The sequence below is a fragment of the Rattus norvegicus genome, chromosome 8, assembly GCF_036323735.1.
Source record: "Rattus norvegicus strain BN/NHsdMcwi chromosome 8, GRCr8, whole genome shotgun sequence".
Taxonomy (NCBI): Eukaryota; Metazoa; Chordata; class Mammalia; order Rodentia; family Muridae; genus Rattus; species Rattus norvegicus.
In genome coordinates, this window is record NC_086026.1 from 121,471,223 (window position 1) to 121,543,311 (window position 72,089).

Here is a 72,089-nt window from a genome sequence, read left to right on the forward strand (position 1 = left end):
CCCCAGTCAGTGTCTCTTTGGGTTCTCTTTTTTAAGGATTCAGTCAAATTCTTGACCAAAAGCCAACAACAGCGTGAAGCCTGTTGATCCTCTACCCAACCTGATGGTTCACTTTTCCAATCTGATTGGCATGTAGTCTCCCAAACCCATTTCAGTAATTCCCCATCGTGTACTCTGCACAAAGTGTAAGACCAGGTTTCTCCACACAGTATGAGGTATTGATTCTTTGTCTCTCTGAAGATATTCATCTCAGGACTGGTGAGATGGCACAGGGGGTAAAAGTACTTGTTCTTCCACAGGATCTGAGTTCCTGGCACCCACAAGGCAGTTCATAACTATCTATAATCCCAATTCCAGGGAATCTGACACCCTTCTGGTTTTTACATGCACTGGGCATTCACACAGAACACATAAATACATGCAGGCAAAACAAGAATGCACATAAAAGAAAAATAAATAAACCTTTTGGAAAGGTACCCATCTCTCCAGATTTCTTGGTAGTAATTGGTCAAACGCCCTTAATCATCTGGTAATTCCAAAATCATGCATGATTTTTAATTTGTCCAGCTATTTTAGTGTGTATTGTAAGAATAGAAGCAATAACTTTCGAGCCCTTTGTGTTTTAGAGCTGGACTTAGAGGCTTGAATGCTATAAAAATTTTTCCTTGTAAAGAAGTAAATATCAGAACATTCTTTGAAGTGAAAAAAAAAACAGCTAAAGGTTGCAAAAATAGTGGGAAAAAAAGTATCGTGATATGATTTCCTAGTTCCTACAGGCTTTATTTTTAGGATGCCTTTAGCAGAGAAAAAGTACTATCTAGAACTTCAGTGGAAAAAATGCTGTGTCTCTGACCTGAAAGAGCAGAGGCAATAACAGCTGATGGGAACAAATATTGAAAAGTGATTTGTTACTTCAGAGCTAGAGGGACCTCTAGAATCTATTCACAAATGTCATGCATATGACCAGTTGTCCACGGAGTAACACACATGTAAGGTGCTGTCAAGCACTGTTTATGGGATAAGTGACCAGGGCAGAGGATTTAATTCTGACTCCATTGTCAGAGTTTGTAGATTGGATGAAGCCAAGCCACTTGCTCACTGAATCGTCAATCAAAGAGAAGCAATACTCTCCAATAACCTATAGCAGAATCTGAAATCTCCATATTTTCATAGCAGATCATTCAAAATGTCCTTGCATAAGACTATTTTTCTACATGCAAATAACAAGAAAAATATGTGGATGACTCAGTCTAAGTGGGGAAGGCAAGCAGAGGAGTCTATTCATAATACTGTGAGGTCACACTTGGTAGACAAGGATTTGCCAACAGTGATGATAAAGGCAGAATAAAAGTAAATGTGCTCTACATTAATAAAGGACCAAAACCTCAGCAAAGAGAATGAAGATGTTAAAAATGCATAAAATGATAACTGTTGACCTGAAGAATATAACATATCCCATAGTATACTTAGCATGATAACAGGATATGAGACAGAGAAAGGTAATCAATACAAATTATTAAGTTGGCATAAAATAAAAGAGAGGGAGCATTGGAAACAAACAAATGGGGCTTTGTACTCCAGAAGACAAGTTTCAACTTCAGATGGGAATCATTACACTTACTTGAGGAATGAAAAGGGCAAGAACAAGGAGATTTCAAGGAACGCAGATCAATTATATCTGGAGAGATGATTTGGATTGAGAGAACATGCTGTTCTCCCACAGGTAACACATTCTGTTCCCAACTTCCACATGCCACCTTACAACCAACAGTAAACTCCAGTCACAGAGGATCTGACACCCTCTTCTGGCTTTCATGGGCACCATGCGTGCATGTGGTACACAGACAGACATGCGGGAAAAACACACCTGTAAAAAATAAATAACAAAAATTTTATAAATATTGAATGGGCTATTATAAATAAGGCTGCTATGAGCATAGTGGAGCATGCGTCTCTGTTATATATTGGAGCACCATTTGGGTGTATGCCCAGGAGTGGTATAGCTGGGTCTTCAGGGAGTGCAATGTTCACTTTTCTGAGGAACTCCAGACTGATTTCCAGAGTGGTTGTACCAGTCCCACCAACAATGGAGGAGTGTTCCTCTTTTTCCACATCCTCCCCAGCATCTGCTGTCACCTAAGATTTTTTTTTTATCTTAGCCATTCTGACTGGTGTGAGGTGGAATCTCAGGGTTGCTTTGATTTGCATTTCCCTGATGACTAAAGATGTTGAACATATCTTTAGTTACTTTTGGCCATCCGATATTCCTCAGCTGAGAATTTTTTGTTTAGCTCTGTATCCCATTTTAATAGGGTTATGTGGCTCTCTGGAGTCTAACTTGTTGAGTTCTTTTTATATTTTGGATATTACCCCTCTATATCCAAATGTAGGATTGGTAAAGATCTTTTCCCAATCTGTTGGTTGACATTTTGTCCTAAAGACAGTGTCCATTGCCTTATAGAAGCTTTGCAGTTTTGTGAGGTCCAATTTGTCGATTCTTGATCTTAGAGCATAAGCCATTGGTGTTTTGTTCAGAAAAATTTCCCCAGTGCCTATGTGTGCAAAGCTCTTCCCCACTTTTTCTTCCCTTAGTTTGACTGTATCTGGTTTTATGTGGAGGTCCTTGATCCACTTGGACTTAGGCTTTTTACAGGGCGATAAGAACTGAAGGAATGGCCATTCAGAGCCTGCCTCACCTGGGGATCCAGCATATATATATATGTATATATATATATATATATATATATATATATATATATATATATATATGTGTGTGTGTGTGTGTGTGTGTGTGTGTGTGTGTGTGCGTGCGTGCGTGCGTGCGTGCGTGCATGCATGCATATATATATATATATATATATATATATATATATATATATATATACAGCCACCAAAACTAGACAATATTGATGAAGCCAAGAAGTGCATGCTGACAGGAGCCTGATATAGCCATCTCCCTAGAGGCTCAGCCAGAGCATGACAAATACAGAGGCAAATGCTAGCAGCAAACCATTGAACTGAGAATGGGACCCCTGTTGGAGGAATTAGAGAAAGGATTGGAAGAGCTGAAGGGACCTGCAACCCCATAAGAATAACAATGGCAACCAATCAGAGTTCACAGGGACTAAACCACTAGCCAAAGACTATACATGGATTGACCCATGGCTCCAGCTACATATGTAGCAGAGGATGGCCAAGGCTAGACCCCCCCCCCAGTGTAGGGGAATGGGAAGGAAGGGTGGTTGGGGAGGGGGAACACCCTTATAGAAGGGGGATGGGGATGGAATAAGGGGCTTATGGATGGGAAAACGGGAAAGGGAATAAAATTTGAAATTTAAATAAAAAGTATCCAATAAAAATGGAACAACAGACCCAGAAGGAAGCTCAAAATAAAAATATTGAATGGGCAATTTTAATATCAGATAATATACACTTATATGGAAATGTCATTGGAAATAAAGAACATTTTTAAAAGATGAATTCTTTTCATCAGAAAGTAAGAACATATAGTTTACAGAGATGGTCATCCAGTAAAAGCGCTTAGCAAACGAGCCTGAGTCCCTGAGTTCATTCCCCAGAGTCTACATAAAGCATAGAGCACTGAGTGTGTGCCTCTAATCCCAGCTAGAGAGGTAAGATGTAAGGGTTCCTGGGGCTTAATATCCACCCAATATACAGTAACCAGTGAGAGACCATATCTCAAAAAATAAGGTAGAGAGATGCAACAATACACATTACTTCAACTTTCCCTTCACATGCACATATGTGTATGCAGGCATTCACTCACACATCTGTGTATGCACAAGCGTAAACACACACACACACACACACACACACACACACACACACAACGTGTTGTGTTAAAAGGTGGCTCACATCCAGACAGATCACACCAATCCAGCACAGCTCATGAGAAGAGGTTTATTGTGGGGGAGAGGGGAAGAGAAGAGGACAGAGGGGTCAGAGAAGGAGCGATGGGCTGGAGGTTTCTTTTATTTGGTCGGGCCATGACCTAATCATGTGTACCACCATACACAGGTGAGGAAGCACGTGGTGAAGTGCATGCTTGGAATGTGTGGTGGTTGCCATGGCAACCTTTGTCGCCTAGGGGTGATGTAATCGCTGGATTCGGAGGTGACCATAAAGCCAGTCTCTGATGCCTACACACAGACTATACAGTGTGATGGAATACAGGCAAAACTTGAATGATTATGAAATAGGATTCTATCCACTGGCTGGCATGCTGGAAAGCTTTATGGTCCTCTTGGCACGTGCTACAGTGGGGACTCACAACAGCTCTATGACATCAGTGAGTGCCAAGACTGGGTCTTCTTATGATCCATATGCATATTGAACACAAGGACCAAGGAGGCTCACTATAATTCAACCCTGCTTCTTTTTAATCCTCCTCATCCTTCCATAACTCTGTGGATATTCAATTAATGTAGAAGTGGTGAGGGTAAACTGTAGAAGCAGTGAGGGTAAATTGAACCTGTGCTGACAGAACAGGAAATCCCCAGAGTTCAGTTTGTGTTAAAATTAGGTTAACTTTGATTGTTCACAAATCTAACCTGTTCTTGTGTCCTTTGGATATGGTCTGAGGAAAGTCCAGTTTTATCCTGGACTACTCTACAGACAGCACACAGTACTGCCCTTCTCTCATGTATCGATTCTAAACAGGTACCACTTCAGGGCACTGATACCAAGGAAGAATTCTCAGGGTGTTGGGAAGTGTTGCTCTTCAGTGAGAGCTCAGGGGTCAGAATATCTCTTCTTAGTCTCCAGACTTCAAACCCAGAATCTGGGCCTTCAAAAAGAGACACAAGAAACTCTGTTATGGGTGAAATAGTTGTGACCTTGAATCACTGTCTCTAGACTTAGGGTATTACGTAATGATGTGCCCATTTAGTTATTGAGACAAAGCCATTGCCTTTGTAAATATGGATGTGAGAATATGCTATTTTTTCATTATGAAGAAAGTGCATATTTTTTTCCAAATCCAATAGTTTCTCTCTAGAGAAAACTTAAAAGTCAGGCCAAGTAGTCTCAATGCTGAAATTGCAAACTTCAAATGCAAAATATCACATAGTACTTCCAATCATAGTTCAGGGTGTCTAAGAGTCTGTTATGTGACCATAGGCCTGGGGAGACTTACCACACATGCCATGGAGGGAACTGATGAAAGGCCAAGTAAATATACTACCAATATCTAATTTGGTAAATCAATGATTTTTCTTTTATTTTTCAGATTTTCAGATTATAATTATATAATTTCACCTTCCCTTTCTTCCTCCAAACTCTACCATATATCATATAACCCTCCTTGCTCTTTCAAATCCATGACTTCTTGGCTCTTTGTCATCAATTTTTATTATATATATATGTATATTTGTATATGTACAATATATGTGTAATATGTGTGATAAATATATATGCAATCTATGATTAAAATATGTATATAATATATGTGATATATGAAATATATATTATATGCCTATTATATTACCTATATATACCTATTATATACCTATATATCTAGGTACCTCACCCTATCTACATTACAACCTACTTAGTCTGTATAACATTACTTGAATGTATATTTTCAGGGCTGATCATTTGGTGTGGGATAACCAGTAGGTGTGTTCTTCTTTGTGGAAGTCTGTTACTTCCACATTCGGCATTCCTCACTTGCATATAGGTGAACAGTGAGTCTTTGTTTGTATACTTACAGAACTATGAGTGAGGACTTACTCTGAGGAGCTAAAATAACTTAAGGACAGGTGCATCTACAAAAACCCACCCCAGCATATCTGACAGATCACGAAAACTAGTGTGCACTGAATAACCTATAGGCAGCTTGACAGGATGGGAATGTCCTTTCTATGTAATCACTTGGTCCAAACCTTTTCTAGCACGCTCAGTTTCTTCCCTGTGGCTAGGCAGGTCTGAGCATTTTCCAGAGAGCTCGGCTTATCTGAGAATGTCTTCTGCACGCTTTACTGATTTTTGACACATTTTTAAAGAGTGACGAACCTAGTGAATCCAATCAGTTTCAGGGACTTCCTGAACCCTTTTAATTGTTTACTTTCTGAGCTTAGCAGCTTTCTGTAAACTGGAATGTTTTGCCCACTCCCCTCATCCCCCTTGAAACATCCTGGGTCTTAATGATCCTCCCTCTAAGATTGAGAACTGTGGTTAAGTATTGATAGACACTAAAGTTCTAGGCAACAATAGTGGGAATGGAAAGTCTAAATCTATTCCCAATAAATACAGAAGTGAAACAACCATTTTGCCAAAAGTTTGGTTTAGCATATCTAGGACAAATGCCACCCTTTCTTACTAAATGGAACAATAACAGACTAGAGAGTTCATGCTTCATTAATGGCAAGCTAGAGAAATAAATCCTTTTTATCACTACTAAAAATAAATCAACTCAAACAAATATTAATGAAAGTACAGCTAGGAGTGTCTCAGGTGTTAAGTGAATAATTGCATGCAGAATTCATTTTTTAAATTTAAATGGCTAAGGCAGGATGTAAATAATGGGAAAAATCAAATTTAATCCTGCTGCTCTAAAGACAAATTTTAAGAAAAGGATTTGTTTTATTGGAGAGTGTGTGTGTGTGTGTGTGTGTGTGTGTGTGTGTGTGTGTGTGTGTTCAAATAACTGCTGAGGTCAGCAGAAGGAGTCTGGTCCCCTGGATGTAGAGTTATAAGCAGATTTAAGTTATCTGACATGGTTGCTAGAACCTGAACTTTGGTCCTCTGAAAGAGCAGCAAATAGTCATAACTGCTGAGCCATTTCTTTAGCTCTGAGTGGGTAAAACTACAGACTAACAAAACATAATCACTACATTTTGACAGTTACCCTACCTCTGAAGTGAGCACCTGTACCTTCCCAGAGCATGAGAACTCAAGCATCCCTGCTACCTTTGCAGACTCCTCATGCAAGAGTAGCCTCCTGAGGGTAGATCACTAGTACCTTGATATAGAAGTTTAAAGGTGTGGGGGTTAGGGAATAGTTGAAATATTACACACAGACAAAGGGTATCCCTCCCTCCATTTGTCCCTGCCCTTCCCTCTTTCCACCAAATACAGTGAGTCCTCTCAGGCAGTTTTGTAATGGGTGGCTTTCTTTCAGGGCAGCACCCAGGGCACAACTCTGGGGTGGAGGAGATAGAGCGCCCCTGATAACATGGCACCTGTGTTCTACAAGTTGCCCAGTGGGAGCAGATGTGGGCTCCCATTAGCAGTTCCTATCCCAAGGAAACTCTGCCTAGCACTACAAGGAACTATAAAACAGCAGTGTCTGGAGTTCTGATCTTTCTTGACTGACTGAACCTGTTTTGTCTTTCTTAGTTGGAAGAGTGAAGTAAAGTACTGGATGTTTAACTGTAAAGGAGCTTCTTCAAATGGGAGAAAAGATGGGAGATACATGCCAACAGTGAGTCCATGCAGAAGTGGCATCATAACTGGTGACTAGAAGTGGAATAAGAGATTCTTCCTGCATCACGACTGCTATAGCACACAGTCAGAAGGAGCAAGTGACTCACTCACACAGCTGCTTGGAGCTACAATGCCACACAGCCTTTGGTATTCTCTAAAAAAATAATTTTATTTAGATTTTTGATTTATTTACTTTTGTTTTGTGTGTATGAATACTTGGTCTGTATGTCTCATTGCCACATTCATGCTGTACCCACAGAGGTCAGAAGGGAACACTGGATCCCCTGGAACGGTAGGTACAGATGGTTGTGAGCTGCTGGGTAGGTGCTGGAAACCAAACCTGAAAAGTCAGCCAGTGATATTAACCTGAAACATCTCTCCAGTCCCCTCCCTTTGCCATTCTTACAGAATATAGAAGAATTTCTTGAATGAGCATTTGCTGCTGTAAGTCCTGGGGACAATTTCAGGAGACGAAATTACTGGTTATTTTTATAATTCCCCCCAGTTATATTACCACTTTGCTGTGGAGATGGTTAATTAAGCCCATTATGCTGTCATCTTAGAGCTACTGGCCTGTCAGTTTCATCTTAAAATTCAAGTAAGAAATCCCTTTAATTAATGCTTTCATGTCGAACTACCAATTCTGAAATGAAGACTATTTGTCAGCATGCACAGTTAAATATTTTATCAATTTCATTTTATTTTCCACCATAATTCATTGTTATCCCAGTAAGTGTTTTTGGCTCCTAAATGCAGACAGAGAAGAAGTAAAGAAAGAGTTCGTGGGTTTTTTTTTATTGTTTATTTATAACCCAGTTGAAATGAGACCAAATACTGTTGTTATCTACATGATGTGATCGGCACCTTCCTTTTGGTCTAATTGATAGTTATATTTTTATAAAAAAAATCATTGTTTGTGCACCCTGTAGACTTAGATTTTTTTAAAACTACTTTTAATATGGGTCCTCAAATGCTTCAAAGCACCCCTTCTAGTCCAAAGGTAGGGGAGAAAGGATGGTAAATAGAACAAGGGATGGGGACCTGTATAGAAGTAGTGTTCTGGGGTGATTCCAATCTCTGTTCGTCAGGATACCAGCAGTTCAGTTCATTAGTGTTAGGATACCAAGCACAAATCTGCATAGTTAGCAGGATCCAGCAGAAACACCCAGGCCTCCACCAAATCTTCACAAGTTCAGTTCATTAGTGTTAGGATACCAAGCACAAATCTGCACAGTTAGCAGGATCCAGCAGAAACACCCAGGCCTCCACCAAATCTTCACAAGTCAGTGGGAGCAACCAGACCCAGTCAGACACTAGGAGTTCTCTGCTGTGCCTTTCAACAAAGTGAAGATCAGTGAAGATGCTAGATCACTAAGTGTTGCAAGGCTAGCAATGCAAGAGCGTTGTCACTGTCTGTTGAGTCCTATTTATACTGTCTCCAAATATCACAGGTCATTAGGTCTTGCCTCAGCAGAATACCATGTGAGGTTGCAACACATGACCTAACCATGTTCTTTCTCTTCCTTGTTGAGGCAGGTCTATTCTTTATTCTTGCTGTATTGTAATTAACTATAGTCACTCTGCTCAATAAGAGTTTAAATTTATCTTTACTGAGTGAAACTTCAGAATCTTTGACAAACATTCTTTGCCTTTGCTCTTTTTCTAAAGTCTTTGGTAAAGAACATGCTCTTCTGTAAAATTAGATGTTCGGATTCAGCAACATATAGTACCCTGCTGTGTCTTTCTGTGCCTGCATATTTCACTTAATGCAGCATCCTCTGAGTGGTTACGCTGCTGTAAATGATGGCATTCTGTTCCTTGTAAAGCTGACTATTGTTCCCTTGATTATGCCTTTATCCATTCATGTGTCACTGTTACTTGGGTCTTATTTAAAACTTTACAGTGAACGTAGGACTGTAAACATCAACATGTTGGTGTCACTTCCCGCGGACATGTTCTAATAACTGAAGTTAATATGGCCATGTGTAGTTTGATGGTTACATTTTTTGTAAAAACTGTATACTCTTTTCCAAAATGATTGTATGACCTTCGATTCCTACCAGGAGTCTATAAGACTTATCTATCCCTATGCTCTTGCCCAGACTTGTTTCTCATCTTTTTTATAGAAGCCATTCTAAGGGAATAAAGAAAATCTTGTTATGTTTTAAATCTGCATTCACCTAATTAGTAGTACAGAGCATATTTACACTCGCCTTAGACATTTGATTGTTTGGGGTTTTATTGTTTTTTTATTGGACATTTTAGGTATTTACATTTCAAATGTTATCCCTTTCCCTCATTCTCCAATCCCTTCTCCCCATTCTCATGCTTCTATGAAGATTCTCCCACTCACACCTCAACACCATGTCATTCCTCTCTACACTGGGAAAATGACCCTTCATAGGGCCAAGGGCTTCTCCTCCTATTGGTGCCAGACAATGCCATTCTCTGCTACATGTGCTGCTGGAGCCATGGGTTCCTCCATGTGTACTCTTGTTAGTGGTTTAGTCCCTGGGAGCTCTGGGGTGTCTGGTTGGCTGATATTGTTGTTCTTCCCATGTGGTTGCAAACCCCTTCAGCTCCTTCAGTACTTTCTCTAACTCCTCCATTGGTGTCCCTGTGCTCAGTCTGATGGTCACCTTAGACTTTTGTATGCCTCCATTTGAGAACTGTGTGAGGGTTCTTTGCCCACTGTAAAGTACAGGGTTTTAGGGTTCACATTTAGGTTTGCAATCTTACATATTTTAGATATTAAACTTTCTTCAGAAGTATGGTTTATAAATATCATTTTCTCACTTTCTGAGTGTTGTTCTTTTATCTACAACAATGTAAGAAACAGTGTTATTTCTTTGCTTTACAAAAGATTGGTATCTTTATATGATCTCATGTTTTTCACTCTATTTCCCAATACAATGCCTTTTATTAATTTCTCTTACCTAATTCCACGGCTGGGACTTCCAGTCACATGTGAAAATGGTGTCCCTGATTACAAAGGAAGGCCTTCACAATTGAGTGTGCACATGAGGGCCTGGTCTGCCATACATGAACTGTGTTGTAGTAAATTTCATTTCTTCCTAACTCAACCCTCTGAGGTTTTCTTTTATCAAAGTATATGTTTGACAAACCTTTTTCTGCCTTCATGAAAATGCACATATTCTGATTTATAGTTTATTTTAATATTTTCCTATATCTCTCTATGCATATGCATGTGTAAGTACAGGAAGCCTCAGAGGCCAGAAAATGACATTTGATACTGCAGATTTAGAATTACAGGAGATTATGAGGTTCTTGACTTGGGTCCGGGAACTGAACTTGGGTCCTCTGTGAAAGCAGGACATGTTTTTAACTGCAGAATCATCTATTTTCTCTCTTCTTTCATTTTCTTATATTTTTTCAATTAAAATGCAAATTATGCCATTTTATCCTTTTTTTTTCCTTCCTCAAACCTCCCCCATCCCATTCTCTGTTCCCTTCGGAAGTCTTGGGCTTCTTTCTTTGTTACTATTGTTACATGCATACCTCCCTAGGGATGATATACCTAATTAGTTATTCCCTAGGAAGGATACACCTAATTGGCTATCCAATACTAATGATTAGCTCTAAACTCATATACATATAAGGAACATTTAGATGGGCTGAGCTTTCAGTTTCTTAATGTGGTGTGAAATAGGATTGATTAATATGAAATGACAATTCAAAAATTTATTACATGTATTTATTTGTGTGTATGTGTGTATGCATACATGTGCATGCATGCATATGCATATCCCCATGCATGTCAACAGGACATGTGTAATAGTAGAGGACAACTTATGAGATTTGGATTTACTCTGTGTGTCTGGATCTTAGGGATCAAATTCAGCTGGTCAAGATGAGAGAAAGCACCTTTACCTGCAGAACCACTGTGAGAGCTGTTTTACTAAATTACCCAAATAAAATCATAAGAGATATCCATCCAATAAATGTCTAAGTCACAACATAGTAACAAACAAAAAACATGAAAAAACAATGTATGACTCCACTAAAATATATTAACTCCTCAGTTACCAAATCCAAAACAGACAAGGTTAACAAGCTCTTAGATAAAATAAGGAAGAGAGAAGAACAAACAGACGGGGACAGCAGGTCGGGGAGTAAGCATCTACCTTGATATTAAAGAGGAAAAGTGAATAGTCTATGTGGAACCAACAAAAACCTTCTGATTATGAAGCAATATTTTGAAGTCAAATATTCCTCAAACTGGAAGTGCTTGAGTAAAACGGAATAAATTCCTGTACCTATCAAAATTAAATTAAAAGAATATAAATAGCACAGACAAATAAATAATGAGAAATGAGATTGAATTCATAATTACAAAACTCCCTGAAATAAATCTTACAACATGATTCTATGTCAACATTCCTGGAGTAACCACCAATGACACTCAAAGTATTCATGAGCACAAAGAGACAAGAGATATTATCCAAATCATGATACGAATTCAGCATTACATGAATACACACTATGAAAGCATAGAATTAATTTTATACAAATATTGAAAGGGATGGGCCAATTTCCCCAAAGAATATAAACAAGGAACTTGTCAACAAAATGTTTATAAGCCAAATTAAACAACACTGAATATATAAAACACAGTAGTCTTAGTTTACTATTGCTGCGGTAAAACACCATGAACAAAGCAACTTGTCAAGGGAAGGGTTTATTTTAGCTTGTACTTTAGCCTATACTGGTAACAGTCTATCATTGATGGAAATCAGTGCAAGAACTCAAATGGGACAGGAACCTGAAGGCGGAAGCTGATGTCGAGACCAAGTGGAGTGCTGCTTACTGAGTTACACCCCTCGGCTTGCTCATACTGCTTTCTTGAAGAATCCAGGATCACCAGCACAGAGATGGCAACACAAAACAAGCGAGGCCCTTCTCCATCAATCACTAATGAAATAAATTCCTTACAGTGAGTTTTTAATTTATTCTTTAATCAGTTTTTACAGTCCAGACTTTATGCCCCTTCAGGTCCACCATCTGACTGTTCCGCATTACATACTGCTCCCTCGGTCTCCAAGAATATACCTCCACCCTCCCATTCCCCATCCCACCAGACTTTCCCACTGCCTGGGGCCCCAAGTCTCTCAAGAGTTAGGTGTACCTCCTCTGACCCAGTCCAGGCCCAGCAGTCCTCTGCTGTATAAATGTTGGAGGTCTTATACAGTGAGACCTTATGGAGGCATTTTCTCAATTGAATTCCTTTTCTTTCAAACAACTAGCTTGTGTCAAGTTGACATAAACCTTTCCTGGTGATACTGTTTTCATCCTAGCTATGCAAAGATGGTTCATCTTATGAAAATTGAAACTGCAACACAGCATAAATGGCACCAGGTACAGAAAACACATAGTCTCCCAACAGATGCAGAAAATGCCTTGGCAAACCTCAGCAAACGTTTATCATAAAAACCCTGAAAATACTGAAAATGCAAAGAACATTTCCCAATAAAACAAAAACTGTCTGCAACAAACCAAGAGCTAATTGGGCTCTAAATTAGAAAACAACAAACAAGCAAAACCAACAGAAAGCATTTTATTTAAAATCAAGAGTGAGACAAAGGTGTCCCAGCACTACTCAATAAAGCAAGAGAAATTGTTAAAATGGATATGAACGAAAAGAAAGTCAAAGTATCCTAAATGTGGGTGACATGCTCTCATACCTCAAAGACCTAATGAAAGCACTTGACATGCTAAGCAAAGCTATCACATAAAGTTAGACACACAAACAATGATGGAAGATTTCTATATACAAACAACTTGTAACAAGAGAAATCAGGGTGGGGAATGGTGGGGAGGATTCCATTTTCAATAGTTTCAAAAACGCTGAAGAATGAACCTACTAAGGAGATAAAAGACCATTACAGTGAAACCTTTGAAAGAGTAAAGAATTGAACACTAAAAGATGGAGAGAGCCCCATGTTTATATGGACTGGAATAATTAAAATTATAAAAATGACTGTCATAAAAATGATCTACAGATTCATATCTATCTGTGTTAAATAACCAATCATCTACTTCAAAGACTTAGGAAAAAATTTTAATTCACACTGAAACACACTAAATCCCAAATATTTCAAATAATTTTAAAGGGAAGAAAGAGCAAAGCTGGAGGTATGACAGTACCTGGAGCTAAGTTATACTACAAAATCACAGTAACAAAAAGTGTGGTATTGACAGAAAACACCATCAATCATTTGACTAGAATGGAAACGAAACATGAGCAGAGAGCTACAGCCACCCGATTTTCAACAAAGATGGGACAAGTATATGCTCAAGAATTAACAACTTCTTCAACGAATGGTACTGGTGAAACTAAGTACCAAGATTATAAAAGAGTGGATGTAAATTATTCCCTCTCATCAACTCAAAGTGTATCCAATACCTTAAGCTAAAGCTGTGACTTAGAGAGAAAAAAAACACTTGAAAATATAAGATGAGGCTTTCTGGGAAAATCTTAAGATACCTTAAATATAAAAATTGACAATGGGATCCTGTGAATTTAAAAAGTTTGGTACAACAAAGGAAACATTGACTAGAATGAAGAGATAGTCTACAGGATGGGAACTAAGGTTTGCAAACTGGTAGGAAATTCATATCGGTATAAAGAATTTAGGAAATTAAACAGCAACAATAATCCAATGATCAAAAGAACAGTTATCAGAAAAATTAAATAAAAGGAGAAGTATAGGTGAAATGATTTCAGCATTCTTAATTACCAAAGAAATTCAAATCAAAACTGCATTTAGAGTCCATGTCAATTAGAATGGCCGGGATCCAGAAATCAAATGATAAATGCTGGAGAGAAGGTGGAGAACCATGAGTCTTTGTAAACCACTGGTCATGCAGACACTGGTTGAAAATCAGTATAGAGGGCCAGCTGAAAACCAACAGCAGATACCATTTGATTCAGTTAAATCTCTCTAGGGAATACTCAAAAGATTTTATGTAAGCGTGCCACAGAGGGATCTGCACCTGAAGCTTGTTAGTTTGTCATTCTCGATAGCCAAAGTAAAAAGAACTACCTGATTGTCCACCAGTGATGAATGGCTATACAAGATGTGGTATATGAACCCAAGAAAACCCTTGATCACAAGGAACAAGGAAATTCTGTCATTTACAGAAATTTAAATGGAACTCCAGATCATCACGTCAAGCAAGCAAAATCAGAAAAGACTGTCGCATGTTTTTCATAGGGACAATCCAGATTTGTTTTTTGGGGGGGAAGGGGCATAGCAGAGTTGTATTGTGTTATTTCCAGTATAATGTGTTCTTAATTGAAATTAGTCACTTCCAGAGACAAATATCACATGCTGCTTTCATTCATAGGAAGGAACTAGGAATAAAAGTACAGTCACATATCATCAGCAGCATCATCATAATCATCATCATCATAATAATAAATGACTACATAAAAGCACTATAAATTCATCTATTTCTTCTAGATTTTTTCAATTTAATGGAACATAAATTTTCAAATATTGCCCAAATGTCCTCTGGATTTAATGGCATCTGTTATAATGTTCTCATTAGCTACATATAATGCTGTTGATCTGAGTCTTAATTCTTTCAAAGAACCAAATATTTGTTTCTATGTTCCTATGCATTTTTTATTTGTTTTCATTTTCTTACCTTAAGTTCTGATTTTTAATATTCTTTCATTCTATAGAGTTTTATATTTACTCATTAACATTTCTAAAATCTTGAAATGCATCCAATCGTTTTTTCAGATTGTTTTATTGGATATTTTCTTTATTTACATTTTAAATGCCATCCTCCTTTCACAATTTCCCCTTCAGAGCCCCCTATTCCATCCCCTCTCCCTTGCTTCTATGAGGGTGCTCCCCTACCAATTCACCCACTCCCTCCCATCTCCCCACCCTGGCTTTCCCCTACACTGGGACATTGAAGATACTTGAAATTCTAGAACTATACAAAGAATCAACAAAACCAGGACCTGGTTCTTTGAGAAAATCAACAAGATAGATAAACCCTTAGCCAGACTAACTAGAGGGCACAGAGACAGTATCCAAATTAACAAAATCAGAAATGAAAAGGGAGACAAAAACTGAAAAACTGAGAAAATTTTTAAAAAATCAGATTCTATTACAAAAACCTATATTCATCAAAACTGGAAAATCTGGAGGAGATGGACAATTTTCTAGACAGATACCAGGTACCAAAGTTAAATCAGAATCAGATAAACCATCTAAACAGTCCTATAAGTCTTAAAGAAATAGAGGCAGTCATTAAAAGTCTCCCAATCAAAAAAGCCCAGGACCAGATGAGTTTAGTGCAGAATTCTATCAGACCTTCATAGAAGACCTCATACCAATACTCTTCAAACTATCCCATAAAATAGAAACAAAGGAAACATTACCGAATTCATTCTATGGAGTCACAATTACACTTATATCTAAATCACACAAAAATCTAACAAAGAAAGAGAACTTTAGAACAATTTTCCTTATGAATATCTAAGCAAAAATATTCAGTAAAATTCTTGCAAACCAAATCCAAGAACACATCAAAATGATCATTTACCATGATCAAGTAGGCTTCATCCCAGAGATGCGGGGATGGTTCAATATACAGAAACCCATCAACGGAATCCACTATCTAAGCAAACTCAAAGAAAAGACCACATGATCACCTCATTAGATGCTAGGAAAACATTTGATAAAATTCAACACCCCTTCCTGATAAAAGTCTTGGAAAGATCAAGAAGTCAAGGCCCATACCTAAGCATTGTAAAAGCAATATACAGCAAACCAGTAGTTAACATCAAATTAAATGGAGAGAAAGTTGAAGCAATCCCTCTATAATCAGGGACTAGACAAGGCTGCCCACTCTCTTCTTACCTAAAGATAGTACTCAGGGGTTGGGGATTTAGCTCAGTGGTAGAGCGCTTGCCTAGGAAGCGCAAGGCCCTGAGTTCGGTCCCCAGCTCCGAAAAAAAGAACCAAAAAAAAAAAAAAGATAGTACTCAAAGTCCTAGCCAATGCAATTAGTAACAAAAGGAGAGATACAAATTGGAAAGGAAAAAGTCAAAGTATCACTATTTGCAGATGATATGATAGCATACTTAAGTGACCCCAAAAATTCCACCAGAGAATTCCTAAACCTGGTAGACAATTTCAGCAAAGTGTCTGGGTATAAAATAAACTCAAACAATTCAGTAGTCTTCTTCTGCTCAAAGGATAAATAGGCTGAGAAAGAAATTAGGGAAACAACACCGTTCACAATAGTCACAAATAACATAAAGTACCTTTGTGTGACTCTAACCAAGCAAGTGAAAGATCTGTATGTCAAGAACTTCACGTTTCTGAACAATCCAGATTTAAATAGGATTCTGCCTATGGAAAAAAATATTTAGCTTTGAAGGAATCCTTTTTTGGGAGGAGGGATAAGACCAGTGGGTATAATACCAGCCAAGCAAGTCGGCAGGGTACATGTGGCTATGATCTGTGCTTTAAGGCCAAGATCTGCCATCTTTGTTTTGTGGAAGTTCTGTGTGCAACATGTCTAAACACCAGTGTAGGAGATCAATACACATAAGGCTGTCTTCCCTTTCCTCTTACATCAGAACTTTTGCTTCTGACAACAGCGTCTTCTCCGTGTTGTCTGAATGCTTCATTGACATCCTGCACTCTTCATTCCCAAAATGATAACAAACCAGCTCACTCCTTTCATCTGCAACCATTTACCATCAAGGATATATTGTTTGCTGTAGACCTAAGTCCCTTTAATCTGGTTCCCTCAATGTGTATCCTCCATGATGCCCTGTGAAGAGACTCTGATTCATATGTATCCCTAACTCTAAATAACATAGAATTACAAAGAACTGTGTGATGGATTTTAGGAAGGATATCAAATGTCCTGCTTTTAAATAATTAGGTATTTTAATCTTCATTGGAAAAATGTTTGTAGTATCTGATAATATAGATGCATATCACAGGTCTGCCAGACACAGATGCACAGAAACGTTTCATCTGTATCAAGAAAGAATGTGGCAAGTGGGGACTGTCCTAGGCAAACCTAGGTAATAGGATGGCTAATGTGATTAAATATTGTATCTAGTTCCTAGGGTTCTGAAAACAAATAGGATAAAATGGAGAATTCACTTTTAATTGGAAAAGAATCACGAAGCAACTGATCAAGGAGACATCTCTTGACAGCAGTTTTAAACCGAGTCAGTGATAAGGGTATAAGTGAGCACTGTATAGGGAAATATTGAGTGGACTTCAATTCCAGCCTCCTGGGCTTTTGGGACAGCTGTTTCTATATTGATCTTTCTGCATTTGTTTTTTACTAATACTTAAAAAGGCATTATATTAGGTGGTATCGTTTAAATGTATTAAGTAATTCTATTTATTTCCTATTTATATGCTTACAGATTTTCTTATGGTACTCAAGTTCCATTTCTAAACAATGCTCCACACAAAGAAACTTTTGAATTTACAAAGCTTAGAAAGTTGTGTACAGTCCTTTATTTTTGTTTGTTTGTTTGTTTTTCTAGTAACCCAATTCTTATAAAATTTTGATGTCTTGAGCTGTATTTCATGGGTACTTTTAACAACTGTAATCTTTTGCAGGATGTTTATGTATTTATAATCATTGACATCATGGTGTGAATTATAGTTAATAACTCTGTGTGTGTGTGTGTGTATGTGGTGTGTGTGTGTGTGTATGTGGTGTGTGTGTGTGTGTGTATGTGGTGTGTGTGTGTGTGTGTATGTGGTGTGTGTGTGTGTGTATGTGGTGTGTGTGTGTATGTGGTGTGTGTGTGTGTATGTGGTGTGTGTGTGTGTGTGTGTGTGTGTGTGTGTGTGTGTGTGATGCTGTAAGTGTGGTGAGCATACCTGTATGTTTGAGTATGTAGAGGTCGGAAGTCAATGATAGACATCTTTTCACTGGATCAGTTCATCTCTATTTTTTGAAACAGGATATTTCACTAACAGTGAGGCTCTTTAATTTGCTTGTGCTAAACAGCCAGTGAGCTTTAGAGTCCTACCGATTTCATGCTCCCCTTCCTTAAAGGTTGAAGTTATAGGTAGGGTCCACCATGCTGGGAATTTTATGTTGCTTCTGGGGATATTAACTCAGATCCCTGTGTTTGCTTACAAGTGCTTTACTGAGCCCACCTCTCCAGTTCTGGAAATTTCCTAAGTTTGCTGTGTCCTACAGGAATATTACTCTGATAGGCATTCATCATTTCCATGTGACAATACCGGACAAATTAATTAGAAACATACTGAGCCCTAAAATAAACAAAGACATTAATAGATAATCTATTGTGTAATGGTTCTGATATTTATTCCTCAACCATAGGAAAGGCTCTTGTCAAAGTAGTTCAACAGAGCTAGGGAAGTGACTATTGACATGACAATGTAACCTAGGATGTGGAAGTATTAAACTTTTAGAACTTTAAGTGATGACGAGATGCAGCCTAGCCCACAAAATTTCAGGATACAGGCAAACATATCCATCTGTGACACATTCCTGGTTATTTAATGCAGCCAATTACAAAATTACATTGTGATCTTCTTGGCAACCCTGTTTTGTTATTGTTGTTAGTGGCTGTCTCTCTGTTAGTGTTGCAATATATATACAAGACTTTCATGGAGTGATCAGTCCAGCAGCCCCAGCCACCGAGAGCTTAGCCAGATGCAATTGGTATAATAGCACTTAACAGAAACGTTCTGCAAACAGGTGACCTCCCCACTCTCACCAAGCAGGCAGGAACAAATAAATCCCCAAGGCACACAGCTACATAAATTGAAGTGTATTCAGAAAGACTTGAGGTGATTTGTAAAGGGTAGAGTCCACCTTTTTGCAGCTCCAGAATAGAAAGAAAAAGTAATTCATACCTTTAAATTAGCTCAGAGTTCTAGTAAGGAGACGCCTGAATGAAGTAATTATCAGCTGCGCGATCTCATTAACTTGAGGCAGTACTGAGCTGAGGACGCCAGGCATTAGCGTCTCAAATGTGCTCAGGTAGTCACATACATCATCTGACAGGTCCCCTCCCCCCCCCCCGTCACCAACTAAATACACCCAGAAAACAACTCACTAGTGATGAATATAAGATTTAGGCAACATTGTTAAAAGGCAACGTATAAAGTGAATTTTGGGTCAAGGGCAATAAAAGTGTCACAGGATATGCATGAGAGTGCCTCAAGGCTTCCATTTCAAACTGAAATGACCCCACACAAGTTATTCATCTTCATAAGCTTGTAAAACAGTATGCATTCATAATTGCCCAAAGTACAAACAATCTAGAGTATAGCAATCAATAAAACAGAAGTCTTTCTTTACTCCATCTTTACTTATAACTTATGAGCTATACTCATGATGTAGCATCTGCTGAGTGTATAAATAATATTTACCATAAAGACAAATGCCTATTTCTCTCATTTTATAAGCTTTTTGAAATCTCTCTTAGAAAACTTGAAGAACATTTAAAAATACGTTATCATTTGTTTTTATGGTATTTTATTGGGGAATCTACATGGGTTTTTTAATTTTTTTAATTAAACATGGGATAGAAATATGTTTCTCATAATAATAAAACTGCATATGGGTATTTTGGGGATATTAATAAATATGAAGGGCTGAGGCATTACTTTGAGCCATATGTCTCAAAACATCTAGGAATTTCCCTCTTGGACCCAGAAATTATATCTAAGAAGAAACAACCAACAAAAGAGGCAAGGTGTAATCTTTATTTAATGTGTGCTCTTTAAACTATAACTGGCCTTTTAAAACAAGCAGCATGGAAGTCTGATGTTCCTTTCATGTTGCTTCCTCTGTCTGTTTAGACTCTTTCCAAGCATGGCAGTTACCAGGGGAAGACTTTCCAATACCCTTCTCCAAGAGAAACTCCAAAGACCAATGTTCTAGAACGTCAACTGTCAAGTTAGTAAGAATATGATGGCACAGAAGGGCCTCAAAGACCCATGGCCAACAAACAACATCAGGACCACAGACAGGACAGGCTCAGAGAAACATGAATAAAGCCATACAAAGGACCCCAGAAGACCAATGTTTTCATCTCCCAAAGAGTGGTGATGCAAATACTATTTTATTTATTTTCAGAACTTTCATTTATATATTTCATGCGTTTGTGGAGGGGTTGGAGGATGCATGTTGCCATGCATGCATGTGGAAGTCAGAGGAAAACTTATATGTAGGTTCTACTATCTAACTCAGGCTGCCAGGCTCCAGGGCATGCACATTTACCCAATGAGCCATTTTGCCACCAGCCTCAACAATTACTTTTAAAGTTGCTGCAGTTCATTGACTTTAACATTCTGAAGTTTATAGATGTCACATTGATATTAACAAATATTTGATAATGTCCCACTTCTTAAAATAGTCTACCATCTTGCATACACACTGGGTGACCATGGCTGACTTTTTCATGTTGGCATGATGTGACTTTTTCTTGTTTGTATTTATTGCCATCAAGCATCCCCTTTGTCTGAGGTATTTGTCACAGTGCCCTCTCTATTCCTAGAATTCTTTTGTTCCTCTCCTCTAGTCACTATCTTATTTATAAACAAGATGTACTCATGACCACTGCTCTGACCCAGCTGGCCGAGTTAGCGCTGTGTTTTGCATCCTGCACTTGTACTGCTTGAGAAGCACCACAGACACAGACACTGGAACTAATCTCTCTGCACGTTTGTTGTTTCATGTGAGTCTGGTCTGTGCCCTTCACCTGGTACCAGCATTCCTCTGGCCATGACTTACTACTAACCATGGAGAGGTGCCAGGTTGCATTCTTTTAAAATAATTTCATGCCATGTGTTAGTTTATGCATTCAATAAATATTTGCTGAGAAGATGGCTGCATGAAATCTTGTGCAGTATGTGGTTACATCAGTTAGGAGGCCTCTGTTTCTGCTTCAGGGATTCAAGAATAGACAGATGCATAGTCGTTAAGCAACCAGTGATATGGGATTGCTGTGAGGACTAATCCTTGGTGTGATGAAGCCTTTAAGGAGGCTCTTGGTCTCAGAAGAGCATCTCTGAGTGAGAAGAAACCACAGGTAGAGTTGGGATAAAGGGATTACAATGGAGGTCAGTTTTCCCAGAAACACTGAGGTAGTATCTCACTTGCCACGCGATGTTTTTTAGGGGCTATTCCTTTCATGATTAGGAATATTGAAAAGCCCAGCAAAGTATCTTGGATAAATGACAGCCTTGGCCTCAGCTAGGAGGGAGTCTGGAGCATGGATTGATCACAAGGTTTTCTTTACATTTATACACAAGTAGCCCAGGTTTGGAATAGCAGGTGCACAGTATCTCCAATATAGGTTAAAGCCAGGACTTCCAAAATGAGATATCTCCCTTTATGTGATGATGGTTTCCTATAAAAAGGATCAGAAAGTATGTCATCAGCAGCTGCCATATGCATCAGGCAAGGGATGTGCACATTGGACTAGTAAAGAGGACATGGCAGGATGGTTGATACAAACTGACATTTAGATAGGACGTGAAGAAATGACTCAACTGTGGAAGAGAAGTGACATCACGCAGATGAAATGAAAAGGAGGGACATTGTAGTAAAATATTAACCAGCTAAGGATTCTATTTCCTACTATCCACCACACACTCAGATGCACAAGGTGTCCATGCAGACACATACATGCACAAGCACACACAGCCTTTTCTATTAAGAATGTTCCCTCTGTTTCCACTCATGTGTTTTAAAAGTTCCCACTCATGACTTCGTTCTGTAGCTCTAAAACCTTCCTGAAACATCTACCACCCTGGAACATGGGATTTATATGTAGCTTATATCTGTGTTTCCAGGGCACAGTTACTTAAATTTGACTCTAGAATAAATATTCTCTTATCCTGAAAAAAGAAACAAACTGTTCCCAGCAGTCATTTGTGTGTTGCTGCACAGAGAGGCTTGGGTTAATCCTTCAGGAAAGCTATTTGGGGACATGTGTGACCTTGTGCTTGTGCTTTCATTATTGTGGGGTATGATCGGGGGTGATTTTAAAAATGTGTTTGCATCGAGATGTTAGGGGTATTTCAGCATTTCATCCACCAAAGGTTTAAAATATGCTTTCCTGACAGCAGAGAGGGATACGAGCTGAAGCACTGCCATTAGGTGTTCTTTCATAGGCAAGCATGGGGCATCATCTACTTATTATAAAGGAGCTTCTCATGGAATAACTGCAGAATGTTATGCTCCAAGTAGTCACAGGAGGGGAATTATATTATCAAGTCACTGCAAGAGAGACCTTTGCATGACAGGGCTCACTGAATCTCTGATACCCACTCTAACATCTCATTCCTTACCTATATAAATACATCTCCCAAATGCTATTTTGCCCAGAATATTTGAAAATAACCAATTTTCTTTTGAAGAATCTTAGCTCACCATTTAAAAGAAAATGATGCCTTCTTCATGACACTTTGAGGATGTGTGTGGTTCAAAGCCACTCGGGATTTATTGTTACAAGGTCTGCAATTGCGTGCGTTTTACTTAAATAACACATTTCACTCTGACACGAGTAGTTCTGTGTTGCTGAATATTGAGTAGGAGCTAGTTTCCTGCTCTAAGGTTCACAGTACCACTAAAGAGATGGCTGTGGCCCATAAAGGAAAAGGTGGAACAGGGTCTATCAGTCCCTAAGGAGAGGTGACCTGGAAAAAGGCATGGAGGCAGGAAGACGAAAATCATGACTGTATCCATGCAGCCTTTAAAGAGAGACACAGATATATCTGTCATACTGTGGATGTTGCCCATGTGGAGTGAGAATAGCTGTGTGTGTGTGTGTGTGTGTGTGTGTGTGTGTGTGTGTGTTCATGCACGCACACATGTATGTGCATGTGTGCATGTGTGCACATGCCCCAGATCTGACCCTCGCAAACTGTTACAAATTGTACTTCCCAATCTTCTCTAAAATCACTTCTCTTTTACACAGTCGACCAGCTATTCCCTGTGAAAGAAGCCTAGTCAGTTTGACCTCTCTTCTGCATCTTCTAAACTCTTGGCCAAGATCTTCTGGTAAGCTATTTCAATCACTTCCCCATGACCTGAGCTGGCAATATTCTCCTCCTATGCAAGCAACACTTGACTGCTATAATAGAACAGGGATGTAGAATGGAAAATTAGCACAGTTCAGTTCATTGAAATGTGTTATGTAGAGGGTTGCAAAGTTAATGCTTAGCTCAATGACTAAAGTGTTTATTTTGTGTTGCAGTTGCATTTTGATTTGATTTGTTTGTTTTGTTTTGTTCTGTTTCTGGTCAAAAACACAAACTACAATCACCTGGGAAGAAAAGCCTCAGCTTAGAAAATGTCACTATTAGATTGGCTATAGATAAGCCTGCAGGGGCATTTTATTGATTAACTATTGATGTGAGCAGGCCCAAACCACACTGGGCAGTGCTACCACTGGAAGGGTTGTCCTGAGTACTATACAAAAGCAATCCAGCAAGCAATGACCCTCCAATGTCACTACTTTGGTTCCAGATTCTTGGTTCCTGCATTGACCTTCTTCAATGATGGGCTATAATCTGTGAGGTGAAATAAATCCTTTCTTGTCCAAGTTGCTTTTGCCCATGGCCTTTATTACAGTAATTGAAAGCAAACTATGAAAACATATAGAGAGGAATATAAATTTCCAGCATCTATGTAAAACCTTGGTCCAGCCAAAGAACCCAGTAATCTCAGTAGTGGGGCCAGCATGAAGACAGGATCCCTGGAGCTGGCTGAGCAGACAGCCTGTCCAACTCAGTGAGTTCTACACTCAGCAAGGGACCCCTGTCTCAAAAAGTAAGGTATGGAGCAATGGAAGATGAAATACAATGTCAGATTTTGGCATTTGCATGCATATCCAAGTCCACACAACTGTAAAGATATATACATATATACAAATGTACACAGGCCATACACACATAAGTATATAGAAACAGAGATACAGATAGGATAGATAGATAGATAGATAGATAGATAGATAGATAGATAGATAGATAGATAGTAGATGATAAATAGATGATAGATACATATATACATAGGTAGAAGATAGATAGATAGATAGATAGATAGATAGATATAGATAGATGGATGGATAGATAGATAGATAAATAGATAGATGATAAATAGATGATAGATACATATATACATAGGTAGAAGATAGATAGATAGATAGATAGATAGATAGATAGATAGATAGATAAATAGATAGATAAGCAGACAGCAAGATAGATAGATAGATAGATAGATAGATAGATAGATAGATAGATAGATAGATAAGCAGATAGCTAGATCATGGACAGATGATGATGAAGATAGATAGATAGGTAGATAGATAGATAGACAGACAGACAGACAGACAGACAGACAGACAGATAGATAGATAGATAGATAGAAATTTACATGGCTATGTTAGGAATAGTGTAATGATATTTCTCAATTAATTCTAAAAACAACTTTGAAAGTCGGTAATGATTCAAAAGAGAAAAAAAATCCTTTACTTGTTAAAATCATGAAGCTACAGAAATTGTCAGGGAATTCATTAAAGTCCATCTATCCGTATCACTTGTCAGGGTCTACTCCCTGGCCCTGTGTGTGAGTATGAGTGTGTCTGTGTAAAGATTAAAACAGAGACAGAAGGAACACCCATTCAGAGCCTGCCCCACATGCGGCCCATACATATACAGCCATCCAATTAGACAAGATGGATGAAGCAAAGAAGTGCAGGCCGACAGGAGCCGGATGTAGATCGCTCCTGAGAGACACAGCCAGAATACAGCAAACACAGAGGCGTATGCCAGCAGCAAACCACTGAATTGAGAATAGGACCCCTGTTGAAGGAATCAGAGAAAGAACTGGAAGAGCTTGAAGGGGCTCGAGACTCCATATGTACAACAATGCCAAGCAACCAGAGCTTCCAGGGACTAAGCCACTACCTAAAGACTATACATGGACTGACCCTGGACTCTGACCTCATAGATAGCAATGAATAGCCTAGTAAGAGCACCAGTGGAAGGGGAAGCCCTGGGTCCTGCTAAGACTGAACCCCCAGTGAACTAGATTGTTGGGGGGAGGGCGGCAAGGGGGGAGGATGGGAAGGGGAACATCCATAGAGAAGGGGAGGGGGGAGGGGGATGTTTGCCCAGAAACCGGGAAAGGGAATAACACTCGAAATGTATATAAGAAATACTCAAGTTAATTAAAAAAAATAAAAGAATGTATATGTGCATATGTGTGTGTATTAGGGTATACATGAATGTGTAAGAGAGTATGTATATGTGTATGTGAGTGTGTGTGTCTGTTGAGTATATGAAAGTGTCTGTTTGTGAAAGTCTCTATGTGTATGTGAGTATATGTATATGAAAATGTGCTGAGTGTGTGTATATGTGTGTCTGTTATGAGAGTGTGTATGTTTGTATGTGTGTGTCAGTGTGTGAATATGTGAATCTTCTGGTCCAAGAGACCAATTTGTCAGGCAAAACATGCCTACCTTTGCAATAGTGGCATGAATGTCAGTGCCACAGCCAACTCATCTCAAAGGATATCAGACATATTCCACAGGAATACATCCATGCCTGATACAAGAAAATAAATTGGTCAGAACCAATGAAAGATTGTAGGTAGTAGAAGGAAAAGAAATACTGTTGTGTAGCTAAATGGACATGCTATTGAGCTGCCGTCTAGATAGGTATGTTTATACCCACAGACAAATGTAACTCTCAGTGTAAATCAGAGAAAGGTGGAGGCTACACAGACTCAAGGCCACACAAGAGGATGAAGGTAGTCCTAAACAAGACATTTCTCTCATCCCATTTAAGGTCTGGGAGATACTATGGCAGGAACAGCACAGAAAAATAAATGAAGGAGGAAGATGATATGGGTACGGATTTAACTATCTTTCAGCTTAAATGGTCATTTTTCAAATTCGTGTGACTTCAGATGTGACTCAAGCTTCCCTGTACAATGCATAAATAAGGAGTATACAGGCACTTCTTTTTTCTGGGCTATTTCAAGTACATTCTGTTCAAAGACATTAGGTGGGAAAGGTTAATGCTAAAATGAAGCAGGTAAATGGGGGCTGATAGGATTGCAGTGATAGATGGTCTCTTGAATCCTGCCTAATGTGGGAGTGCTGGGTGCTGATGAGCCCTGTGGATGGTGCATCTGACCTCTATTTGCCATAATCACAGCATAGATTTCAGGTCATTCCCTGAAAGAGAATATCTGGAGTTTATTGTTTAACTGCAGAGACTCTCTGCTTAGAAATATTTCTGGGACAGATGTGTGGTGGTTCCTCAAACATTGCATGAAGTTGAGATTGTTGGAAAGAAGTCTTATAAGTCTCAAACTTGTTCATGTATTTTTTTAAAAAAAATGTGTCTAGCTCTGTTCTAGTTCTCATATGTCTCTACTTGAGATGTGTAAATATATTGATGACCTGTTCTCTTTGCCTGTCTCCCACCTTCTATACCTATTCTTTACCTATTTCAGGAAGATGCTTTCTCACATCTGATTTCCTACAAAGTGCCTGCCACAATCTCGCCCATCTCTCGCCAACTGGTATACTGTCTCTGCTTTCCAAAATTCTAGATACTCAACATCAACTCCTACAGAAGACAAAGAATTAATAAGAAGTATGTCCAGAAGACACTAGCCCCACTCTTCCAACCCCATCACTGTGCTCAGTAGATTCCCTGGTTTATAATCCAACTGGAAGAACTGAGGCAGGCACTCCTGTATGCTGGCTCCCCATATATGACCAACCACTCACATATAAGGTCGGATGCTCTCCTTTCTCTCTGTCATCAAGCCACTGAATTCATCAGGAAGGAGTCCTCTATCAGCTCAAGTGCTTTGAGCTCATGTGCTCTGGGCTCCCCACTATTTAGTGGGCAGCTCCAGCAGGCATTGAAATAGGCTCTTATCTCAACTTGAACCCGAAACCTGTGACTCTACTTTATTCTCCAAATACAGAAGCCCAAAAACCAAGAAGTAGGAAGGTAATGTCAGTGATGTCAGTGGTACAGCACTGCGCATGGTGTATGGATGCATCCCTCTGCGTTGTAAAGAAGAAAAGTCTTCACTCAGAAGTGGTAAGAATCAGTTGGTTCACCTTTTCACTTGGCCAGATCATTATTTCTTATTATTTATTATCATTAAAATAAGGCAGCAAAAAAATTGAAAGGGCAATGAAGAAAAGCAGCGTCATTTTCAAATTGTACTTTATTCTCTACTTCCCAGAGCAATGTCTAAAGGAAACCAGATCATACAGAGGCATTCACTCATAAAACCATACTCCAAAACCAGTCATGCTCCGGGGATTTGAATAACTGATGCAAACGATTTAGCTCTCTGAGAGTGGGGCTTCCCTAAGGCTGAGAACTTTGTTACCTTGTTCATGGCTACATTCTCAGGATATCAACCTATCTAGAACATACATAGATGGACACTTATAACAAATACTGGAAACTGAATTGCAAGTTCACTTCACACTAAAGATTCACCCCTTAGTGAATGTGTGTGCAATAGCAGATAGGTTCTTTCTCTTCTTTAATTTATTAAAGGACAAGAATAAAGTTGAGAGCAAAGTGAAATTAAAGCTTACTTATGAGTGTTACAGACTCTTTAAATACATGAACAGAGAGGCTCCAGAGGCCATAATTCCCTAGGGAAAAATGTATATGGGTTTCAAATGCCCCATGTTGGGATACCTTCCCTTCAGGTTTCTTTTGGTCTGCAGATTGGCTCACCATTTCTGTATGAGCATGGAAATAATAATAATAATAATAATAATAATAATAATAATAATAATAATAGGAAAATTGATATATTACTAACATTTTATATAAATAAAAGTGACCAAAGGCAATAATGTGAGTAACATTGCCTAGATAGCCTTAATAAAATGGACAAAGTTCTAGATACTGAGAACTTATCAGATCACATCACCCTGTACTAGGATGCCTACGTGTAACCATAGATAGTATGAAATCTGTAGCAATAATCAAATTGCTTCAATGAAGGAAAGCTTGAGATCAGACCTTACTCAAATTTATCGAATACTTACAGGAAAACTAACATCAACCCTTACATTTTTCTGAAAGAATGAACATAATATAATTTTAACTCATATTATGCAACTAGTGTTACATCAAGATAAAAACCACATGAGTATACTTGCAGAAAATGAGATGATAACCTCAAGTTCTGTGACTATTGAAGCAAAAATATACAACAAAATTGTAGCATGCTCCACTCAGGAACACCTTGAAAGTATCACACACCATGGGTAAGTAAGATGCAGGATGGTTCCACGCATGAAACTCTACCGACTGATGCATCTCTGTAATAGAATGGAGAGCAACTCAGTGACAGTCACCCCAACTTCCCCTCAGATACCCCACCACTTTAGTCACTAGACCAAAATCCCTACAGTTCTGACTAGAGACAAGGCTCAGTGATTGAAAGCACTTTCTGCTGTTCCAGAGACCCAAGTTTAGTTCTCAACACACACATCAGGTGCTTCACAATTCCTTACAGCTCCACCCTACAGAGTTTTGTGTCCTCTTCTGGCACCTGAATACATGTAGTATAAGCGAATGGACTAATGGTGAGATCAAGGCCAGCCTGGGCTATGTAACAAGACCATATCCAAAACAATAAGTAAATAAAAGTTTAGAAAGAAAGAAAAACAGGAAAAAGAAAGACAGAAGTAGATGAGGAGGACAAGGGGGGTGGAAGAGGAAGAAGGATGAGGAGGAGGGAAGGTAGGAAGAAAGAAAGGAGAGGAAGTTGTTGTACTTATTTGGAAATACTGTGCACAACTGTAGGGTAAGAAGGTACCAGTGTCCTTGTGTTATCATCAGACCGTCAACATTGTGTCCATCAAGTTTATCCTCTACAGAAGACCAAATGTCAAAGTGATTTGTAATCACCCAGAGTAACAAAATCATGGCACAAACATGGGACATTTGAAGATGGAATACTTATTTGGTACAACTACATCCTTGAAGAGTCTTAAAAGAGTAGCATCAAGTCCAGATTGAACATTTGTATAGCAAAGAGCCCTGCCCTAAAACAGACGAGGCAGCTTCTCATCATGATGCAAGACACAAAGTCCCAGAAACAATCCTGAAACCCAGCCAGGCCACAGAAGTACTTCTGTGTGGTGTCTCATAATCTAATTTAATCTTTATATGTTGCACTTTTCTTTTGATTCTTTTAGCCTTATTTGTGTTTTTATACAAATCAATATTCTCATTATCCAATGTCATTGTTCACATCTGCAAAATTTCCAGCACTAGAGCATATTTTTGTATGTATTTGTTTTTTGTTTGTTTGTTTGTTTGTTGAAGATTTGACTGTTATGCCCGTTGTGATCTTGAGTTTAATTTGCACATAAGTATTGAGCATATTTAAAATGTAGAGCATTTTTCAACAAATACCTAAATGTGCATTAGGTGAAAGGTAAAAACTTCAGTAGTCCCTTGCTGTGAGTGATTGCAGATTGTATGTAGATGTCTCAGACAGCTGCAATAGAAGCTGGCAAATGCAATGAACAGCTACAAGGCTATGCACTTTTTTGGGGGGTATGTCTCTCTCCTAATACTTCTCATTTTATTATAATAATTACTGTGCTGGTATTTTATCACTGGTTTATAATATATATTTATGTATTCAAAGGTAAATTATCATTGTCCATTTTATAATGTAAGATGGTTTGTAAAATATTTATTCTGTGTTTGTGCTTTCCAAACAAATGACCTTTCAAATATAATTATATATCTTTAAAAACTTTAAGATCATTTTTCCTAGACTATGTTTTCAAGATACTGATCATTTTAGATCTCATGTTTCAGGGTTCTAATCATTTTGGAATTGACCATTTGGGATAATGGCCTGAAAGATTTAAGAAAAGCAAGTTTATTGATCATATTGCAAGAGACAACAGCTGGGTAGGCAGTAAAATGAAGATTGATGGCCAGGGACTGTTTTTTCTGATTATGATCAAATATCTATTCCAAATCACAATTATCTAAACAGTTAAAGAAAAAATATTTTAAAAGTTCATGCTATCTCATAATAAAAATTAGCCAGTAAAAAAGCAACAGACACTTGCCCTTACTCTTCTCTGCTCTCATGACCTCTCTGTCTCTGCTCCTTCTCTCTATCTCCCTCCACTTCCCTCCATGTGCTCATGGCCGGCCTCCTTTGTTCCTCCCTTCTTCTCTTCTTCTTCTCTCATTAAACCTCTCAACAGAAAATAAAAAGGTCCACCATGTATGCCATATATCATATGTCAGGAATGAAACCATAATATCTACCATAAACACTTCTTTCTATTCCACACTGAATATTCTAACCAAAATTTTCAACCAAAGCAATTGGCCATGAAAAAGGAAGACGTAAAATTTGCTTTCAGACAACACAAGTTAATTTGTAATAAACATAAAGAAGACACACATATTCAAACACAAACATACTACATGCTAACAAATGCATTCAATAAAATAGCATATTCAATATCTAAAAATTAAATATATAGAAGAATTAGAAAGGAAATTTTTTAAATTACTTTATAGAGTTATTAAGAGTAATAAGATACTTAGAAATCAAAACAGCAAAACCATTTGTACACCTTTAAAATATGTCCTAGAGACACAAGTGAAGGCACAATCTATAGGAAAAAAACCATGTTCACGGCTTATGAGAATCGATAGCAACACGTATATCACTGTCACTCATAGTGACATGCACATTCGATTGCAAGCTCTATTAAAACTCCCCTGGTGCTTTTGTTCAGAGTAGAAAAATCTATTCTAAGATTCAAATCAAGTTTCATGGGGCCCACAGTGGCTGGAACAAATAAAACAGAGTTTGAATGTGCATTTCTGGATGTGAAACTTTCTACATCTCCTTAGTAGTCTGTGAGTGGGTATTACATAAAGCTGGATGCACAGACCGATGGGACAGATTAGAGAGAACAGATACCATCATATGACCAGGTGATTCTTTAGTTTTATCATATATATATATATATATATATATTTTTTTTTTTTACTTACTCACTTAACATCCCTCTCACTGCCCACTCCCAGTCATGGCTCCCAACAATTCTTTCTCCCATCCCCCCCTCCTCCCTATGACACTCAGGACCACCTGCCTAGGGACAGAAATTCTCACAGTGGGCTGTGCCTTCCCGCATCAATTAATGATCAAGAAAATGTCACACAGACATGCCCACAGGCCAATCTGATGAAGGCAGTTCCTCAGTTGAGGTTGCTTCTTCCCAGGTGACTGACTAGTTGTCAAGTTGACAGCTGAAGCTAACGGTGACATTTCTTAGAGAAGTCTTCATCTGTATACAAGGCAGCCGTTTTTTTAAGAAAAATTTAAAACTGTGTTACTTCCTGCTTCTTTTTTTGTAACCTTTACAAGCAACACAGAAAGATTTACAGGAATGGTAACTAGGCAACCAAAACAAAAATCTAAATAATGTCATCTTGTTAGTGAGATCTGGGAATACTTCACATGGGCCCTACTGTCTTGCTAAAGGTCACTGATGCTTTCCAATGACATATCTTCTGGAGGTACAATCTTCATTGCACTAATGTAAGCATTTATCAGCAATCATGGAATCCCTGATAAACCAGCAGTTTCAAGAGTGCAAACTGTGTAGCTCAGAAATGAACTGATACAAAGTAGGCACTAGAATGAAATCACAGTACTTGCATTAGAATAAATCTCTCAGCATTTACTCCGGGCAATTTAGAAATTCATAAGGAAAATCAATAGACTTTTATCTTTCACAGAAGGAAAAGGTCTCACAGCCTAAGCATCATCACCCGGTATTTATTCAGTGTGTGTGTGTCTGTGTGTGTGTGTGTGTGTGTGTGTGTGTGTGTGTGTGTGTGTGAATGTGCTCACACTCAGGCACACATTACCATAAAAGAGCCATCTACTGCCTCCCAGGTATGGCATTATCTGTGTTCACGTACATTATTTTATTAAATCCTCACATCAGTTCTGTATTATCATAATAATCTTATAGACCTGGAAGAAAACAACTAAGTGAGGAATACATGGATATTAAGCTTATATCTATTTGATTTAAAGGATGACACCATGTCTACTAACATGTATTAGTTCATTCATCAAATATTTATTGACTGGCATTCCCATTGGTGCAGCAGCTTTTGTTATTGCCGGTCGAGACCCAATGCCTCTCATTAAGATGTGTGTTCTTTTGTAGGGCACCTGCACTGAAAATTCATGGAGTTAGAATACAGGGATGCGCCTGATCCATTCAATGGTGCAAGGTAATTACCAATGTTGAGGCTGCATTTCTGTCTGATGGAATGACAAAGTTTAGCATCACAAAGCCCACAGGCTTTTTGGCTGGGACTAGAAGCTCAGTGAGGATGAGTTCGAGGTCATGCCAGAAAGCTTCTCCTTCTTGCAGTGACCATGCAGCATTACCTGGACAGATACTTGCTCCTTAGATCAAGCTTGCTCAATGAGTGGCTGAATGTAGACTTTACTTTTCTCTAGCATGGCAGGATAAGAGTCAGATTTGGTGACAGTATACATGGATTTCTCTATGTGGTTTAGAAAGAGCACACAGTCCCTCTTATTAGCTTTTTTTAAAAAAAGAGGATACTGTGGTGAAAGACATTGACTCAGTATGCTCATTACTACTGATGAAAACTCGGGTAGGGCGTGTGAGTGCCTAATGGGTCTGCTAATTGGACTTCAGAGTTAAAACAATACACTCAGTCAATCTGCAAACACTGGGTCAATGTAGGCTAGTGTTCAGCTTTTCCTCAGTGACTGTGGCCCCTGGAAGTGCAGTAGCATGGCCTTATCCTCTGTGATAGTTTGTATATGCTCAGCCCAGGCAGTGACACTATTAGAAAGTGTGGTCCTGTTGCAATAAACATGTCACTGTGGGTGTGGGTTTTATGACTTTCATCCTAGCTGCCTAGAAGCCAGTCTTCCACTAGCAGCCTTCAGATGAAGATGTAGAACTCTCAGCTCTGCCTTTACCATGGCTGCCTGGATGCTGCCAAGCTCCTGCCTTGTAGATAATGGACTGAACCTCTGAACCTTATAAGAGTTGCCTTGGTCATGGTATCTGTTCACAGCAGTAAAACCCCTAAGACATCATCCATCATACACGTCTTCTATACCTTATATGAAGGGAGAGGGAGAGGCCTGTTGGAAGTTATTTAAGGATAGAAAATAATTATCTCCCTCTAAAAACTTAAGGGAATTCAGAGTAAGGATGGGTATAGGTGCTAGAATTTCCTTTAGGGAAATTAAACTAAAAACTAATGAAAATGTATAATACTAAAAGCTGATGTTTATGGAGTCTTGCTAGGTGCTGTACACAGTCAATCTCATTTGGCTTCAGAGCCATCTTGTGAACTACTCTCACCTTGATGGTTTAGAGATGCTTTACACAAACTTCTGCGTCTAGTGAGCTGCAGAACTGAAACACAAGACCAATGGCCAATCCTGGCTTCTGCTCTCACAATTACATCCCAGGGTATCTGAAGTAGATGAAGCAACATCTCACACTAATGTATCTAGACGCATGTGCGAAGAGAAGGGAGTAAAAGAAAGAGAAGGACAACCTGAGGTTTCAGGTCTGAAACTGAGGTTGCCACTGTCCTAATGAGAACAGCAGAAAAGGAAAGTTGAGGTTGGAGGCTGGAGAGGGATCACCATCCCTGATCACCTTCCAGAGGACTTGAGTTTGGTGCTCAGGATCCACGTCAGATGGCTCATAACTGAAGGAACAGGACACACCACCCAGGATTCTCTGCTCGGTTCTGCATGGAGATGTAAAGATACATGTGCCTGTAAGACAAGTGTGCACTTACCATACATATGCACAAACGCACAGGGAAGGGTGTGCATGTGCACGCACAAACACACAGTGCAGAAGCATTTGCACACATGTGCCTGTGCACAGGCACACACACTATAAAACTAACAATAATTTTTTTTAAATTAAAAGAAGGGGATTTATGGAAAGATCCAGGGGAGAGCAATATTAATGCCTGTGTAGGCTATGCTTAACTTGATCTCTCCAAAAGTCCCTTGGTTAATGTCCATGGAATATAGAATGAGAGCTCAAGATGGGGGTTCAGGTTGGAAATAATTCCCACACAGATTTTAGTGCTATATGAGTTTCTGTTCTGGAGTGAGAGGAACGTGGGTCAGATTAGCAACAGGCAGAAGTATCTATTCATCTTAAGGGACTGAAGTGTGATCTAGAGAAACAGGGGTACACAGGGAACCAATATGTGGAGACACTACAGGAGAGGAAATAAAAACTAAAGCCAAGGCCTCCGAGGATACCCACTTCACCAAGACGGAAAGAGCACCAAAAGTGAAGCGAGATACAGGAAGTGAAACCAGTGACTCTAGGATTGGAGAGCTGTAAAAGTCAGGAAGGCCTGATGAGAGAGGCCCCAAAGTAAATCTTTTCAAAGAACACAAGAGTGTTAATATAATATCTTATTGCATTTGGAGGACGGGGGACAGGGGGGAGGAAATGTGATTTAATGGTTGTCAAGCTGTGCGTGACTTTTCTTAAGAAGTTCCAGCCGAGGGAAAGGGCTTTAAACTTGAGGTTTGGGTGACCCTTCGCCACATACAGGAGCATCATTAGCCATCTGCAGTGCTCATAACGGCATAGAAATGTGACGAAAAATAGGAACTGTAAGAGTGTATCACTGGGAAGATGAGGTGTGTGTGTGTGTGTGTGTGTGTGTGTGTGTGTGTGTGTGTGTGTGTGTGTTGAATGCACATTGTCTCTGCAGGCATCTCCATGCAGAACAGAGCAGAGCATCCTGGGTAGTATGTTCTGCTCCGTCACTCCCCACCTTACTCCTCTGGGCAAAGGTTCGTGCTGAGCTTAAAGCTAGGCTGATGGTCAGTGAGACCCATTTATCCTTTGCTATCCTCACCACACTTCCCCTAGGATAGCAACATGCATGGTCACACTTGGGTTTTTTTTTTGTTTGTTTGTTTGTTTGTTTTTAACATGGGTTCTGAGAATCCCAGCTCAGTTCTCATCTCTACCTTATTTTAAGGCAGAGTCCCTTCTGGTATTTGCTATTGCACCCACCAGGCAAGCTGGGCCATGAGCTTCCGGAGACTCTTTATCCCTACTTCAAGTCTTGCCAAAGAAACACTGGTATTTGAGGTACACGCTACCACGTTAGGCTTTACAGAAACACTGGTGTTGTGCGTGCGTACTGCCATGCCAGGCTTCTCCCGAGTCCTGCAGATTTGAACTGCAGTCCTCACACTTGTGAGCAAAAGCAGAGTCATCTACTCTGACCTGCATTTTGCACTTTTTTTCTTGATGTGGCTTGGTTCCCAGGACACCCAGCAGAGTAATGGTAGAAACAGTGACAATAGATACTACAATCCTGTTCTCAATCTAACAGTTAAAAACTTCCAGCAACACACTTGGCAGGATTCTGATTGAGAGAAGAAACCCCAAGTGGTCAAATACCAGGGGGTAGCAAACCAAAGAGGCCATTCTGGGGAGCTGGAGGTCTGAGAAGCCTGAACAACAGAGATATCAAGCAGAATAAATTCTGACAGTCTTCTTGTGATTAATTATTCTTATTTATCCATGTAAAGGGACGTCAGGTCCTCAAGGGGAATGATTTGGAAAGATAAGAAAAAGAGAAGAGATGAAGACTTCTGCATCAAACAAATAGGGATTTTCGTTAATTTTTCCCTAAGTAACTGAAAAATTGTCATGCAAATGGAATCTTCATAAACTGTGGTTTATTGGGACTGGAGAGATACCTCAGTGGTTAAGGCTGTGTACTTTTTTTTTTTTTTTGCAGAGGTTATGATGAGTTCCCGGTACCATGAAAGATGTCTCACAATTGCCTGTAATTCCAACTCCAGGAGATCGGATGCCCTCATCTGACCTCTTCAGTCAATTCTACATATATGATCACACACAGAGAGACATGCATGCTGTCACATAAATAAAGACAAATCTGAAAGACAAGAGAAAACGCAACTTGTTAAATTGTCTAATGTATTAAAAGTTAAACCTCTGTTGATTTACTAGATACTTTCCAGAAGTGATATATATATATATATATATATATATATATATATATATATTCATTAAAAACTTTCTAAAAGTTTTGCCATTTGTTTATGAAGAGCAATGGTTCATTTATTTTGCAAAATCTAACTTTCAGATGCAGGCCTGAAAATATAGCCTTCCATCAGTATTCCTAGGTTTTACTGAGAATTATTGCAAATAATTCTGTTTCACTTTGTCAGTAGAGCAGTGCCAAGCTGTAATATTGATTATACGATATCACTGCTGTGTTAGAAAATTAACACTTAAAAGAAATATTATCCTGAAGCCTGTGTTTATGGAAATAGTAGATTAAGATAATTATCCTCTTAGCAGCACTTGATACTTCAATATCTGCAAAGGCAATATAGCTTTCACCATAAATAATTTTTAAAAGTTGCTAAAAAAGAGCTGGGTAATCACTGGAACCCCCACCTTCTGGGTTAGAGAAATAAACCATTGAATTCTAAAATACCATATAAACATTTTTGCCGGAGATTGCTAAATGCTTGATGACTGGAAATGGAATGTTTTAGCAAGCCTGCCCATTCAAAGAACAGAGTGAGAGGGATATTATCATCACAGCAAGCAAGCCTCCAGCAGCCTCAATCCCTTCTGACCTCCTGTTAGGGTTGATTCTTTCTCTGTCTTTAATCTACAGCTTAGTCAAGACACACTGATGCTCTAGTTATGCTCCGGTAGTTACAATGAAAAGACAACAATGATACAAAAGAAGTTGTAGATGTTAGTCTATTTCATCAGTAAAGATTTGCCTAATGTCTCAGATTGTAGCTAAGTTGTACTGCTTTCCTTTTTGACTACGAAGGCTAAATCACTGAGATAACATAAGTGGGAAAAGGTTGATTTCAGCCCATGCATTCTTTCAGAAGTTTTAGTCCATGAAAGACTGGTTACCAAGACAGAAGAACTCTTGCTGGGGAGAGCTTCCCACCTCAAAGTGGACAGGAGACAGGGTAAATGGGCAAAAGGTGCCCACCAACTAACCAGCTCATTCGATATGAACACACCAGTGGACTGACCCTTGGCTAAGCGAGTATCCACCAAGTCTAATCACACTCCAGCCGCACCACCAGCTAGAACCAAGCCTTCAGTACTTGGGCCTTGGGAAAACTCTCCGTGCCCAAAAGTAGCGAATACCCAGTGTTGGCTACACATTGAAGTTAAGGTCCTTGCAACTACCACAGGTCAGCAGCAATTCCAATCCTCTTTCCACCAGACTAATTCAGTTTCAGTTCTGAGTAAAAAAGGAGAATAAAGGAGACAACAGTCTGTCTCGACGTTTGTCTCTGGCATCCTCTTAAAGCACAAGACTGAAGTGGAATATGTTTGGGGGAGGGGGGAATGTTGTAGTCTCTATGAGATGCCTCATTTCTGAAGACTCCTGAATTCTTTGAATATTCACTGAGACTCATATTTTAACTCATATGTATATGAGTCTCCTGACAAAGCCTGGTGTAGGAGTCCTCCCTACAACTTAGAAGTAAGTCTGACCCACCTGCAACCAGTCAACTCGAACAAACCCTGTTACTGGGTGGATCTTGGAACTCTTGCTTTAAAGCTGATGTGAGGATGAAGTTACCTCCACCCTAGAAGAATTAATTCCAACAAATATCTATTATCTGTATTTGAAAAGCCATTGTCAAGAACATAAACAACCAAATAACCAAGAAAAGAATAAAACTTAGATTTAGGAAGATATAATAATTTCCCCCATGTTACAATTCATATTATTTCTAAATTTGCAAAGGGGGCAGCAAGGTTAAGAGCATAATGCAGAAGGAGATAAAAAGAGGAAGAATACAGAAAGGAAGGAGACCAAGAAAGGCCAGAAGGCACACCACAGCAGAAGGGAGAAAGAAAATCATATTACTGGATGAATAGACTTATCATTGGTTTTATGAGATCTCTACTCTTTTTACTCATTTAAAATTAACTTATATTCACACCTAAGGTTCAGCAGACATTGTCTCCATGGAAACCATCTAAATATGGTCTATGATAGATAGATTAAACCAATCATACCTAAAAGCACATGTATACATGCACAGTTGTGAGAGTGGAATCTAAATATTCTAACTCGTAGGAATGAGTTATTTTGTGATGATGGATAATTTCTAATGAATATTTTAAATGAAATATCCTACATTATTTAACAGTTCATCCGATGGGGTTTTTTTTGAACATTCTTAATAAATTGAATATGACTCTCTAATCTGCCAGAAGAGGAGAGAGGTATTTTAAAACTGGGTGATATAAGAACACTAAAGCCCTGGTGCTAGTTACAAAAGAAGTAGATAGCAAACCTCCAAAGTGATTACCTTTCTCAGCCAGTGACAAAGGCGTGAACGTGCTGTTCTGCACATCCTCTATCCACTTTATTTTTATTTGGGATGAGCAAGAGACCAAACCTAGGTTCACGCACACATACATACACACACACACACACACACACACACACACACACACACACACACACACACAAAGCAACTGGTACACACCACATTATTCTGCATTCCAGGTCTCCTTTCACCATTGTCTGGATAGTTCCTCACTGAATCATAGCACAGTAGGACCACGCTACTGACTTTGATGGAGCTCAAAATTATCTTGACTACCTGTGCTGTTGATAACTTGAAATAAGTGTTGCTATGTGGCATAGTCGTGAGACACTTTGGATTCTTATAAAAAATATTCATGGGCCTTTTTTCTCCTTCACATTTCCACAGATTGGAGACAGGATTCTTCCCCAGAAGAAAACCTTATTAAGAGTTCCAATGGAGACTGCAGCCTGACTGATGGTGCTCACATTTCTTCAACATCAGTGAGACCACCCTTGGCACAAGTGAGAATGTGAGGCCACTAATCTGCTGTGGAATCATGAAATAGTTCCACATCATCATCAGATAAGCAGAGCTTACACAGAGTGGTGCAAACTACACACTTGTCTACCAAAGGAAACCTCAGATGCTTAGGCGACCTCTGAACAGTAGACTCACCAACAAATGTCTTCATATTGTCTCAGAAGAGGGGGGGGGCTTTACTTCTTCTATTTGTCTGTTTGTTCTCTCTCCATCTTCCCCCCTTCCCTCTTGGCCTCTCTCTAATGTGTGTGCGATCTCATGCACATAAGCATACATTTATGTGCATAGTTGTATGTGTATGTGTGACCATGGTACAGCAGAGCTTGTATGGGAAGGTCAGAAGGCACCCTCAGGTGTCAGACTTTGCTGCCCATTTTGCTTGAGATAAAGTCTTTTGTTTGCTGTTCCATATTCCAGGCCAGCTGACCCATGAGCTTTGGGGGATTGTCTTGCCTTGACTTCTACCATGCTATAAGAATGTTGGTATTCCAGAGCCATGCTACTGAGCTCCAGATTCACATGGTTTCTGGGGAAATATACTCAAATCCTGTCAATCACATGGCAAGAGCTCTGTACACCTAGCCTTCTTCCTACCCCTCAGGAGTGTTTTCTATATAAATGTAGAACTATATTGGACTTGGTTATATTTTTTTAATATCCTTGAAGGAAATGAGCCTGGGTTATGGAACTGTTGCTCATCTCCAAATATTATATCTAGTTCCAAATGTAATTGGAGGATTGTGATGAAAATGATAGTTCATGGGCTCACTTGAACTAAATCACCATCTTTAGGACATCGAGTCACCATACAGTAGCACAGATTTCTATGTGTCTTCTCTATCTCACAATATCTCAATACTGTTTTCTATAAGGTTCTTTATATATACACATATTTATGTATACACACACACAGGTATATATACATACATATATATATATATATCCCTAAAAACCTATAAATATATAAGGCATAATGGCTCAGGATTATAATTGTGGGAGTCAGAAAGAGGTGAAATAAGAGTCTTTGATCTGGACAACACAGTGATATCCTGACTCTAAAATCCAGAGGCTGTAGGTGGGGCTGCATTTTAGAGCACTTGTCTGAAGTGCACAAGACTTTGGGTTCAATCTCCAGCACACACACCAAATAATACCATGTGAAAACCTATTACACATTCTTCACTGAATATATAAATCCCTTTTTATCTTTACTTTTAATGTTCCCTTCCGATTTTTTTGTATGTGTTTAGTGTCTATGTGAACAGCCATAAAATCTGTTACAATCTGAACAGTTCATCTTATATGTTTTACATTGCTGCTAACGTCATCACACTTGATGGCATGTTTGTTAAATGCATCTGCCTGTAGATAAGGCAGTTAGAGTTATCACTTATTCTTTCTATTTTTCACTGGAAATAATTGCAAGGTAGAGTAACACTTTACAGAAAACATTTTAGCATTTCCATAGTTTGTGAAGATAGCTAAGACCAAAAACCTGTTACATTTGACAGACTATGACCTGCATCTGATAAGTCAATCATATGAACTTTACTTTTAATTAGGGAAGATGACTGAGTATATTTTAGTAGATTATTTATTATTGATAAAGTATCATTTCATTATGGAACTAATCCAATGTAATATATCTAATGTGACACTCTTGTTCCTAACTGCAACTGGCCTTAATATACTTTCATATCTTATTTGAATTCATATCAAGACATCTTTTCATATGAATATTACATTTTTATTAATCTATGCTTCATATTTGTTCTGGAAGTTTAGTCACAACTTTTCTTCCAGAACACTGATCACGGCCTTTTCCTGTTTTGTTGGTATATCTTGTCAATGATAATATACACAGACATTACTCAATTGTTTCATTAGGAAGTTACGACTTTTAAACTTCTTCCTCTTTCATTCTCTTAGATTGGGCTGGGAATTGAAGAGAGACCCTTGAAGCATTCTAGGCAAGCATTTTACCACTGAAGAAAAACCATATCTCTTGTTTTTTGGAGAGAGAGTCTCATCATGCAGCCTAGGCTGACCTTAAACTAGATCAAGATCTTCCTGACCCCATATTCTACATTCTGGGACCAGGAAAAATGTTATCTTATTGATCTATCAGTAGCCCAAGTACACAAGTACTTTGTAATTAAATGCACCTGTGTTCTATACAAATATTTCACAAATGAGCCTCAATACCTTTATGGATTTTCTCAACCACTCAACCTCAACGATTTAAAAGGAGTCCATATTGTGCTAGGGAAACAACTCTGAGTGAGTGCTTTACATTTTGAATCCACAGCATTTGTGGAAGAAGCTTAACATTGCTGAGCATGCTTAAGCCTAACATTGAGGGCTGGAGATGATGGATGCTGAAAGCTTGCTAGCCTACCATCCCAGCCAACACAAAGAGTTTGGTTCAATAACTGTTCTCATAGCAATAAGGCAAAGAGCAAGAGACTAAGATCCCTGACCTCCTCTCAGGTCTCCACACGCAAGCACATGACCTTGTTTGCAAACATGCCCATGTACATGCAATATGCACATACACTACACAGAGACAGAGACAGAGGCAGAGAGGCAGGGAGAAGGAGAGAGAGTAGTACCATGTAGCTGGAGCTTTTAAGTCAACATTTTCTATTTGAAATATGACAATGGCTTCCTAGGGATGTCACTGTCAATTTCAAGTTCTCTCAATGATGCAACTCAGTCTCTGGAATTTTACTTGATTTGCCTGTGACCACCTCCCACGCCCAGATTTTCAACAATAAATCTTGTAAACCGGATAATCTTTCATCTCTTAAGCCAGTTCGCTGTGAAATAGAAAGCAGTAAGAACTCCGTGATTAAATTCTATGACCCTCAAGGTTTATTACCCTATCACTCTGCTCTCCCAAAGCACTTAATTTTTTTTATTGCTTATCCTCCCCAATGCATTCACTTCCTGTCAATAACTCCTCAACTTAGCTCAGTGATCTTGCGTGATGGTTCCGTGCACTGATGGATACTGGATTGCCAAGGCTTTGGTACTTTCCTAGTCTTTGTAAAAGAGAATCGAGCTAGAATTGGATCTTGTTTAAAGTTTACATAAGTCTTACCTAATGTTTGATGTTTCAATATCAAGGATACCAACTCTTTAGCACCAAGTCGTTAAATAAAATTAGGAGCCAGTGAGGTGGCTCTGCAGTTAAGGGTACTGGATCCTTTTGTAGAGGACTGCAGTTTGGTTCCAAGTAACTATACAGAAGTTCACAACTCCAGGTCCAGGGCATCCATCACCCTCTTCTTGCCTCCACAGTCTCCTATATACACATAGTGCACATACATGAAGGAAGGCAAACATTCATACACATAAAATAAAAATAAATGAATCTTTAAAGTAAAACAAACATAATTTTCAATGATGTATTGAGAGAGAAAGTTTGAGGTACACAATGGAATGCAAGTTGAAGAAGCCATCAGTGTGTGTGCGAATGCACGTTGTTTTGGGTGTCTCCCAGAATTACCCTTCAAATCTCCAGCCTTTCTTTTGATCATAAAAACCACTTCAGAAGAGTAGTGTTCTTTATTGATGGCATGGTTGGTTTATCTTTTCAGACATGAATGTGTCAAAAATTCAAGGAAAGGGTTTTGGGGATAAATTATTTTTCAAAGTTAAAAAGAGAAAGTGCAGGACAGTTATGTCACGAACAGCTTGGCAACTCTTAATCTCTGACACAGCAGGGGTAGAGTGAGAAACAATCTCTCCCAATTGTAAGGAAAGACAATTGGACAAAATAGCAAGGTCGTTTGCAGAGAAGGAAGAGATCAAGGGGAGGTAGGGGACAGAATTTGAAAAGAGATTGTAAAATGTTGCCTGAAAACGTTTCAGAACATTTTTCATTTTTCTTTTTTTTGTTTAAGATACAATTTTCTCTTCTAATGATGTTTTCTCTCTAGCCACTTGGTATTCGGACATAATAGGATACACAGAAATGCTTTTAAATGTTATTTTTAAAAAAGCCATTCTCTGCCTTTTGCTCTTTGGAAGAGGATATGAGGTCCTGCAATTGGCTTCCAATCTGTCTGGTCTGAGATCCAGGCCTGTGGACGTTCCTGGGCACAGGCATTCTGGACTCAGCTGTTATCTGTGAACAATGTACACACCACTCCCATGCTGGCTCTCCAATAACCAGGCCTGGAGTGGTAACTACAATACAAAAAAAGAAAAAAAAGCCCCCCTCAGTCAGAGTGCCAATCATTGCAAAATTTCCTGACTTGGCTATGTCTCCAGGTCCATGATCCAGTTACTTAGTAGCATTTAAATCTTGCCCTCTTTACTGTAGGATAAAATGTACACCCCCTGATATGGAATACCCACCAACCCTCTGCATTTCCCTTACTTTACCATCCCTGTTGCATTATCCTGAACAGACAGCCATTTACAGTTTATAAATCACACAGTGTTTCTTTAGGTAATTTCCTGTTCATTTCCAGGCCACAAAACCTGTGTGTTTATTCAACATTGTTGCAAAGGTCTGTCAGATGATACTGGGTCAGAAGGCTGAAGATTGTTGCTCTTGTATGTGGCTAACAGGGTACTGTACCGGTAGACACTTAGCTCTTCAACTTGTCTCAGTCCGGGAAGTCATGTTAGGCTTCCTATATTTTCAGGTAATATTTAATTGGATAGTTTTCAGATAGTATACAAACTGACCAAGACATAACATATAGATTTTAGGCCTTTCTTAAGCTGGAATAGATAACAAAATGTACTATTTTATTGACAAAAAACAATGGGCTGGATGTTAGGTATATTTTATATTTTATGAATTACAAAATGGTAATATCTGTGTTCAGCTTACATTTGAGAGAAAAGTTCCTTTTTGGTTAGACAGAAAGGGTGAAGTGTGGATTGTTGTCCTCATGCAGGTGAGGGCTGACACAGGACGGAGCAGGGTCTATGATTGGACAGTGAGAAAGTGGAGTGGGGACAGAGTTTTGGTAAGGGGAGAGAGAGGAGAAAGAGAAGAAGAATCAGATAGAGGCAGAGAAGGACAACCCAGATCCATGTGGCCTTAAATGGCCACAGGTAGTTATGAATATTTTTCTTAAGGGATGGAATTTTATAGGTCAATTTACCTTATCTAGATGGGCAGTTTTCATCATTATCAATTGTTGTGAGTTTATTGTGTGGATGTTTTGTGGATTGAGAACTTAACATATAAATTATAAGTATTTATAAGTATTGAGTCTTGATTTCAACGGCTTGCTGGGAGTTGATACTATAACCATTAAGGGGCATATGCAGGGCATATGAGTAGAGTTGGGCAGCAGAGAGCCAGAGCAGTAGACACCACGACCCTACTAATGCCATATGGCTCAACAAGGCCAGCTAGCAAGGGTATGTTAGATATTTTTAATATTTACCGAGACACCTTCCAGCCAAAGACCATTAGGGACGCCATTGCCATTGAATATGGTAGGCTCATCAGTACTTGAAAGACAGAGGTTATGTACTGTGGGGAATCACTAAATTAGCCCAAAGCACTTCATTTTTATTGGTTATTCTCTCCACCCCATGCAGCCCTTTTGATATCAGCTAGAGATAATGCTGTAATCTTAGTAGTTGGACGTGAGTTGGGTGACAGAAATGTGGCCAAGGAAGTGAGGTTCAGCTCCATATAGAAAACTGCAGGTGGAAGGGGAAGCCCTGGGTCCTGCTAAGACTGAACCCACAGTGAACTAGTCTATGGGGGGAGGGCAGCAATGGGGGGAGGGTTGGGAGGGGAACACCCATAAGGAAGGGGAGGGGGGAGGGGGATGTTTGCCCGGAAACCGGGAAAGGGAATAACACTCGAAATGTATATAAGAAATACTCAAGTTAATAAAAAAAAAAAAGAAAAAAAAAAAAAAGAAAACTGCAGAATGGGGGCAACTTGATAGCTATGTGTCGCAATGAACATTATCTACAGGGAGGGAAGACAGAGTTCAAGTATGATCCTAAGATCCAGTTGTGATTGTTGAAGGTGTAATAGTTATTTGTTTTATGCAACTCAATTCTGCAGCTGTGTTGACACAAGGATCTACGAGTCCTGTAGCATGGACGTTGGCTCAACAATTCTGCCTGGCTGTACTCATTGGGAAGTGTCTCCCACTCAACATCAGGACACAAGTCTGAGACCACATTATTGCACCAGCACCCAGGGTGCTCACCCAGGTGCCTCATGGGAATGTAAGCTCCAGGCAAGCTTTGGTCTTAAGTTTCAGTGTATACTCTTCTTAGGGTCTCAAGACTTTCAGTTTGCCCTAAAACTTTTTCTTCCTCACTCACAGACACATACACACACACACACACACACACACACACGCACGCACACACACGCACACACGCGCGCGCGCGCGTGCACATGTGTGCATACATACACGTAGATTCTAAGAACTTATTGTACATAATCTAGTATGCATGTATTTATAATTTGTTGGCCTTTCCAGTATTACACACACATAATTTGGGCATAGAGTTTTATCTCTGTACTTTAGAGAAGCCCTTGGTCCTGTGAAAGCTTGTTTCCCCAGTGTAGGGAAAGGCCAGTGTCCTGAGGTAGGAGTGAGCGAGTGGGAGTGGGAGCATTTTCACAGAAGCAGAGCGAAGGAGGATGAGAAAGGGGTGAAAGGACATAACATTTCGAATGTAAATACATAAAATATCCAATGGAAAAAAAGGAAATCAAAATGGTACCCATCTCCAAGTGGAAATTCAGTAAAATCCTATACAAAGAGCAGAGAATTTCCATAATTTGTCCAACTCTTATGATAGATAAAAGGCAGAGTGTGAAGCCAGAACTTAGAAATAACACTCTATCAGCAGTGCACAGTCCTAAAATCATTAACTCTGACACTGTGCATGTCTCCTGCGACTGGAAATAAGGATATGGACAGTTTAGTTAGTGATACAAATGATCTTAACTTTTTACACTTTTTCTTTCAGTGCAAGGTTGAGCTTAGCATTTCCCTTCTGAAAACTTACGTTAAGTGTTCTGAATGTGAACATCTTAAAGTAGGCCTGAGAATGATTTCTAATCTTATCTGGAAGTGAATTGTAGCTTATCACAAGGGACTCTCCCTCTATAACCTCCATTCTTGTCTGACAACAAGAATAAGCAAAAGAGCAGAAGAGAATGGTTGCTCTATATGAATAGAGCTAAACAGAGAATTAACGTCTCCATAAAGAGGTATTCTAGCTGCTGTCCTAAGACACAAAACAACAGGCCAATATTATATTTCACAAAATGGGCTGTCCATGTGAGAAGTCAGGACACTACTCGCAGGCCTGTCTGGAGGTCTGATGCAGGCTGTCTTTACTCTGCCTGTTCAGATGAGTGGCACAAGCAAACTGCCACGAAGGAGGAAACTGATCTCCTGGAGACTGTCATAAAATAGGGCCCCCTCAAGTGGTTTTCTCCTTGCCTCAGTTGTTGACAGCATCCCAGATGCAAAATCCAAGTTTTACTGAAGCAGGTTTGGGGAATCTGTAGTCTTGCACCCTGGCAGGCAAACCAGTTTGACAAGGAAGGAGCAAAATGATGAAAAAGCAAGATGTGCAAACACAGGAAGCTGATTTACCCTGATATGATTAATGGTAGTGTTAGACACAGCAGTGCAAAGCAGTTCATCCGTGTTGGGACCATGTGCTGTCGGGCTGACCCTCATGGTGGCAGATGGTGTTAGGGTGGCAGTGTGGGGCAGCATGTGAAGCAAGGTAAATCTGAGGGTAAGGCTCATTTTAACAGACACCAGACACAGGACCTTGAACAAAGCAAGCCCGGTCTCTGTAGTATTTGATAATCTTTATGACTATCTTGGTTGGGTAGTTATTGGAAAGATTATCTCAACACAGAAGAAATGAAATACAGGGATATTAGTCACCCATAAAATATGCGGCAAATTCTATGTCCCACTGCTCATTAGTATGTTCAAATTTAAAATTGTTGTATTTCTAAATTGCAGCAGGTTATCCTGTTTTACTCAGAGTCACTTTTTTTTTTCCTGAAAATCCTGTAGACACTGGACTCTTGGATAAATTGAAAATTCTAGCTCAAAACATTACCCTATAAGAAAGGTCACATTTGTATCGACATTTGAACTGTTATAGGGTCAGAAAGTAACCATCAAGCATTTGCGTTTGTGTGTGTGTGTGTGTGTGTGTGTGTGTGTGTGTGTGTGTGTGTGTGACTGAAATCAACATAGTATACAGCTACCTACATCTCTATACACATGACTGGTTAGCCATCAACTATTATATGATCATTTCCATTATTATTAACTTTAAGTTAGGAAGTTAATATGCAGATGCACACACAATAGCACAATAGCTTACTCTTAATTCACATTTTTCATGTTTCCTTGAAGTCTTTGAGTTAACAAACTGAGATTTCTGGTACCCACTAGATACTGTCTTCTACCAAAAAGTGTGTGTGTGTGTGTGTGTGTGTGTGTGTGTGTGTGTGTGTGTGTGTGTGTGTGTGTTGGGGGTGGGTTCTTGAATCTATTGTTAACAGAACAAGAAATATCTAAAATGCAAGGGAACTACCATCAAGCCTGAAGACCTGAGTTCGATATCCAGGACCCACATTGTGGAGGGGGAGAACTGAGCCACAGATGTTGTTTTCTGACTTCCATATTTCACACACACACACACACACACACACACACACACACACACACACACGCGCGCGCGCCCCAATGGATAAGTAACTGTATATTTTCTAAAAAGTAAAGGATAAATTTGAGTGTGACTCTCACTTTTACTAGACGCTTGGTATGTGAACTTGGACCAGGTAAGTCTGGTTTCAGGAGGTTCCTCCTATAGCATTTGCAAGTTATAGATGTCGTAAGAATTTGCTGTGATGGGTAGGTGTCTTTGTGATGGACACATGCTCTGAGATGTATCCTTTCTACATTGCCTTCTCTTTAAATGCACATAATCTCCATTTAGTTATGAAAAACATTTAGGCAAACCTCAACCAAAGGCTACTGTTTAAAATAGCTGTCTGATGTTCTACCAAAGTGTCAACGTCGTAAAAGACAACGGAAGTACCTCTTCCTAGGATACGGTCAACCGGAAGGATGGGAACACAACAGGAAGATGGGCCTTTGGCATGCCTGTGGGAAACTATCTTGATTAGATTAATGGAGGTGGAAAGATTCTCCCACCATAGGTGTCACCATTCCCTAGACAAGGCATCCTGGAGTATATACAAGTGGAAAAGGTGAGGTAACACACAAGCACTCATTGCTCTGTTTTATGACTGCAGATGTAATATGACCAGTGCTTCTACCTCTTGGATGTGCTGACTCTCCTATACTCCCAGGGCAGACTATAACTTGGAACAGGGAGATAAAATATTTTTGCCTTTAAATCACTTTCACTGGAGTATTTTCTATGGCAAGAGTAAATGAAATTAATACAATAGCTGCAGAAGAAGAAAAAAAAACTATATTGCAAAACTTGTTCAAAAGTCACACTTTAAACTAAAATTCAGTATTAATACAGAATCGTGGCTCTCTGTAAAAGAGGGAAAGATCATAGAATAATTTATAACAGCTGAAATTTTAAAAGTCAGAGAAAATGATATGGAAACACTTTGAAGACAGGATTAGAGCTAAGCAGAAGCATCACTAAGAAACCACGTTGGAATGATTGGGACAAATTTTATTCTTATTACGTGTATATGACTACTGAATTTGATTTGATAACAATAAAATTAACACACAAATGGATATAAGTAGAGATTGGTGAATACGTAAAGTCACTTCAGAGGAACTTCCTATTGGAAATTACTATGGCGGGATTAAATGGTGCATGCTACCATTCGGGGATGAAATTTCATGAGAAACTCATTATGCACATAGTCTAATGTATGTATCCTGCAAATGCTTGGTGACGGCAAGAGCACAAGACATTTGCAATGGAAAAAAATATCCAGCAAATATCACCTTGCCCAAGTGTTCAATGTATTCATCACCAATACTGAGACATATAACCATCCTGTTACACAATCGGCTAATACTGAAAAGACATCTCATTCCTATGTTCCTCTTTCTTAAAGGTCACAAAATCTACCTTATTATGAGGGTGGACATGCAAGCTTCAGTCAAAGGCTGTTCTACAGTGAGAATCTGTGGGATTCTTCAACGGTGTCTAAGATGATGAACAGCAATGGAAGCCATGGAAGTGTCCCACATTAAAATGAGGGGGAAAGCTGCAAAGGTGGATACTGGAAAAGAGCAGAAGATCCTGGGGATGGTAATGTCCTCCTATTTTCAGAAAGCTGCACATTCTAAGCATTGCTGGACTTTAGAGAAAAACCCTGAAAATATCAAGCAAATAAGATCTGTATCAGCTGGTGAAATATAATAAAGTCTTCAATTTTTTTTGATAAAACCATCCGGGTGTTAATTTATGTCTTTATTTATTTAATTGTGTATAACATAATTATTATATTCTTTTGGGATAATATATCATGGATGTTCAAGATTCTTGCTTTAAGAGAATCTGGATGAAGAGTACATAGTGTACTCAAAAGGATTCCAATAAGTGGAGCTTCGATGTAGCTGGCAGCATGTGTGGAATTCACACTCTATGTGAACAGGGCAAATAAAGGGACCATTCTCTCTTAGAAATCCACAACCCATGGGACTACTTACTCGGAGCATATGCCCATCTTTCTCTGCCAAAATGACCCGGGGGTGACATTGCAAAAGCCACAAAGACCTCAAGGCACCTTGAAGAGGCTTGAGGCTTATACCAAGCAGTATCAATTCTACAAGTATTATGAAACTCACAGGTATTTCTTAATCTCCATTGCTTTGGAGAATTGAATTAAGGCATAGTAAATTTCAGTTAATGCTTAAAGATTATCTGAATGTTCTCATGTCATCAGACTGGGAAAATCTTACAAGATTTTCAAAACTGTTAGATGTCTTTGAATATTGTAGTTTTCATTTCTTAAACTTTGATTTAAACCTATTTATGTAAAGGAGTATGTGGTGGATTTTTTTTTACTAAGATTATTTTGTTTATCCTTACATCAATATCTTCCAGTATAAATTATTGCAATCAATCACCAAAGGGAAGATAATTAAGTCTTTGTCTTAACCTGCTACCACAAGCCCTTAGGTAAGTGGCCATGAGAAATTATTTTTTTTCTTCTTTTCACCCATTGATGCTTTTAGAGTGGTAACCAAGTGTTAGGGTGGTCACAAGAATTTCAGAGTCAGAAGCAAACAAGACCAAGCAAACCCCCCAGACTCTACAAAAGAAGAGGATCAACAAATAATTTAGTGTGTGTGTGTGTGTGTGCGTGTGTGCACGCGCGCGTGTGTGTGTCTGTGTCTGTGTGTGATTGTATATATGTATGTATATATGTATGTATGTATGTATGTATGTATGTATGTATGTGTGTGTGTGTATGTATATATGTGAGAGTCAGATATGCCTCTCTTTGATGGTTAGATATTTAAGCAGAATAAGTAGAGTCACTAAAGTGATAAAAGGATAGTGAATTGACCACGACGTATCTGGGTGGTTATCAGCAAACCAATATGGCTAAAAACTACACAATATATGAGAAGGGAGAGGACTTCAGAGAGAATTCTGGAAGTTAGGACATGTAGAGTTTCAAGAACAGTAAGACTCTGGATTTTACTCTAAGTTGAGCCATGGTGGGGTTTGGACCCTGGGTGAAGGGCTAGAATAGGCTTCAGAGACTGATCTATTGTTACTCTGATGAGAACTGGATGAAGTGGACAGAGGAAACAGCGTGACCCCTTGTAGTATAGTTGCAGGAATCTGTAGGGGAGAGAACAGCCTGGGCCAGTAGTAAATGATGAGCAAGGGGTGGTTTCTGCAAGCAAAATCTGCACCTGATCTGGGGAAATCTGTATCTTGAACAAGATGAGACCTGAAAGGGAAAGTTTACAGTGAGAGAACAATAATACCCTATTTGTATCACAACAGCAATATGGTGACATGGTCTAAAAGATGGGCTATGAACTATCTTAATGAAACCTAAAACTTTGTTAACTAAAATAGAATAAAATAATTTAAAAATTGCTAAAATATGAAAGTAAGTTAACTAAATTAAGCCATATTCAGACAAATGTTGTGTGATACTCTGTCTCTGTCTCTATCTCTGTCTCTGTCTGTCTGTCTGTCTCTCTTTCTCCCTCTCTCTTTCTCTCTCTCTCTTCCCCTGTCTGACTTACTTATCACACACACACACACACACACACACACACACACACACACACACACACAGTGTGTGTGTACACATGCATATGTGTGTGTACATGTGCATGTGTGCATGTATATGTACGGCACATATGACAGAAAGGCAGAAGGGGGCTGTGAAAGGGAAGTGAGCGTCTGAAGAAAAGAGAAGATAATGGGTGACCAAGAAAGACATGGCATATTTTCTTACATGGGGACTTGTAGTTAAATATATATATAAAGTATATAAAATATTTATATATGTATACATATATATGTTGTATGATTCTCTCTCTGCCTCTCTGTCTCTCTGTTTCTCTCTGTTTCTCTCTGTCTCTCTGTCATATATATATATGTATATATATATATGACTTAGAACAGAATAATAAAAAGTCCTATTAAATATGTAATGTGGATATGCAAACATATAAGTACTAAAATGTACATTTAGTGTACATTTATATCGATGGCAATCTGGGTCAAGTCTCTATAATAAAATATGTTTATAATAGGTATACCAGAATATTAATGAGGATAACCTTGTGTATACCACTTTCTCTGGACTAGTATATTTGTATTTGTACCTTTTAATAAAAAATACAGAAGTGATTATTTGTTCAAGAAGAAATTTATCACATCTAAGTTAGATGTGCTGGTCAAGTTTCATCAATCTGACTTCATGTCTTATTGATGTGTGTGACCCACAGTTTTCAAAAGCTGCTCTTGTCAAGATTCCCACCTGTCACTTGAGCCCCTACACTTCCTACCTGGCAGAAACTAAGTATTTGCCACGATGAAGCCCCCAATGCCAGGGAATTGAATAAGTCTAGAACAATGGAATCCACCCCTATGGAATTATTAGGTGTCTCCTCCACATGAGCCAAGCTGACCCTCAGACCTTTTCCTCTTCACACATATTGTACTTCCAATGTCACAGAAGGCAGTCTATTTTCTTTCTGTATGAGGACCTTCCTCTGTCATTTGAACATAGGTGTGAGCTTCCCTAATCTTCACTCTTTCAGGACCACTATCACAAGACCATCTCCTGCCCTTTGTGTTTAGGTGAAGCTACTGAGACCTGTAGAAAACCCTGACTGAAATGCCCTTCAGCCTCAGGCATATAGAAGAAGAAATCTTAGGAAAAGAAACGCTCGGTGCAGCCCAAGCCAAAGTGATAGAAGGAAAGACAAGGTTCTAGGTAGGGGGCAGGGAAAAATAATAGGGTATGAAACCACGAAGTGTTTGTGTTCAACAACAGCATGTTCAATAACAACAACTACTCAGTATCTAGGTTCGAAATTGGTGAAGCTCTCAATGATTTAAAATATTCTATATCGCAGGCATCAGAAATAGTGTTCTTTGGCACCACAAAGCCTAACTGGGTCACTGACCACCATTACCTCGTAGCTTTATTTTTGCAACAGGTGATGTAGCAGTTTACAAATGTCCGTGTGTCAACTGAGAGTCTGAAACAGGAAAACACTTCCACGAGTTTGAGCCCAGCCTGGGCTATAGAATGTAACCCTCTTAAAATATTGAAAAGCAAAAAGCATTAGAATATGCCAGTATTTACATATTTACTGTAGCTTTTTCAGCTTAGACTTATTTGACTTACAGATAGATTTAGTGCATCAGAAGGCTTTACACAACACTCCAGAGCCTGTAAAATTTCGAGCAGCATCTACTAAGACTTAACTCCCATTTGTCATGAACTTATATTGGATCGTACAAAAGTACAATATCGGTTTGTCATTGGTAAGCCCTCCATTGTTTTTACCTCATGGTAGTAATGCTGAGATGAGTGCTCATGGGCAAGCATCTGGGAAGATCTGTATTCATTTCTCTTAGTAACATACTGAGGAGAGTGAGATGACTGGGTCATACGGTAACTCCATGTGTGATGGCTGCTCATAGGTATCAAATTGACTGGACTGAGACATGGGATGGGTTACATTGACTTGTGTGTCTGTGCTGATATTTCCAGAGAAGAGAGACATGTGAAATACTGCAGTGGTGGGGCAGGGATGTCTTTAACACAGAAGTGCCTTCCATGTGTCAACCTGACTGCAAAAGATGTGCGAAGAAAACAACAGTGTGCGCAAGCTCACCGTAAGCTCTTCTTTCTAAGTGGGCCTGGTGATGCTGTTAGGGGTCCTCAGCTGACATCAGATCACAGCTTCTGACTTTTCAATGTGAAGTCAGTGTCAAGGACTCTGAAGGAAACCTCTCAGATTTGAGCACCAGATTGGGACTCTTGAACTCACTGGGTCAGAAAGCTACCTGGTTCCCTACATCGACAATGTCCAGACAGACAGACAGCTGTTGCTGTCTTTCTGTTACATGTTCTTTCATATGAAATCATCTAATAAATACCTGACCCTCTCTGCCTCTCTCTCTCTCTCTCTCTCTCTCTCTCTCTCTCTCTCTCTCTCTCTCTCTCTCTCTGTGTGTGTGTGTGTGTGTGTGTGTGTGTGTGTGTGTGTGTTCAAGAGTTTCTGTGTCTTGCACAGCTTGGGTCTGGAACCTTCTCTGGAGCAGTGAGAGAATGGAGAAAGATTAGATGTGCTGTGCCCTGCTGGAGCCACACCAACAACAACACAACAGCCCAGAACCTCAGTGTGTTTATTATGTACAGCACAGGACAAGCAGAGCAGTCTCAGGTTGCAGTCATCTGGGAAGAAGGCTCAGTCTTTGTACACACTGGTCAGTCATCCATAAGCACTTGTACTTGCACAGACTATCAACATTCAGATTTGTACCAGAGGAAGGCCTTGCCATTCCTCTCAGCCTTACCTGAAGAAGACTTTCCTACTCCCCTGGGTATTAGGCATTGGGGACCTTGGCATGGCTATGCTTGGGTCAACAATATACATTCTCATGACGTCATTCACTCTTTGTACATTAACCAAAACTTTCTCCTCACATGAGTGAGCAAACAGACTCTTTCCAGTGTGTCTGCAAGATTGTACTTCCCCTCCATCAGGGTATAAAAATTCTGGTTTCTCTGAACACACATTCTCATTGAATTTTAGGTTCCGGTTACCCTACTGGGCATACGATGTATTACTATGAGGTTCTTATTCACATTTCTCTAAGGACTAATGGTATGACCAGTCTTCTTTATTGGTTGTTAGACACTTACCTATGCTCTTATAATGAAATGATTCTAATTTTTTGGCCATTTTTATTTGCATTAGTTGTCTCTATGATCACAGAGCTATAGATATTCAATTCTGCTCCTACTCTGTTGAATATTTATGTCATGAATCAATGTTGACATACTGAAATGTGTGAAATAGTGTTGAGTTCTGTGTATTGCTCCTGTGTCTTCTATCATTGTTGAACTCTGATTAACTATAATAGCTTTCTTTATACAGTATAGTATACTCTGCGAATAGATAGTTTTCTATTCTTTCTTCTCTTTTTGTCCTGAATGGTGCCACATATTTTTTTAATTACCCACTAGCTCCAATCCCCAACAGGATGGTGAAAAATGTGGCTAGTGTACAAGTTCAGTTTGTTATGTTGAAAACACCCACTATTCATGTGTAGTGGCTTTAACTGTGGGCTTCTCTACATATCTAGAAAACTCCTTATTTTAGTCTTTTTGTTGGTTTTTTATTGTGAAGGCTATAGGGCATTTTATCATTTTTTCTTGCATCTATTAAGATGATATTATTTTTTATTTATGTTGCATAGATTTTGTTGTATCTGATGGGTTAGTTTGTTAAAGTCTGCCTTTTTAATGTCTATATTCATAAGAAATGTTGATTTCAGTTTTTTTAACTAGCTTTGCCAGGCTTTGAGGAAGGATTGTTATATTCTTAATAGGATTTTTGTGTTAAATGCTCCCCTCTTCTGTATTACTAGAAGTTTGTAAAATATGCAATCCTTAAATATTTTATAGAATTCTACAATGAAGCCACCTGGGTTTTTTTTTTTTTTCTTTATGGGTAATGCTTGTTATTTTTAGTTTATGTCACTTGTTGTAGATCCATTCAATTTTGAGCTTCTTTTTATATCAGTTTTAATAATGATCATGTCTTCATGGTGATTTGTAAATGTTATCCAAGCTATTTAGTTTCACACTATCTTAGGGTTTTATTGCTGTGAAGAGATACCGTGACCAAGGCAACTCTTATAAAGACAATCATTCAACTGGGGCTGCCATGCAGTTTTAGAAGTTGAGTCCATTATCATCATGGCAAGAAGCATGGCAGCATGCAGGCAGACATGGTGCTAGAGGAGCAGAGAGTTCTACATCTTGATTAGAAGACAATCAGGAGGAAACTGACTTTCACACTGGATGGAGCTTTGAGATCTCAAAGCCAGCCCCCAAAGTGACACACTTCCTCCAACATGGCCATATCTCTTAATAGTGCCACTCTTCATGGGCCAAGCATTAAGCACATCTATGGGGGTTGAGGGACAAACCTATTCAAACCACCACATTCTACTCACTGTCCCCCATAAGCTTGTAGCCATAACATATTTCAAAATGCATTTAGTCCTGATCGTCTATCACAGTCTCAACAATGTTTTAAAACTCCAAAGATCAAAGTCTCTTCAGAGACTCATGCAATCTCTTAACTGTAATCCCCAATAAAGTCAAAATCAAAAAGCAGATCACACACTTGAACATATCATGGCATAGGTTATACATTACAATTCCAAACCATAGGGAAGGGAGTTCAGTGAAGAAATACTGAACCAAAGAAATATGGAAAGCCTGCTAGGCAAACTCCAAATGTCCCAACTCCAGGTTTGGTGTCAAAGTACTATTTAGTTCTTCAGACCTCCAACTCCTTTTAGCTTTGTTGAAGAAAACACACTTCTTTTTTATGAGTTGGTACCATTCCATTTACCCCCGTTAGCAGCTTTACTAGGTTCTCCAAGGCAATGCAGGCTTCATGTTTATAGCCTAACAAAATGGCCTTTCACAGTTTCAACAGTTACTTCACTGGGCCTCCATACAAGGACACCTCTGTCCCACACCTGGCCTCAGCACTTTCTTTAATAGTAAAGGGGGATTTCATAAACCCATTTAATACAGCAGCCTCATAGATTCTGCACAGGGACACCACATTCCAGGCCTCAGTGACTTTACTTAGTCAAAGAAAAAATATCTGTGCTTGATTCTAAAGCCAGAACCATGTGACAGAAGCCCCCAAGTTTTGCTGTTTGCTAAGGCTGGAACATGGCCATTTTGTTCAATTACATCTTCATCAGCTTTCTGTTTTCCTTCATTGACTATGCTTGGCTGCCCTTGAAGTTTCTCTGTCAACACACTGGTCTTGGATTCAGAGATCTGCATGGTTCTATCTCCTAAGTGCTTAGATTAAAGTCATGCACCACTTGTCTGGAATTAAACTGGTCTTTAATTCCTTTTTACAAGATGGAACTTTAGATGGGTGAGACCCTGCCCTGAAGTCACTATTCCCTTAAGCCTATTTAATAACTTTAATCTGTTTATCTCCTTGAACACAGAATTCAGCTCCATTCTATTTCCTGGTATGCCCTTTAACCCATGAACCATACATCGTGTGTGTGTGTGTGTGTGTGTGTGTGTGTGTGTGTGTGTGTGTGTGTGTCTGTGTCTGTGTCTGTGTCTGTGTCTGTGTCTGTGTTTCTTTCTAAGCTTGCTATGTTTGACCAAAACGTTCTCCATAAGAGAACAGAGTCTATACTAGGCTGTTTTGAGATTTCCTTTGTCAATGCAATTAATCTAAATCTCTTTACTTTGGCCTCAGGCAAACTCTTCAGACAAGGGTAAACAGCAGTCACGTTCATCACCAAAGTATCATAAGATGATCTCTAGTCAACATACCAACAATCTTCTCCTCTGAAACCTCTCCATCCAGGCTCACATAGTTCAACTCGCCCTCAGTACAACTATCTTCCATGCTTCTACTAGTGCAGCCCATTAAGTCCCACTTAAAGCATTCCATTGCTTTCCTAATCCAAAGCCCCCAAATCCAAATTCCTCCAAACAAAAGAATGGTCAGGCCTGTCACAGCAATACTCCAGTCCCTGGTACAACTTCTACCTAAAGTTAGGGTTTTATTGCTGTGAAGAGACACTATGACCAAAGCAACTCTTGTAAAGGCAAACATTTAACTGTGGCTGGCTTATAGTTTCAGAGGTTTAGTCCATTATCATGGTGGGAGGCACAGCAGCATGAAGGCAGATATGGCGATGCATGAGCAGAGTTCTACATCTTAATTTGAAGGCATCCAGGAAACTGAGTCCTAGTCCCACATTGGGCAGAAATTGAGAATAGGACAGCACAAAGCCCAAGCCTCATAGGGAAACACTTCCTCCAACAAGACCATACTTCCTAATAGTGCCACCCCCATGTGTGGTGTGGTGTGTGTGTGTGTGTGTGTGTGTGTGTGTGTGTGTGTGTGTGGTGTTTGTGTGTACACATGTCAAGCATTCAAACACATTAATCTATGGGGGCAAAATCTATTCAAACTAACACATGCACACACACAACGATTCATAGTATTTCTGTACTCCTTTGGGTCTAGTAGCAATGCACTCTTAATTCTAGCAACTTTCTTTCTTGATCAATTTATCTACAAATATGCCAATGTTGTTTGTACTTTCAAAGAGTCAGGTTTAAGTCGCAGTGATTTTTTCTGCTCTGTATTCCAACACTTCCCATGAGAATATTTATCATTTACTTCCTTTGACCCACGTTAGACATGGTTTGCCTTTCCTTTCCTTCTGCTTTTCGAAGAAAGAATAGATTATTGATTTGAGATATTTCTTGCTTTGTAGTGAAGTAATTGAGCTATAAATTCCCTGGTAAGCATGGCTAGATACATATTATAATACTGTTGCTTTATTTTCATTCATCTCAAGGGATTCTCTAATACACCTTTCAATTCTTTTTTGATGTACTATTGTGAAAGGGTGTATTTTTTAAGTTTTTGGACAATTATGAGCTCAACAAATTCATGTTATCCATCTCTAATTTTATTACTTTCAGCAATGTGAAAAACCTACATATTTCATAGTTTACAAAAGTAAAGAGATGGTAGGGCCTGATACTCTCATGAAGGGAAACAATAGACCATAAAGTTTCAATGTAAGATTCCAGTTGTTTCTAGGGGAGGAGGCAGTGCCACGTATAGATCCAGGGACTTGATCTGGCTGGCAGAATGGAGAAATGAAGGGCATATGTGAACATAAGGTTTGAGATTGGGTAGAATTGTGTATGTTTGACTCTCTGATGCAACACTGAAACACCCCAGGAAGAAGGCTATTTGAAGGGGTATACAGGTGAAAAAAGAAGCAGGATTACTACATACAGATAAACAGGTCTCACTAATTCCTATAGGGACTGATTTTTTTTTATTTTACATTTTATTTTTTTTATTAACTTGAGTATTTCTTATATACATTTCGAGTGTTATTCCCTTTCCCGGTATCCGGGCAAACATCCCCCTCCCCCTCCCCTTCCTTATGGGTGTTCCGCTCCCAACCCTCCCCCCATTGCCGCCCTCCCCCCATAGTCTAGTTCACTGGGGGTTCAGTCTTAGCAGGACCCAGGGCTTCCCCTTCCACTGGTGCTCTTACTAGGATATTCATTGCTACCTATGAGGTCAGAGTCCAGGGTCAGTCCATGTATAGTCTTTAGGTAGTGGCTTAGTCCCTGGAAGCTCTGGCTGCTTGGCATTGTTGTACATATGGGGTCTCGAGCCCCTTCAAGCTCTTCCAGTTCTTTCTCTGATTCCTTCAACGGGGGTCCTATTCTCAGTTCAGTGGTTTGCTGCTGGCATTCGCCTCTGTATTTGCTGTATTCTGGCTGTGTCTCTCAGGAGCGATCTACATCCGGCTCCTGTCGGTCTGCACTTCTTTGCATCATCCATCTTGTCTAATTGGGTGGCTGTATATGTATGGGCCACATGTGGGGCAGGCTCTGAATGGGTGTTCCTTCAGTCTCTGTTTTAATCTTTGCCTCTCTCTTCCCTGCCAAGGGTATTCTTGTTCCCCTTTTAAAGAAGGAGTGAAGCATTCACATTTTGATCATCCGTCTTGAGTTTCATTTGTTCTAGGCATCTAGGGTAATTCAAGCATGTGGGCTAATAGCCACTTATCAATGAGTGCATACCATGTATGTCTTTCTGTGATTGGGTTAGCTCACTCAGTATGATATTTTCCCGTTCCAACCATTTGCCTACGAATTTCATAAACTCGATGTTTTTGATAGCTGAGTAATATTCCATTGTGTAGATGTACCACATTTTCTGTATCCATTACTCTGTTGAAGGGCATCTGGGTTCTTTCCATTTTCTGGCTATTATAAATAAGGCTGCGATGAACATAGTGGAGCACGTGTCTCTTTTATATGTTGAGGCATCTTTTGGGTATATGCCCAAGAGAGGTATAGCTGGATCCTCAGGCAGTTCAATGTCCAATTTTCTGAGGAACCTCCAGACTGATTTCCAGAATGGTTTTACCAGTCTGCAATCCCACCAACAATGGAGGAGTGTTCCTCTTTCTCCACATCCTCACCAGCATCTGCTGTCACCTGAGTTTTTGATCTTAGCCATTCTCACTGGTGTGAGGTGAAATCTCAGGGTTGTTTTGATTTGCATTTCCCTTATGACTAAAGATGTTGAACATTTCTTTAGGTGTTTCTCAGCCATTCGGCATTCCTCAGCTGTGAATTCTTTGTTTAGCTCTGAACCCCATTTTTTAATAGGGTTATTTGTTTCCCTGCGGTCTAACTTCTTGAGTTCTTTGTATATTTTGGATATAAGGCCTCTATCTGTTGTAGGATTGGTAAAGATCTTTTCCCAATCTGTTGGTTGCCGTTTTGTCCTAACCACAGTGTCCTTTGCCTTACAGAAGCTTTGCAGTTTTATGAGATCCCATTTGTCGATTCTTGATCTTAGAGCGTAAGCCATTGGTGTTTTGTTTAGGAAATTTTTTCCAGTGCCCATGTGTTCCAGATGCTTCCCTAGTTTTTCTTCTATTAGTTTGAGTGTGTCTGGTTTGATGTGGAGGTCCTTGATCCACTTGGACTTAAGCTTTGTACAGGGTGATAAGCATGGATCGATCTGCATTCTTCTACATGTTGACTTCCAGTTGAACCAGCACCATTTGCTGAAAATGCTATCTTTTTTCCATTTGATGGTTTTGGCTCCTTTGTCAAAAATCAAGTGACCATAGGTGTGTGGGTTCATTTCTGGGTCTTCAATTCTATTCCATTGGTCTATCTGTCTGTCTCTGTACCAATACCATGCAGTTTTTATCACTATTGCTCTGTAATACTGCTTGAGTTCAGGGATAGTGATTCCCCCTGAAGTCCTTTTATTGTTGAGGATAGCTTTAGCTATCCTGGGTTTTTTGTTATTCCAGATGAATTTGCAAATTGTTCTGTCTAACTCTTTGAAGAATTGGATTGGTATTTTGATGGGGATTGCATTGAATCTGTAGATTGCTTTTGGTAAAATGGCCATTTTTACTATATTAATCCTGCCAATCCATGAGCATGGGAGATCTTTCCATCTTCTGAGGTCTTCTTCAATTTCCTTCTTCAGTGTCTTGAAGTTCTTATTGTACAGATCTTTTACTTGCTTTGTTAAAGTCACACCGAGGTACTTTATATTATTTGGGTCTATTATGAAGGGTGTCGTTTCCCTAATTTCTTTCTCGGCTTGTTTCTCTTTTGTATAGAGGAAGGCAACTGATTTATTTGAGTTAATTTTATACCCAGCCACTTTGCTGAAGTTGTTTATCAGCTTTAGTAGTTCTCTGGTGGAACTTTTGGGATCACTTAAATATACTATCATGTCATCTGCAAATAGTGATATTTTGACTTCTTCTTTTCCAATCTGTATCCCCTTGACCTCCTTTTGTTGTCTGATTGCTCTGGCTAGAACTTCAAGAACTATATTGAATAAGTAGGGAGAGAGTGGGCAGCCTTGTCTAGTCCCTGATTTTAGTGGGATTGCTTCAAGTTTCTCTCCATTTAGTTTAATGTTAGCACCTGGTTTGCTGTATATAGCTTTTACTATGTTCAGGTATGGGCCTTGAATTCCTATTCTTTCCAGGACTTTTATCATGAAGGGGTGTTGAATTTTGTCAAATGCTTTCTCAGCATCTAATGAAATGATCATGTGGTTTTGTTCTTTCAGTTTGTTTATATAATGGATCACGTTGATGGTTTTCCGTATATTAAACCATCCCTGCATGCCTGGGATGAAGCCTACTTGATCATGGTGGATGATTGTTTTGATGTACTCTTGGATTCTGTTTTTCAGAATTTTATTGAGTATTTTTGCGTCGATATTCATAAGGGAAATTGGTCTGAAGTTCTCTTTCTTTGTTGTGTCTTTGTGTGGTTTAGGTATAAGAGTAATTGTGGCTTCGTAGAAGGTATTCGGTAGTGATCCATCTGTTTCAATTTTGTGGAATAGTTTGGATAATATTGGTATGAGGTCTTCTATGAAGGTCTGATAGAATTCTGCACTAAACCCGTCTGGACCTGGGCTCTTTTTGGTTGGGAGACATTTAATTACTGCTTCTATTTCCTTAGGAGTTATGGGGTTGTTTAACTGGTTTATCTGTTCCTGATTTAACGTCGGTACCTGGTATCTGTCTAGGAAATTGTCCATTTCCTGCAGATTTTCAAGTTTTGTTGAATATAGGCTTTTATAGTAAGATCTGATGATTTTTTGAATTTCCTCTGAATCTGTAGTTATGTCTCCCTTTTCATTTCTGATTTTGTTAATTTGGACACACTCTCTGTGTCCTCTCGGTAGTCCGGCTAAGGGTTTATCTATCTTGTTGATTTTCTCAAAGAACCAACTTTTGGTTCTGTTGATTCTTTCTATGGTCCTTTTTGTTTCTACTTGGTTGATTTCAGCTCTGAGTTTGATTATTTCCTGCCTTCTACTCCTCCTGGGTGTATTTGCTTCTTTTTGTTCTAGAGCTTTTAGGTGTGCTGTCAAGCTGCTGACATAAGCTCTTTCCTGTTTCTTTCTGCAGGCACTCAGCGCTATGAGTTTTCCTCTTAGCACAGCTTTCATTGTGTCCCATAAGTTTGGGTATGTTGTACCTTCATTTTCATTAAATTCTAAAAAGTTTTTAATTTCTTTCTTTATTTCTTCCTTGACCAGGTTATCATTGAGTAGAGCATTGTTCAATTTCCAAGTATATGTGGGCATTCTTCCTTGATTGTTATTGAAGACCAGTTTTAGGCCGTGGTGGTCCGATAGCACGTATGGGATTATTTCTATCTTTCTGTACCTGGTGAGGCCCGTTTTTTGACCAATTATATGGTCAATTTTGGAGAAAGTACCATGAGGAGCTGAGAAGAAGGTATATCCTTTTGCTTTAGGATAGAATGTTCTATAAATATCCGTTAAGTCCATTTGGCTCATGACTTCTCTTAGTCTGTCTACATCTCTGTTTAATTTCTGTTTCCATGATCTGTCCATTGATGAGAGTGGGGTGTTGAAATCTCCCACTATTATTGTGTGAGGTGCAGTGTGTGTTTTGAGCTTTAGTAAGGTTTCTTTTACGTATGTAGGTGACCTTGTATTTGGGGCATAGATATTTAGGATTGAGAGTTCATCTTGGTGGATTTTTCCTTTGATGAATATGAAGTGTCCTTCCTTATCTTTTTTGATGACTTTTAGTTGAAAATTGATTTTATTTGATATTAGAATGGCTACTCCAGCTTGCTTCTTCTGACCATTTGCTTGGAAAATTGTTTTCCAGCCTTTCACTCTGAGGTAATGTCTGTCTTTGTCTCTGAGGTGTGTTTCCTGTAGGCAGCAGAATGCAGGGTCCTCGTTGCGTATCCAGTTTGTTAATCTATATCTTTGTATTGGGGAGTTGAGGCCATTGATGTTGAGAGATATTAAGGAATAGTGATTATTGCTTCCCGTTATATTCATATTTGGATGTGAGGTTATGTTTGTGTGCTTTCATTCTCTTTGTTTTGTTGCCAAGACGATTAGTTTCTTGCTTCTTCTAGGGTATAGCTTGCCTCCTTATGTTGGGCTTTACCATTTATTATCCTTTGTAGTGCTGGATTTGTAGAAAGATATTGTGTAAATTTGGTTTTGTCATGGAATATCTTGGTTTCTCCATCTATGTTAATTGAGAGTTTTGCAGGATACAGTAACCTGGGCTGGCATTTGTGTTCTCTTAGGGTCTGTATGACATCTGTCCAGGATCTTCTGGCCTTCATAATTTCTGGCGAGAAGTCTGGTGTGATTCTGATAGGTCTGCCTTTATATGTTACTTGACCTTTTTCCCTTACTGCTTTTAATATTCTTTCTTTATTTTGTGCGTTTGGTGTTTTGACTATTATGTGACGGGAGGTGTTTCTTTTCTGGTCCAATCTATTTGGAGTTCTGTAGGCTTCTTGTATGCCTATGGGTATCTCTTTTTTTAGGTTAGGGAAGTTTTCTTCTATGATTTTGTTGAAGATATTTACTGGTCCTTTGAGCTGGGAGTCTTCACTCTCTTCTATACCTATTATCCTCAGGTTTGATCTTCTCATTGAGTCCTGGATTTCCTGTATGTTTTGGACCAGTAGCTTTTTCCGCTTTACATTATCTTTGACAGTTGAGTCAATGATTTCTATGGAATCTTCTGCTCCTGAGATTCTCTTTTCCATCTCTTGTATTCTGTTGGTGAAGCTTGTATCTACAGCTCCTTGTCTCTTCTTTTGGTTTTCTATATCCAGGGTTGTTTCCATGTGTTCTTTCTTGATTGCTTCTATTTCCATTTTTAATTCCTTCAACTGTTTGATTGTGTTTTCCTGGAATTCTTTCAGGGATTTTTGTGACTCCTCTCTATGGGCTTCTACTTGTTTATTTATGATTTCCTGATATTCTTTCAGGGATTTTTGTGTCTCCTCTCTATGGGCTTCTACTTGTTTATTTATGTTTTCCTGGATTTCTTTCAGGCATTTTTGCGATTCCTCTCTGTAGGCTTCTACTTGTTTATTAATGTTTTCCTGTGTTTCTCTAAGGGAGTTCTTCACGTCTTTCTTGAAGTCCTCCAGCATCATGATCAAATATGATTTTGAAACTAGATCTTGCTTTTCTGGTGTGTTTGGACATTCCATGTTTGTTTTGGTGGGAGAATTGGGCTCCGATGATGCCATGTAGTCTTGGTTTCTGTTGCTTGGGTTCCTGCGCTTGCCTCTCGCCATCAGATTATCTCTAGTGTTACTTTGTTCTGCTATTTCTGACAGTGGCTAGACTGTCCCTATAAGCCTGTGTGTCAGGAGTGCTGTAGACCTGTTTTACTGTTTTCTTTCAGCCAGTTATGGGGACAGAGTATTCTGCTTTCGTGTGTGTAGTTTTTCCTCTGTACAGGTCATCAGCTGTTCCTGTCGGCCTGTGTCTTGAGTTCACCAGGCAGGTCACTTGCAGCAGACAAGTTGGTCTTACCTGTGGTCCCGAGGCTCAAGTTCGCTCGTGGGGTGCTGCCCACGGGCTCTCTGCGGCGGCAGCAACCAGGAAGACCTGTGCCGCCCCTTCCGGGAGCTTCAGTGCACCAGGGTTCCAGATGGCCTTTGGTGTTTTCCTCTGGCGTCCGTGATGTATGTACAGAGAGCAGTCTCTTCCTAGGGACTGAATTTTAAGACGCAGATTTATCTGTTCTCTATAGGAATGCTCTCTGTCTTCAAAGCATAAATATATAGGGGTAGAAATCCACAGTGAACACTTTCTGCACATACTATCAATATATGTACGTGGACCAGAGGAATGAAGGCTTTTCCCATCCCTCTAAGCCGCATTCCCTGCCCACTGTGGTTTGGGATGCAGAACTTTGCCATTTCACCATGGGTTTGAGGCTAGGATCCTTGTCAACAACACACAATCACTCACAATTTTGCTCACTCACGGATTCCAAAACTGAAAGCTTTTCAGTAAATATGGAAACTTTTGCCATCTGTATGAAAAAAGAAGGACCTGGGGGTGGGGTGCTGGAGGGAGGAACTAGATGAAGAAACGAAGTAATTATATTTAAATTAAAATAAAATATATTAAGAAAATTGAGAAAGGATTTGTACTCTCTACTGCAAATCACATACACAGTTAATTAAAAAGGAACAAGACATACATGTAAGAATCAAAATTACAACACTGTAAAGAAAGCTATGTGTATATCTTATGATAGATTAAGCAACACGTTCTTAGATTTGACACCAAAGCACAAGCAACAAAAGATAATTGGACTTCGTTATAATTAGAAACATTTGTGCTTCATTGGGCACCATTACAATTGAAAAAAAACAATCAACAGAACTGGAGAAACTTTTTCAAATTTTATATAAGACTTGCATCTAGGACAAATGTAAAACAAAACAAAATAAGAATGGCTCAGCCTAACTTCCCTCCTCTCCACTCTGCTTTATCTGTACTGCATTCATTCAGGATGCATGATTCACATGCCAAAAGACTATAAACAAAGAAACTCACCTTAATCAAACAAGTATTTCTCTAAGGCAGAGACCTCTACTTCCCACTCTACTGATGGAGTTACTTTAAGTACTATCCAGCCTGCTCCTCCATTGCAGTTTACCCAGTAATTCATTTAATTCTGGTATAAAGAATGAATTTATTCACTGCCTCCATATCTCTTCCTCACTGACATAGTAGCAAGAGCACTACAAAGAGTTGGTTAATGAGAGCCCTTCTACATGCGATGTTTTATGAGAACCAAATCAAAACAGACATACCAAAAAAATGGAGTGAGACCAAAGCCATCTGATTCCAAATCAAAAAGGAATTGGATCCTCTTTATCTGTCCAGAGCACCAGCTCCTAATCTCTTGAGAGTTTATCTAACAGCTCACAGCTGTTTGTCATCTCTAAACAATTGCCTCCAGTAGCTCCAATTGCTTATAACTGATGGCTGATCGACATGTGCAGGAAACAGGTCAACGTCTTGCCTTAAGGTAGGATGATGTTTCAGAATAATTTATGTTCATGAAGCCCTGGTGAATCAGACCCAATTTTGATCTGAAAAGTTACAGTTTTCTAGTCTTCATTGGAGCTGAAATGCTGACCCAAGAACCATGCTGAGAGACACTGGGCTGGGTTTGTCTGCCATACTAGCAACTCTCAACCCCTTCCGCATTACAACTCTTAGTTCATTATTAGATTCTTCTGGATAGTTTTTCTCTGTAGAAATGCCCAATCACATGACTCCATATCCCTGTGTCCAGCCCTGTTTCTAGAGAACACGAATGAAGACATACAATTCTGATGTCTACACCTTATCAACAAATCAAGCAGAAGTTACTTATAAGGTGATTGCAAAAGAAATCCAAGATCACTTCATTTTTATGAAGTTATATATGAGATTTAGAGAGGGAGGAGAGGGAAGGAGAGGGAAATGGGGAAGAAAGAGGGGGATGTCTATATAACGTTCATCAGAAGAAGAGTTGCCATTAATAACATTAGGGATTTGCTCTGCAGAACTGCTAGTTCCTGTTACTTTTCTGTTGCTGTGGAGACTAGTATTTGTTATTACATTAAAAAAGGCTTCATGTGATAGTCATAGATTTTTAGGTTGGACATAGACATGGGTGATGAGTTTCCACTAAAGGACTAAAGAAAGCTCCAGATATTTGGCATATGAGTGAAAATAGTCTAACTATCCACAATCATCAAGTTCTAATTAGTTATCAACATAGGTGTGGCTTTTTCTTTTTTGCTTCAAACTTTAGTTCATGTGAATGCATATGATATGTGTGCAAATGTATGCATGACAACATGTCATAAAAAATAAGAACAAATGACAAACACAGAAAACCATTATAAAATCTGAACCTAGCTTGAGAAACCAGTTAATGGTAAACTTATAGTTCAAGATTCAAATCATTTATGCCAGGATGTTAATGAATTTTTTGTTGTATTCCGTGGAATTCACTTTGAATTGACAAGCCAGACACTTTTCTCATTATTCCATAGCAATGTGGAGAATGTGTCTATTCTGGAATGAGAAAGCATTGTTGACAAATGCATTATAGAGCATCATTGTAGTGTGAACATGGGTTATCTACTCTCTCCACACTTTCCAAGAATATTACACACTGTCCTTCTACTATGACTATTTCCTCAGGGCATAACATGATAACCCCATTAGGCATCAAGAATAAAAATAAACTTTGGCTTGGTTGCTAATGAAATAAGCAAATACAGTGGACCTTCAGTCTATAGTGATGAAGATATTTATACCCACTAAGGTACAGATATTGTCATAGGAGCCTAACAGGGGATTCACACCATTCTTTCCTCCTTTCACAGCCCAGCTGCTAGTGATCTTGGGAAATAATAGTGTCTACAAGGTTGAAGATTAATTAAAAATATCAACGCAAAGAAGAACTCACAAAGGACTCCAGGAACTCATCATTTATCATGGGATTAGCTTTTGTCATGGTGAAGATGTATTTGACCCTCACACTTTAGTGAGTACTTATAATGCATGCTCCTGTAAGCTCCCCTCACCCCATGTAACTATAAACCCAATAAATGCACTGGTTCAGCAAGTTGGACTTGTGTGGAATTCATAATTTAATGTTATCAATTTAATGTTCACCAATCTAGAGTTTTGTTCAACATTTCCAAGAAAAGTTAACACACTATTATTAGCTGTGAGCTAATGAGAACACAATAGCAAATGATCTACAAATGTAATATTATATCTATGGAAATGTCCATAAAGTACTCAGAAACAAACATACACAATAACTATAAAATCTGTATGAACTGACAACAGGGATACTTAATCTTGATTGTGAACTTGGATAGATTAATAATCGCCTGAAGGGTGGAGCACACTTCTGAAAATGATTTGAAAATACCCCTAGAGAAGTTATATTATGAAGGCTTTGACCTTACCAGTGGATTAATCCCATGGGTTTACAATATGATGAACCCACAGAAACATGAACACACAGGAATATTCAACACATATGAACATATATGTATACACACATCTACATACATTACAGATTAAAGAAATCTCTCACCATATATAAAATCAACTCAATGTAAGTCAGTTAGGTGATGCTTTCTAATATTGTCTTTTTTAAGAAAGATTTACACGTGTGTGCATGTGTGTGTGTGCACATGTGTGTGTGTATCCACATATGCATACAGGTGCCTGTAGAGGCCAGAAGAGAACATAAATTACTGGAGCTGGAGTTACAAGAAGTTCTAAATAGCTGGACATGGGTGCTGGGAATTGAATTCTATTCCTCTGAAGTACAGTAGCCCTTAAACTCTGAGCTAACTCTGCAACTCTCAAGAATGCCTTAAGGTCAAGGTTGTGACGAGGGAAGGGGATACCCATATCCTAAGAAAAGAAAGTGGCCAAAGCAGCATTTGTGGCTGCATCATCTGAATATGCCCATATATTGTTAGTGTATTTCATTGTGTGCTTCTTCATTAGACACTGACTTGACTTTGCCAATTAAATTCTTCTGCACTGTTGGGACAATTTATTCTCATTATATACATGTTGGATAGTCTTCCCATTGGTTTCAAAACTATACTCAATAGCATCCATTTAACACTGCAGTGTAAACCCACACATTTTTGTGCAAGTGTCAATGTGAAGGAAAGGGCTACCATTGTAGCAATGCTGCTATTCTTTCCAAACTTCAATAGAGCATGTACAATTCTAATTGTTAAGCATCTGGAGTGCTTTCAAGAGCTCTGATGTGAAAGCATGCCCCTCTGGAGTATTGAATAGCTCTCTAATCTATTTTTAAATCACTGTCTAAATATAAGCAAAGGAAGAGAAGGAGAAAGAGACTTTTCATGTCTGTGTGGCTCCCTGGGGTCATATACCCTAAACAGGAAGGATATGCTGGCACCGGTAGGTTTTCCACAAGTGGGCTTCGTCATAGTCCATCCTCTGTTGTCTGAAAAAAATGATAATTAATGGGTTTTATTCCATTGTGCTGTCTGTAGGTTATGGTGTGCTTGAAACAGGCATTCTTTGCACAAGAGATTTGTTTACTGCGAGTTGATAATAGCTCAGCATTTTGAAAAGAAAATTCATGAAGCGAAAAAAGTCCTGCTGAAGCTAGGAGGAAAAAAATGAAACCATTGTCAAGATAAAAGTGTCAGAATCAGAGAAGTGCTCAACGCTGAGGTTGTTCACAGAGTTTTAAAAATACCTTCATACATGTTAGCACAATGCCGATGCCTCGGGCGCTCTGTCAAAGGGATCCTGAGCAGACACGCTTGTTTTTTTCAATAGTGAACTTTCATGAGAACATGAACTTTATGATTCTCACACTTAAATTACATTCAGTTTCTTCTAAAAGAGAATAATTTGGGGCCAGTAAAATGTCTCAGTGGGTGCAATAGTTCACTGCCAAATACGATGACTAGAGTGCAATACTATCGACCTCCAGGGTAGGAGTACAGAACTGACTCTTGCCAAGTTGTCCTGTGACTCTCCCCTGTACATCTATTGCCTGTGTACTCCCCATGCAAACTAAATGGTTAGAAACGTTTTTACATAAAAAGGAGGCAAATTGCAGATGGTGTTTACTCATGTGGGTGACTGTCTTTCTAGTCCAATCTTCAAACAGCTCCTTCACAGATTGAAGATCAACATCCCAACCTTCATCATATCATATGAGGTCAGCAGGAGCTCAATGGGAGAGGCTCTGGGGCATTTGTAAGGTCATAAATGTCTATTTAAGACCCTAGTATCTTAGAACTAACCCTAGGAACATCATCAAGAAAGTCCTATTTTCTGTACATACCCTTTCCTGGGATGCTATATCCAAGTGGCAACCAAGAAAGCAAGAAATGTAGGTTTTCCTCTTTATTACCAAAGATCAACATCTCTCAAACACACCCTTCTAGTTAGGCTTAGATCTTATGCTTCAAGAGGCAGACAGTAGCTCTCAATGATGGATGGTAACACTGAGCTGTAGGAAGAGGTGGAACCTTACCTAAGATTTTTACACAGGTATCTTTAGCTCCTCTGAGTGCTGCAAAAGGCTAAATAGCTATTGGAAAATTGTTTCCCAGCTGAGAAATATGAAGGCATGCTCACGGACATGTCCATGTGGTAGAAATCAACCATTCAAAAAGCTGACTCTTTCTCTCGGGAACCAAGGAAGTAATGATTGCATAAGAACACATCAGCAGAACTGAGAAGGCATCTACAGAGTAACACTGTGCCCAAGACATTTTCCTACAGCTATCAAATTTGATATTAATGTTATTATATGGTCAAAACCTGCATAAGAACGGAACATGAAAGTAGTGTACAATCAGGGAACGACATGGATTTGAGAGAGAACATATGTGGGAATGAAGACAGACTTCCTATTCCATGTGTGAAAGCATCACTCCAGATCTTGGGCTACTGGTCCCTATCTGACACGTAACATTTTTGGCTTTCTTACATCATAGAATCCTGGGGAATCTGGAAGCATAATATCCTGATCGTTCACCTTGGTAAGTGACAGGTTAGGAAGTCAAACCTTTACATAAGAAGTAAAAAAGTTAAAAAAAAAAGAAGTTATAAAAGTTCATGCCTCACAGGTAGCATCTAGGCAGGTAAGGAATAACCCAGCATTCTTTCATTAGCACTCTACAGCCCTCCCTACTGCCCAGAATCTGATAGGTTCCACATCCCACAGGAGGATCTTCTGAGCCTCCTGGGTGAACCACTAATTGCTATCTTGGTGTTAGATAGGAGATGACCTAACATTCAAATATCCTCTCAGAATCCAACTTAAATAAAAATGGTACCACGTAGGGTCAGGATGATTGACTGGTGGAATTATTTATTTATTTATTTATTTATTTATTTATTTATTTATTTATTTATTTATATTACAGCAATTGACTCTTTACAGCATGTTAGACATTAAGTCTGATGCTTATAAATATGATGTAATCTAGTATGGTCATGTGTGTGCTTTACTTGCTTTCTGGAAGAATGTGAACTTGAACAACCACCAACATGGTTCAGGGGGTCTTTAAAGGCACTTGCTGCCATGCCTGATGGCTTGAGTGCAATCCCCAGGACCCACACACAATGTGCACAATGTGGACAGAGACAAAAATTAACTTCTGCAATCTCTCTCTCTCTCTCTCTCTCTCTCTCTCTCACACACACACACACACACACACACACACACACACACACACACACACACAAAGAGAAATAATTTAAACTTCAAAGTATTCCCCAACTCTAGGGTAAGATCTTTTTAGAAAACAAAACTTATGTCCTTGACACCAGGAGTTAGACAGCTATTTAATGTTTATTCAAAGCGTTCCGTGTCTCCCAGGAGTGAAGGGAGCGTTTGCATAT

The 72,089-nt window shown here is 39.1% G+C and overlaps 1 long non-coding RNA gene across 17 annotated transcripts; it reads left to right on the plus strand.

Annotated features, from left to right (window-relative positions):
- The first annotated feature begins 4,102 nt into the window (after positions 1–4,102).
- Positions 4,103–49,926, plus strand: LOC103690464 (uncharacterized). 17 transcript variants are annotated; one of them, XR_010054278.1, is made up of 9 exons: positions 4,328–4,680; positions 5,140–5,217; positions 7,360–7,593; positions 23,432–23,514; positions 26,304–26,365; positions 26,977–27,578; positions 32,738–32,804; positions 39,358–39,473; positions 49,589–49,926. It is a non-coding gene; the product is annotated as an uncharacterized LOC103690464 (long non-coding RNA). The 17 variants fall into 17 exon arrangements; XR_010054274.1 differs by lacking the exons at positions 4,328–4,680; positions 5,140–5,217 and adding an exon at positions 4,121–4,309 and having other exon boundaries at positions 39,358–39,481; XR_010054275.1 differs by lacking the exons at positions 4,328–4,680; positions 5,140–5,217 and adding an exon at positions 4,121–4,309.
- Positions 49,927–72,089: the final 22,163 nt, after the last annotated feature.